Below are 60,948 nucleotides of genomic sequence, written 5' to 3'. Positions count from 1 at the left end.
TATCACAAAGAGTGAAAAATTTAAGGGGGTCTGAATACTTTCCATACCCACTGTATATTTAATATATAAACAACATTTTTCTTAAATATATACATGCATGTGTGTGTATTTATATATATATACACAGCACACACATATTATGTAAACAAAAACTTTTATCTTGGATGTGATTAATCGCGATTAATCGTTTGACAGCATATATAGATACATTCACATACAGCATATAATTTGGAAATATTTACATGCATATACATTTATATTTTATATATTTAATATATAAACAACATTCTTCTTAAATCTATACGTGCATGTGTTTGTATTTATATATACACATAATATGCACAGCACACACATATATTATGTAAACAAAAACTTATTTTGGATGCGATTAATCGTTTGACAGTAATACACTGTAAAAAGTGATAAGTTGACGAGTAGCTATTAATAGTTAATAGTTTTAGACATTAAGATGTTGTTGTGAAGAATCATCTGAATGGTGTACACTCTCATGAGATGAAGACTTCACAGTTTTGTATAAAACTAGGTGCGGGGCACCCCCTCAATGTATAATATTTGGCATGTTGAAATGATGTGCCCTGCAGTGTTTTACAAAACGTCAAAGAGAATCCTCACTGGCTCATTGGCAGCTGCCTGTGTAAGCTAGTAGTGTAGTGTAGTTTGGTGACACAAAGAGTGAAAATTACACTTATTATCGTGCTTTACCAGCAGAGAATCAGCACCTGTGTGGTCAAAGAAGCAGAACAATACTTAAGCCAGAAGACAGATTGACAAAGACCAAAAAAAAAACTGGCATAAACATTCGTACAAGGAGAAAAGATTTGGTGACAGATAAAGTCCTGATACCCAGTTAGATTCTTTTTGTTAGACAGGTAAGGGCGTAAGGCAGTGGTCTCCAACCTTCCTCCTGGTAAGCCTGCAGATTTCAGCTCCAACCACAATCGAGCACACCTCAACCAGCTAATCAAAGTCTTCTGGTCTGATAATTACAGGCGTGTGTTGTAGCAGGGTTGGAACTGAAGTCTGCAGTTTTGGAGACCCTGTGCATAAGGAAACTTGAAACAATCATGCTGATCCACATCGATGGATAGCAGAACTACTAAAGAACTGCTGAATGCTCCTTTAATGGTAGTCTAACTTTATCACCAACCAACAGTTGGCAACAAAATTAAAATATGATGATTAGCAAGAATATTTTATATTTTGTGAGCATTCTAGAGATGTGGCATGTTAAAAATATATCAAATTATGCAGATGTGTTGTCAAAGCATTTTGGGTCAAACAACATTTTTCAGTAGTAACTCATTGACTCGTTTATTTTTTTCTCTTCTGACACTTGCTTTAGCTTCACCTGACAGGCCTCAAAACATACCGAAGAGTTACCGAAAGACATGAAAAATAATCTTTGGGCAGTTCATGCACAGTAGGCATCTTAGTACAAAATTACAAGACAAAATAAATAAACTGCATTGTAAAATATTTACAAAGAAAATCAAGACAATTCAGTCTTGGCATCTCATGCATCTTCCAAAAATATACAAACACTTTTAAGGGGTGGCATTGCAAACAAAAAGCCTAGAGATATCCGAGAGTCAGTCTTTATCCTTTAGTTACCAGAAACATATGGCTATGTAAAGGCATTTCCATGTCTCTCTATAACCGTGGGCTCGCAAACTGTGCAGAGGTGGAGTTCCTCTGAAACTTTCACAACTAGAGATACCTGATGGCAGAAAATTGTCCACAGAAAATAAAGAGACAGTCTCATGAGTAGCTCTCGTTCTCGTTCCATGTGGTCATCCATTGCTTCTTCTCCAAAGGATCTAACATGTCCTTTCCATCTTTCAAGAGACGCGTCTCCTTACGAATCCTCACCGCGTGATATTTCGGAACGCTGTCCTCATATTTGGAGCGTTTGAAAAATCCACACTGACAGAGAAAGAACAGAGGCGCATTAAGCATCATTTCAAAATGCTAAATGTTTCAAAAACGCATTCTGCGTTTATGTGCTTTGGAGAATACAGAGATGAGACATGCTTGACAAAACAGGACATGAAGAAGCACATCTATCAACACAATACAAAACAAAACCGAGCTTCACACAGAAAGATTGAAGCACGCTGTGCAGCATGTGTCTTTCCCTTCCTTTTGACAAAGCACAGGATGAGTTAGTGAGTTAGGCCACACATCATGCAGACACCAATCTGCTGCAGCGATCGTGTTTTACCCTGGTAAGGAGAGCTAGGCCTCAGTGGACTGTTTGTCTGAGGGCTGAGTGTGAATTTCAGCTTTGTGAAAAGCGGCATCATACTCGTCCTTCTGGGCCCTCTTGAAGAAACCACACTACAGAGGGGGCAAATTCAGGGGTCATTGCAAACATTTGTACTAAAGTCAGTGGAATTCCACGAACACATCTTTTCATTTGATTAATCTGCTGGCCACAAAAACAATTTGAGCAGTAAAACCTGAATAAAAATGTGTGAATGTCAATGCATTAAAATATTAAAGGCAGTGTCATCTGCACTCAAATGCTAAAGCATAATTTTGCTCAACTTTGCTGCATTTTCTTTGCTTAATTTCTTTAATTAGGTGGTGATTTTTAGTGGATTTATGAAGTCGGTTCTCCTCAAGTTCTAGCAGAGGAACCACAGTTGTAGAGAATCACATTAACTATCAACGCTATCCACTAACCCCTTGTGAAGTGTGTGTAATTGTATTGAAAGTGCACTTGTAGCGTACTTCAAATCCTAAAAGTATATTTAACAACAACAACAACAAAACTGTACTTGCACATAATATGTAATTAATGAAGTAAAGCACCACTTAAGGATATATCTTAAGTTTCTTATCACACTTAAGTAGACTTTTAACTTTAAAATGTATTTTAAATCATAATCTTTTGTTGTGAGTTGAACTTATTTTGATGTGTTGACTAGCATACTAATGCAAAGCACTTGTTTATAATTTTAACTGTGTTGTTTATTGGATATTACATTTAAAGTTAATATATTTTAAATGGATTAAATTGTAACATCATGATAAATATGTAAATACTAATTTATTTAAATACATGAAAGACTCAACTGAAATTGTAGTTTACAATAAATAATTGTTAGTTGATTTGGCAGTATACTTTAACTGACTCAAAGAAATTAGTATGGTGAAAGTATATAAAGATGTATTTCAGTCCTATGGGTCTGAATACACTGAAGAGTTAAACTAATTGCATTTAATGTAAATTAATATAATATATTTTAATTTAAATGCAATAAGCATGCACTATAGTTTGCACTTTGCTCAAGTATATTCTTTTAAAGAATAATATTTCCGAAAAGTGTACATTTATAGTAAAGCAAGAAGCCGTGGTTTACAGTGAATTTATAACAGTTAAGGGGCGTTGCTGAGTGCCTAAAACCCCAATTGGTCAACCAATCAGAATCAAGAACCGGAACTATCCGTTTTATAAATATTATTTTATTGAGTAAAAAGTATTTTAATGGTATTTTTCTTTTTTAAACTGACACTTTGTTTGGTTTTTGGTTTGTTTAATGAAATGACATTCAGAGTAGTGCAAGTCTCCAAATACATTTTTAGAACTTTTAAAAGTGTAAATCAGGATAAATAAAGATCAGAAGAGAAATTAGAATTGAAAAATCCAAATAGAAGCTTTTAACCAGGAATATTTCTTAAAGAACTCTTAACCATGTGGCTAATTTACACTGTGTATGTGCATGTGGGTGCTTTATTACCTTCCAGAGTAACAGAACTAGAAGAGCCAGCATTAGTATTCCAGCTAAAACAGCCACCAGAATGATCCACCAGGGAACGCCTCCGAACGGAGTCACGGTCATCTCCGGGAACACGGTCAGCCTCACCTGGCCATCACATCTACAGTAAGTCTAGCTGTTTTTTGACTCACAATATTTCATCTACATCTATTAATGTCTTAAAGGTCACCGATTTAACTGTGTTACGCTTGAATAGAAAACTGTTACCTTGGTCTCAGGATTTTTAAGGACAATGTTCTTGGCAGAAACATCCAGACTTATGGAGGCCTTCACTATTATATCGAGGTAATTGTAGGACACATAATCCTGTTTTAGAGAGGAAACAAAACAGAATGCTTTAACAACCAAGACATTCTTTCAAAGGAACAAAATAAGCACTCTTTATTGTCTTTACTTCAAGGAAAGTGGAATTCCACAGCCGGGATTTCAGAATGATGACCGCAGTGCTGTCCAAGCCCTGTAGGGGGCATTTGATCTCCACACATCTGGCATCCCCACTGCAAGACTATGAGGAAAACAATGTTCATTTCAAGAAGTTGTTTTGGTCCTATTGCATTACTAAAAATGAAAGTTCACCACAAATATAAATAATAGCCTCATTACCAGAATCTTGTGCTTGCGTTTGTCATGGAAGAGGGATGTTTTACTGCCTTCAGATGGTTTCCGCTCCTCTAGCTCACGCTTTATCCTGGTTGATGTTGACTCCTAAAAGTATGACAGATGTGTTTACTTTTTGTCCATGGTGTTATTTGGTTAATCATCAATCTCAGTCTGATTCAGGTCAATTCTTACAAATGTTTTCTCGATCTAGCATAATATGTTGAGCAGTTTAAAACATTGAAAAACAGAATGTTTTGACAGCATTCATTCAGATGTGAACTAAGAGGATTTGGTACCTCACTCAGTCTGAGAGGGTTTATCTCTCTCTCAGGTGAGCAGGTGACTAACTGCAGGTCCTTGGTGTTGATCTTCATCAGATACAGCAGCCATTTCCCCACAGAGCTTTCTTTAGGCCACTGGATGTTCAGGGATGCAGTTCCAAAAGACTTCAGAGGCTTTCCCAAATTGATCACCTTCAAAAAATAAAATTAAGTTTAAAACAGAGCTTTTCAAAGATACCTGAAGTGATATATAAAAAGGTAGATTCTTTAAAACTTCTTTTGCATTTACTCTGAATTCATATTCGACCAAGCTGCCGATTTCTTCCTCTGTCTTCATAGCGCTCATGCCTCTGACTTCACCTCCAAAATAGACCTGAGACGGCTTGGCAACCCTGATAAACGACAAGAAAACACCACCATCTGATACAACACGCTTGCTGACAATGTGACTGGACAAACCACAAGTAAGTGTATATAGATCATTGTAAAAAAAGAAGTGCACTTAACAGTATATTTAATGTGCACTTGTAGAGATTATATAAATGATTGTATAATCTTAAAACTATATAGAAGGTAAAAAAATAACAGTACTTTCAGATAATGTACTATTGATGAAATAAAAGGCAGCTTGTGTGTATTTGAAGAGAGTACACTTTTATAAAAGTACACTTTTATAAATGTTTAACACATTAAGAACACTTTTAATATATGCACATTATATCATTAAAATCACTGTTTTAATATACTTTTGTTTTAAAGTAGGCTACTTGATTATAATTTTAACTTTAGTATTATATAAAGTTAATATATTTTAAATATACTAAACTTCAACTTCATTCCAAATGTGTAATAACAAATATATTTAAAAACATGACATACCGCTTTAATTTGAAATCACATTAAAGTATATTTTAGTTTACCATAAATGCTTGTCAGTACATTCAGTCAGTACATTCAAAGACAATACAAACAATTATGAAATTGTATATAAATATATAGTGGGTCAAAAGCACTAAAATTCAGCTAATTGAATATATAATATACATTTAAGCTATAACATATTTTCTTTTAATTGCAATCATCATGTTTCCAAAAACATTCAATTCACACTTAAGGTGTATTGTTTCAGCAATAAGTACTCTAAAGTATGCTTAAGTGTACTTCTTTTTCACAAGGGGAGTCATTCTGGTAAGTATGTGATGGCAGAGATACAGTACGTTAGTAGTTATTAACAGTTGCTTTTAACCTAAGGTTAAGTGCTTTACTCAAGAGTACAGAGGCGACAGCAGTATATTGATTTCAGTATTCCTACAACTTCATGGTAAACCCTGCTTGAGTCTTTGCAGCCTTTGCTTTAGAAGCTTTGACACTTAAGCGTAAGAGTCCCACCAACCCTACTGCTATATAATAGTGCAGCTTGCATAATATTACTGTAATAAGTAATGAAAGTCAGAAAAATTCTGAGTTTTCTCTCCTAGACAGTAATGGTTTTCAATGGAGAGAACATGCATGCTTAAAGTTATAATACGTACCCTTGTACAGAAAGAAGTAGTTCAATCACCACTTTGGCTTTGGCCTTCATCTTGCCCAGGCCTTCCTGTAAACTTGTTCTGTATGAGAACAGAAATATCAGTATGCATTCATCATAAAATTACAGCACCATTTTAGTTCATATAACAGTGATTCTGGTATTTCAGACATACGTTTCCAGCTGAAGGTCGATCTCAACTTCTTTGGTGTCGAGTGATATTTTGCCTGTGCTCAATATGATATAGAATGTTACCTACAAAAAAACAAAAAACATTTATATTAAAATAGCAATTCATGAAATAGAGTAATATTGCATCTTTGAAGTATTACTGACCTCTGCATCCCGTTTAAAAGGGTTTCCCAGCTCGCAGTCTGCCAGGGAGCCATTCTGATTGGCAGCACAGATCACATGTTTATCCTACAGGACGACAGGGGTTTGGTTACACAACACCATAGCACAGATAATAGTTGTATTTAAGGCTTTACAGTTTGCTATTCTCTTATTGTAAAGTATGGATAGTGGATGACTGATTGAATTAACAAAAGAAAACATCATAATGTGAAACCGAGCCATACTGAATCCCTTACTGAACCAACTGTAGAAACAGCAATATTTGGTGGAATAATGAATGCAAACATAAAAAGTGATCAAATGAAATAGTGAAGAATTAGACTTGTGATTCACTTACAATAGATCTGAATCCTGAATATGAGAGGGATTCATCAAAATGCCCAACCAATTTGGCTTCATGAGCATCATCTCCATTCCTGTTCCTGACTGTGACCTCCAGAGCGATGTCCTTCTGATCGCTCAGAGAAATCACCGGCACACCATTTTCCCTGAGAGATCGATTTGAAAATTCAGTACCAACAAAGAAACCTATTTACATGCAAATTTAAACATCCTATCATCTAAAAGAGTATCACGGCATATAAGGATTTTTGTTGAGTGTTTAATAGTAATATATAAAAGATCATCAGCTATACATATGTTAATAATGCATAATTTTTCACTTGAGATCAGGTCAAATATATTAACAGCAGGTGTAAACAGAGCTAAATGAGCATCTGTGACTTGGTGTGTGTTGCATGGTTCTAGTAGTCTGTGATGTATTGCTGATACACACAGTGGTAGAGGAGGAAACACATCTTGTTTGGACTCCCTGTAGCAGAACCTGTACTGCAGGTGTAGGTTACTCTGACAGATGTTGTCCGTGCCACATCCCTCCTTCAAGAAGTTCACCTAGGCCAGGAAAGATGACAAATCAAATCTCAAGTCTGTGTTTTATTTTTTTTATTTTTTATATTGCTTCATTAATCAGCCCATAGATGTAGGATAATACACAGTTTAATTGAGTTCCTTAACTTAAATTGTATAAGGCAATCAATCATTTTTACATTAATTACATTTACAGTCTACATCAGTTACATTCTAAATCTAAAGATTAAAGTAGAGCTTAAGATGTATTGACTGTTCATTAGATTTCCTACATAACGTGCAGTAAGTTGTGAGTATACCTCAGTGATGGTCTTGTTGGGCACAGTGGAGTCCAGTATTGGCATTAGTTGGGGCAGAGAGCTCTGCCGTTTGCCTCTCTTACTGCTCTGAATGGACACAGACAGCTCGATAGGAATCGCTCTGAGCTTATCCCTGATACCTTCCTGAAAACCAGCACATCACAGATCCCACTCAGTCAACATGTATTGAAAACAGAGGTTAAACAGAGGCTGTTGGAATGTCATAATTCCACAGTTCCTAATTCCAAAATGAGAATCATAGGAATAGTGCACAGAGAAATAAAAATCTCGCCATGACATATGATATGATACAACAGTAGATGAATGATTCTTGCAAACAAAAACAGATTAACTGATAAAGTCATAAAGTGACTAAGTTAACAGTTCACTGGAGGGGAAGATCTTCATGTTGGTCCTTTCCTCACCAATGGCCATATATTTTGTAAATGCATGCTATAGTTCTTATTGTGAACTAATCCATGCATATGTTTAATTAAAAAAGATTTTTTTGGACATCATAATGTTTAATCAAAATGTCATTACTCAATCTTCTGGTAAAAAATGATAGACTTTTCTCTGGTAACTGTATGCAGGACTTTTTCAATAATTTAATCCGCTTATACCTCACCCCTGCAAGCTCACATTCATCTGTGTCCATACCTGAGTGCCACACCCACATCTCACAAGCCAATCAAAAACAGATTAATTGAACCACGTTCTCGCCCTGCATGTTTTCTTTTTCCATAATCAATTACAATCAGATGTGCGTCACAATATGGAAGAAAAGATCTGTCGCTTTATTTATATAAAGCTTTATTTACTTGTAATTTGAGTTTGGTCTTGTAACAGGCTTTTTTGTTCTGTCCTCGTAGCTCCAGGGTGCCGGTCGACTGGAAATCCTGATCTATGGCGCTCTTCTCCAGAAACACAACCCTAGATGGAAGACCCAGCTTCCTGCGGTACCACTCTGCCTCAAGAGTACAGGAGATAGCTGGCAAACAGACAAACAAAACATTTAGAATATGTGAGCTTCAGACCTCAGAACAAAGCAATGCACTTATTTACTTTACTGAACATCTAGCATGTAGTATCTTATCTTCTGTCAGCATACACATAATACATTTGGACTACATCTTAAGCACTGTTCACATTAAGAACAACAACTATAAAGATAACAATAGCAATAACGATAACTATATTAGCATCCACACTAATGGATGATAGCATTCTGTTTTTTATAAGCTTATGCTGCCATAATGTCGTCTAACCCTCAATCTCTTTAAAGTTGGGCTTTCAGACTAAAAAACAAGTCATAATAGATAACGATTGTTTGTCAATATAAAAGCATAAACATACTTACTGAGTTTAGAGTTGTAGGTGGAGGGCTTTGCTTTATATGAGAAACATGCTTCCACAGTCAAGCTATGAAGGATGCAAGATTAAACACCCATAAATATTAGAGTTCAAAATATCAAGCATATTTATAAGTGATGTTAGTATCTCACCATACGCTGTTGCCACATGTTTTCTTCACCAAGTCAATCTCCTTTGGTGTCACCTTGATGTCTTTCTTGATGCTAATAACAGTTTTGGACCTGCACACGAGAGGGATGTTATATCATACTACAGCATCTCAAAACACCTCCAGGTAATGACTTTGACATGAGACGTAAGCTATCAGCACCTGTATATGAAAACTGTGTCAGAGAGCGAGCCCACGGCGAGATCAGGGTACGAATTCTGATCCAAGTCCATGTTTCCAGCCAGAGAATAGCCAAACATCATAATATTATGCTGTTTACCCTCCAGAATCTACAAGATCATGTCAGAAATATTAGTAGATAAAGTTATGGCTGTATTAATAGTTTAACGGCAAAGACTACCACAACAAGAAGAAAAAAAAAAATATATATATACAAACACACACATATTACCCTGGAGCACAAAACCAGTCATAAGTAGCACGGGTATATTTATAGCAATTGCCAGCAATACATAGGGTCAAAATGATCGAATTTTCTTTTATGCCACAGCCATATCACCCTGCAGCCAAAAGACCGGTTGCCCACTGAAGCTAAGCAGGGTTGAGCCTGGTCAGTACCTGGATGGGAGACCTCTGGTGAAAACTAGGTTGCTGTTGGAAGAGGTGTTAGTGAGGCCAGCAGGGTCTGTTTATGTGTGGGTCCTAACGCCACGGTATAGTGACGGGGACACTATACTGTCAAAAAAGCACCGTCTTTCGGATGAGACGTTAAACCGAGGTCCTGACTCTTTGTGGTCATTAAAAATCCCATGGCACTTCTCGTAAAGAGTAGGGGTGTAACCCCGGTGTCCTGGCCAAATTCCCTCTACTGGCCCTTGTCTATCATGGCCTCCTAATAATCCCCATCCACTTGATTGGCTCTATGACTCCCTCTCCTCTCCACCTGTAGCTGGTGTGTGGTGAGCGCACTGGCGCCGTTGTCCTGTGGCTGCCGTCGCATCATCCAAGTGGATGCTGCACACTGGAGGTGGTTGAGGAGAGACCCCCCCACATGATTGTAAAGCGCTTTGGGTGTACAGCAATACACAATAAAGCGCTATATAAATGCATCATTCATTCATTCATTCATTCATATGCCAAAAATCACTAGGATATTAAGCAAAGATCATGTTCCATGAAGATATTTTTTGTCCTATCCTAACAAACCTACATCAATAGAAAGCTTATTTATTCAGCTTTCACATGATGAATAAATCTCAAAATTTACCCTATGACTGGTTTTGTGGTCCAGGGTCATATTTTATATATATATATATATATATATATATATATATATATATACAGACTAAATATACAGACTATATTGACTATATACAGACTAAATCCAGAAGAACTGTGGAAATGTCTCCAAGATGCTTCAAGAGACCTACCTGCACCGAGGTCAAAAGCTGCTTTAAACGCAAAGGATGGTCACACCAATTGTTGATTTAATTTAGTTAATAGAAGTTAATTGATAAAGAAAATATATTTATGACATAATTTGACAGCATTCTCATTTTACAGCTTTTTAACTAAAACTTTTTACTGTAGCTTTGCAGGTAGGTTTCTTGGAAGCATCTTGGAGACGTTGCCACAGTTCTTCTGGATTTAGTCTCAGTTTGTTCTGTTTCTTCACTGGATGATGATCAGATCAGATCTCTGTATGTATGTGTGTGTGTGTGTGTGTGTGTGTGTATATATATATATATATATATATATTCACAACAGAAAGAGTACAAAGTTAAATTAGACAAAAGCAAAGTAGAATCAAAACCAAATTAGATTTAGATATACAATTAAATATCTAATGCATAAAACCAAGTAAGTATCTATTTTTTCGCCAGTGTTTCACACTGAAAATGGAAAACCTTTTAAACCGGATAACACTAGAAAAGGAGTCTCATAGTGCCATTTATTCCTTTTAGTTCCACCAATATTTGATTTAAGTAATTTTTCACTGACATGTTCCATTAAAACTGCAGACAGAAGAGCAAACAGAGAGACAGACAGTGGATCGTGTCTAACCTGAGCTGGTGTGGTATTGATGCCGTCAGCAGATCCATGGTAGATGTACACGCTACCAAACCCTGAGTCTGCATATGGGGCACCTATTGCAATATCTGAGATACAAGCAGGAAATTAAACAATCTGAAAGAAATTATTATTTTGCATCCAAAACTAAAAATCAACTTCTGCATTCAACCTTCAAAAGAATCCAGATTGATGTCTCCAATGTTCTCCACAGCCAGTCCAAACATGGAGTCTTTCGTTCCATTCAGGCGAGTAGGAGTGACGTCCTTCCACCTTCCAGCCTTATTGATGTAAACATACACAGCTCCACCCACTTCCTCATCTCTCTGGAAGAACTGAGGTGCACCAACCACAACGTCCTGCCAGCTGGAGGGACAATCAGCACAATTCAGCTGCCCATTCACAATCCACCCACTCATTTTCAAGAGTTCCTTTATTTTCTACAGATCTTGTGTCACCAGTGTTGGGGCGGTTACTTTGGAAATGTAATAGGTTACAGATTACAAGTTACCCTATCTAAAATGTAATAAAAAGTGTAACTATTTCAATTATTTTTATTAAAGTAATGTACCTGATTACTTTTCTAAATTTCTAATGTTTTCAACTGTTAATCATTTTCAAACATGTAAACCAGGCAGGGTTAGCCTTACAGTAGAACTCAGCACTGATTACTATCACTTTCACAATCCTTTATCCCTTAAATTAAGATTATAATAATTTAATTTTAAAGCACAGCCACCACACAATCAGACTTACTTTGAAATCATTCAGAGCTTAAATTCTGATTTAAAGTTAATCTTAAAAAAAAGTATATACATAAACCCAAATAGGAAATAAAACAGTTATCGAATAAGCATGTGGCCTATTCTGTGTCCTTAACTCCTGAAAAATGGATGTCTCATATATTAAAGCAGTCACTGCAATTTATGAAAGAAATCAATTAAATATATATGTATTAAATCAGATGTAACCCCCTTTGTAATCATTAACATTTTCATAAGTAATAATTTAATTACACCTTTTTTCTCAGTAACTGTAACTGATTTCAATTACATTTATTTTGGGTTACACTTTAGTTTAAGGTGTCCTTGTTACAATGTAATTATACATTTAAGTACCGCGTAATATAAATTAACTACTTGTACTTACTATATGGTTATGGTGAGGATTAGGGATCGGTTTAGGGTTACTTGCATGCAATTATGCATAATACATTTTTATTATAATAGTGCATGTAATATGTGTAACAAGGACACCTTAAAATAAAGTGTTACCTTTTTTGTAATTCAATTATGTAATTTAGTTACATGTAACCAGTTACTTCCCAACACTGTGTGTCACCCACCCATCTCCATTCAGGTCCACCACAGCGACATCATATCCAAAGGAGGATGCGAGTCCTGGTCCTTCCAGAACGTGTTCAGGTGTGAGAGTGGTGGACACCTCACCCTCCGTCCGCAGAAACACCACTGCACCGCTGTGATTGGCTCTCGGCGCTCCTGACACTATGATGAGTCTGCCTTTCTCTGTGATGCTGTGGCCGGAATCTAGAGAGAATCCTGTACATGCGCGAGATTCAGAGTCACAAACACATGAACGTCACAATGCAAACGCTAACGTACATGATTCTCCCGCTCACCTAAGTAACTGTTGGCTGGGACTGGCACTAGATTTGGATCCAGGCGGTTTTCATCCCCGACCTCATAAGGGCCGTCATCAAACAAGCCCATTTCCAGAAGAGTGTTGTTCTTCTGCTCCACACGCACTATACCTAGACAACGGAAGTGATGGGATGAGTGCTAAACAACTAGATTATGGTGGTACAGGAAAACAAATGATCGAGTAATTGTTCTTTGTGCAAAAAAGAAGTGTGCTTAATTGTTTTGAATGCGCACTTAACCTTTAAAGTATACAGTATATTTTTAAAATTGAATTTGATATACAGTAATATTAATTAAATAAAAGGCCATTAAAGAGAGCATGCTTTCATGACTGCTTCTTAATACACTTAAGTACACTTTTGAAAAGTGTTAAATTCTCAATTTTACTTTAAAGTTAATTTTAAATCATTCTGTTTAACAGTCTTTTGTCATGCTTTAAAGAAGCACACTTAATTATTTTAATTACATTAATATTAATACAGTAATACATGAATTATGTTAATATATATTATATTATATAATATTATGACATATTTTATTTGTGCTTAACTGCACCTTTATCATGAGAAATGTTTAATTATGAATATATTTAAATACATGACATACAAGTTTCAATAGAAAGTAAATTTTTATTTACCATAAATTCCTGTCAGTACATACAACAGTACACTTTAAACATATTTCAAAGACAATAGAAGTAATTATGAAATTACATATGAAGATAAACATACGTCCTACTTAAGTGTGTCAAAGAACACTCTAAATTTAATATAAATTCAAATTATAATACTTTTTAATTTCATTGCAATTAGCACACAATTAAGTGTCTGAAAACGTTACATCCAATTTGCACTTAAGTATATTATTTTATAGTATATTTATATTAAGTATATAATTTCTGTAATAAATACTTTTTTTAAAAGTATGCTTTAAAAGCTATGTCCTTTTTTCCAAAAGGGAATGCAATTGTGTGAATTAATACTATAATGAATAAGAGATGTTGCAGTGCTCCTCCTCACCAGTGGGGGACACCATACATATAAAACACATGAGTAAAGACACTGGTTATTTTTATGGATTAGTCCATCATAATAAATAAATGATAGCAGTATGAGGTGTCTCTGAGGTAAGACCTAGCCAAAGGTCAAAACAGTGACCTGTGAGTCACTTCTGCTCTGCTCTCAGCCTCAGAGGACAAACCCAGACCACACACAGTCCATCTCACGCATATTCTGCTTCATTTTATGAGTTTGCTGTTAAATAACCTCACATTTACTACAGAATGGTATTCAATAAGTGTGTGTGTGTGTGTGTGTGTGGGGGGGGTATTTTATTTTTCACATCAAAAGTCTTTCTACCTTTCCAGTTGTATGCCCCTGGTGCTCCAAAGATGACATAATGGTAGTCTTTAGTGAAGGTGGCAGCCACGCCTTGCTGACAGGCCCCAAATCTCTCATGACCCCTGGTGCGACCATCGCAGAATTTCCAATTCCCTCCATCCTCGTCTGACTGGCTGTCGATGCTCAGGTCCTGGCTGAGCATGTAGCAGCGTCCAGTGATGTCACGTGCCTCTTGTGGGGTGTTGGGGAACAACAGGCGCTGGTAGCGATGGGCACATGTCTGAGACACAAAGAAAGAAGCTAGTTCTGCCTGATATTGACATTGTGTGATAAATAATAAATCTAAAATGGCAAAGTAATGACACTGTAACTGGATGTCAGTTAATGGTAACACATACCACGATCTTGCCTCCAGGTCCTTGACTCTGAACAGTTACACCCATCCACTGGTTCTCCTTATTCTCCACACGAGCATCAACTGTGAGAGTCACAGTGAACAGAAACCAAGTCATGAGCATTCAAACCACCGAAAAAACAACAAAACAGCAGTCAGTAGACATCTGCTGTACATGCCTGAATTTATATATGTGACCCCGGACCACAAAACCAGTCATAAGGGTAAATTTTTTTAAATTGAGATTTATACTTCATCTGAAAGCTGAATAATGATGTGTGTATTTGTTAAGATAGGACAATATTTAGAAATCTGAAATTTAAGGGTGCAAAAAAATCTAAATATTGATAAAATTGCCTTTAAAGTTGTCCAGATGAAGTTCTTAGCAATGCATATTACCAATTAAAAATTAAGTTTTGATATATTTACGGTAAGAAATTTGCTAAATATCTTCATGGAACATGATCTTTACTTAATATACTAATGATTAATCAATAATTTTGACACATACAATGTATTTTTGGCTATTGCTACAAATATACCCGAGCTACTTATGACTGGTTTTGTGGTCCAGGGTCACATATTGTTAAATCTCTGGTGCAAAAATCTTTAAATCCATAAGACGTCTGTTTTTCTGCATACCATCATTGTCAAAGTCCACTCGAGTGCAGTCATCAGGATGGGTGGTGATGTCACAGCTGTACAGCCCACCTGTGATGTTTGCTCCCTGATTGGATAAAGCCCTGGCTTTGGGAGCACCGATCAACAATCTGTGCAAAGAAATTAATAAAAAATGTATTAATCTTTTGTTTTTTTCAGTAACTTCCAACAATGGCCAATTATTAACCAGCAATGCATGCATCCTGTGTTGAAAAAGTCAATCCCAGAATTCACTGTGACAAGCTCAGTAAAAATTATTGACAACACCCATAAAAATACTCTGTATTACTAAATGAGACTATCGTGTTGATATATCATGTTGATACTACAGATATTCTAATATCACAAATAATCCAGTGCCAGTTACTATCTGGTTGACCCTCCAACATGATGGCGGCATTGCACTTATTATTATTATTATTATTTAAATTTCTATGATATCATTATCATGAATTCTTTTGGTCATAATAATCATGTAGTGGAAATCTGATGTTGTAATAGCCCAAATAATCTATGGGCATTAAGCCACAGTCACACTAAACTTGGAGTAAACAAAATTTATACAGATACAGCAACGACTATAATATAATGTCATTCTCTGAGGCATCTTTTTAAAAACATAATTCAACACATAATAATAATAATAATAAAACGTAAAAATATGCAATCTACTCCATTTTACTGCAAAGTTTGCATTCTTTTAATTTGGCTAAGAAGTCATACGGCGTTTTTTCTTCTTTTGGTCAGATATCTTCACGTGTTAGAAATTCGCAGGACAGAGTTCAGCAAACTTTAACTTTGGAACGCAATGCAATTCACATGAGCTTGTGCTTCCGGTCTAGCATGAATGGAAGTCAAAGGAAAAGTGTATTACCACCTGTTTAGTTGAGTTTCTCGCACATGACAAGCACTATTTGCTACTGCATTATTTGGAACAGAGCCATAAATTTTAGGAGGACAAAACACAGGAAAAACCTTGTAATTATGAGACACTGTAATTATCAGTCCTTCATAAATAAGACTGGTGCTTTCTGATGAAGAGGATCTGACAGATTATTTCATCAGCGGGTGTCTTCCTGTTTCCAACACCCATCAGCCAGCTGCACCAAATCAATTATTTACATACACACTGCTGTCATCACACCAGAACAAAAGACACATAGGTGTAGATTTGGGGGGAAACCCCAATCATGTGTGTTTTTTTAATCAAAGTTGAAAAGAATTTAATAGGAGATGCTGATAAAGGAAGCAATGGGTTTCTGATATCTCACGAGTCGCGCAAGTGATGTTGCATTTTTAATGACTGCATATCAAAGCATAAATTGTGTTTGTGCAGTCTGAAGAGAAGAAAAAAATGAATATACATGAAATCAATAACTGACTTACCCAAAAAATCTGCATTGTCTCACTACATAAATAAACCTCAGACTTATGACCGTTTAGTCATCTGCTGCATAACCAATCCCTTTTTCCACAATTCAGTCCAGACACACCTTTCCTAAGAGAAGGAAAATAATTTCACTGCCTAGTACCACAACTATAGTGGTTTGATTTTTTCAATAAATTTTCATTTTTTTTATTTTTTATTTACTAGACATAACTCAGCACTGAGGCACACAGTGGCAGTTTGCTTAACTTCACTTCACACACAGCGTTTGCAGAACAGCTGGCTCAGCAACTGTTATTCTGATGAAATGTTTCCAGAACATTCATCTTATTTGACAGCCCTTATGAATCAACTGTTCTGGGCACTTCAGTGAATAGGAAAAAAATACATGAAAAACTTGGCTCTGTCAAAGTCACAGTCAACAAAGGGAACATATTGTAAGACTAACCAAGCAAAAAAAAATATGTGGGCATCAATTTTTTTCCAGGCAGGAATCCGTTTAGTGATTCAGTATACAAACTTTCTGCAAAATGATATTGCTGCCTCTTGCTTGTTTGGTGACACATTCAAAGTTAAATGTCCAGTGAACAACATTTTATTACATTGGTTGCTGTTTGTATCTTGGTAGTTCAAAAATTAAATGCCCTTCGAGTGGCACTAAATAGTTTGCATTTGAAAATAACATATCATAAACCTAACTGATAGTATTAACAAAAACAAACATACAATAAACACACATTCTTAACAACCATGCCATTTTAGATTGCTTCCATATGTCTATGAGCTCTTTTATCCTGACTTGATGAAGTGCTCTGCATCACAAGTGGAGTGTTGTACCAGGTGAGCTACCAAACAAGTTTACTACACCAGAAAAGCCATATATATATATATATATATATATATGGAGCTGGTTAATTGATGCTCATGTCAAAATAGGGTGACCAGACGTCCCTGTTTTCTGAGGAGAGTCCTGGTTTTTGGTGTCCTGTCCCCGACTGGAGCTGTCCTGTTTTACAGCACCTTCAAAACAACCTGCAACTACACTTTAAAAAGCACAATCTATAGAGTTTGTGATTATTTTCACCAGCAGAGAGAGCTGCGAGCTACACAGATAATTTGAAGATAATTTCGAAGAACTGAATTGGGACTAGAGCAGAGCACTATTATCATTATCAAAAGAGACACTGTTATCAGTTTCAAGGTAGTCATACTAGCTATTCATGTTAAAGTAATACTGTTGTTTGTGTGTACCTTAACGATCCATTTCCAAAAGCATAAATGTAAATTATCATCTGAAAAGTAATTACTGTACAATCTTCAATTGTTCGTAAAGCCTACTTTGTCGAACTCATCCTAGACGGTTCGTCCAATTCTCACCAAAATTGGCTCAGATCATCAACAGACCATGGTGGCAAAAATTTATGGAATTCAAGTTGATTCGCTTAGCAGTTCTTGAATAATGAGCGAACGAATTCGACGAAAAACACGCAAAAATGGATCTGAGGCTATATCTCCGCAAGGGTTTGACGGATTGACACGAAACTTGGTGTGTGTTATAACAAGTATGACCTGAGGCGACCTGCACTGTTTCGGCGCTGTGCCCCCTAGTGGTCAGGAAATATGAAAAATGCATATTTTTGGTGCATCATGCCGAATTCAACCATATCCAATTTCCAACATGTCAGCCATTTTGGGCATTGGCCATGTTGAATTTTGAGTTAAATGCTATATTTTACGAATGCATTAACGTATCGTTACGAAACTTGGTATGGGTAATCAGCACGATGCCCTGAAGGAGCCTGAGAAGTTTCGAAGCAGCGCCACCTAGTGGTAAAATCCAATTTTCACATGCTTATAACTTTGGGTGGGGTTGACATATTTTCACAGGAGTCACCTTTTTAGACTCCTGAGTCCACCGATTCCAAACTTGCCAGGTTTAGCATTATGGTTTGTGCTACGTTGCATTTTAGCGCTTAAAAAACATTTGCCAATATCTTAGAAACCGTTACTCCAATCGACACGAAACCACCATGGAAAGTTCGAAAACATAGCGTCCCGGCTATACACTAATGCCCAATTGCCAAAATTTTGATAGTAAGGGGCACAAAAAAAAGAGTCAGTCATTTTACATCTACTTACACACAAATATGTCTATAACTCCGAAACAAAATGAGATATTTTCACCAAATTTTACACACATATGTATGGGCACACTCTAAGGACACATAAACAATTGTGCCTCTTGGTGGCGCTATAATTGAACAAAACATGAAATTGCCATTGACTATAATGGGGTATTATGATTAAAAATGCTATATTTTACGAATGCATTGGTGTACCATTATGAAACTTTATATGTACCATGGAGACCATGACCTAAAAGTACTCAAAATGTTTTGAAACAGTGCCACCTTGTGGTCAAAAGTCATAATGAAATTTCAAATAAATGCTTATATATTTCTGTGAATATATTTCTGTGAATCGTAATGATTCAAGATTCAAGATTTTTATTCGTCACTTACACAATTATACAGAGTATAACCAGCAGTGAAATGTAAGTCAGGTCCGCTCCAAGGACAGTGCAATTATATAGTATACAAATATTAAGAAAAATAAAAAATAAAATAATAAAATAAAATAAAAGATAAAAAATATAAATATAAATGTGCAGGTCAGTATGTTGTTGACTTAAATAGAAATATAAGAGGCATGTGCAAAAGAATGTGCAAAAAAAGTTGTACAGGGTATTTAAATAGCAGCAATATGAGGTAGAAAAAAATTATGAATAGCTTATGGATATGGTGAGGCCGCTACTGTCTCTTCCTAAAGTCCATGATCATCTCTTTAGTTTTGCTCACATTCAGAGAGAGACAGTTGTCCTGGCACCATGATGTGAGTCTCTCTACCTCATCCAAGTATGCGGTCTCATCATTGTTGGAGATGAGGCCCAGAACCACAGTATCATCAGAGAATTTGATGATAGATGTGGAGCTGTGAGAGGACACGCAGTCATGCGTGTAGAGAGAGTAGAGCAGGGGACTCAGGATACAGCCCTGTGGGGCTCCTATGTTCAGAGTGATGGAGTTTGAAGTGAACTGGCCAACTTTCACCACTTGAGGTCTGCCGGTGAGGAAGTCTTGAATCCAGTCACAGAGTGAGGAGTTTAGGCCGAGGTCTGTGAGTTTAGAAGCTAGCTTGATGGGGACTATAGTGTTGAAAGCTGAGCTATAGTCAATGAATAGCAGCCTTACATAATTCCCATTGTTGCTGTCCATGTGTGAGGGAAGAGTGGAGGATGTGAGAGATGGCATCATCAGTAGATCTATTTGGGCGATAGGCAAACTGAAGAGGGTCTAAAGTATCAGGGATGGAGGAGCAAATGTGGCTCTTTACAAGTCTCTCAAAAACCTTCATGACTATAGATGTGAGGGCAACTGGGCGATAGTCATTCAGGCAAGAGGGTTTATTGTTCTTTGGCACAGGGATAATGACAGATTTTTTAAATGAGGTGGGAACTACGGAGGTAGAAAGGGACTCATTAAAGATGGAAGTAAATAAACCAGCGAGCTGATCAGCGCAGGACCTCAGAACACGGCCGGTTATCCCATCAGGTCCGGCTGCTTTCCTGATGTTCACTATCTTTAGCGCAATCCGAACCTCATCCTCCGACACGGTGATTAAAGGATTATTGCTCCTCAGCCTGCTGCTTCCTGACGCGCTGGATGGCAGAGTCGCGCCGCCGCCGTTGCAATCGAAGCGGCCGTAGAAGATGTTTAACTCGTCGGCCAGCAACGGATCTGCTCTCACCTCAGCGGAGGATTTGTTTCCGAAGGCACAGATGGTCCTCAGTCCCTGCCACATCCGCCGAGAGTCATTGAGCTGGAAATGAGACTCAATTCTCTCTCTGTATCTGTGTTTGGCGGCTCTTACTGCGTGTCGGAGAGCATAGCACGATGCTTTGTACTCGCTCATATTCCCAGTCAGAAGAGCCTCATTGTAAGCGGCAGTGCGTGTGTTAACCGCAGCACGGATAGTTCTGTCCACCCACGATTTCTGATTGGAGAATGTCCTTATAGTTATTGTTTCTGTAGCTTGCTCGGTTAGCGTGTTTACAAAGCTTAATGCTACATCCCTGAACTCGCTGACGTCAGATGAACTCACCCGGAACATGTCCCAGTCGACGTCATCAAGAGCCGACTGTAGCATAGCCTCTGAGTGGGAGGACCAGCGTGTCACTACTCTCTGCACCGGGGGATCCTGAATGAGCCTTTGTTTATTGAGACTTGTATTAATAGATTCCTTGGGTCATGCTGAGAGTAGTGATATCAGTGTTGCCATAGTCAGCCAAACGTCCTCTCTGCTCTTTTAATTTTCTTTAAAAACCTACTTTTTCGAACTCCTCCTAGACCTCTGGTCCAATTTTCACCAAAATCGAATCATATCATCATATCATGGATTTCGTGTTGATAGACAAAACGGTTTTCACATACCACAACAACGAATTTGAGGCATGATGCCAAAATGACATTTGAGGCCGTATCTCTGCAATGCTTTGTCATATTGACACCAAACTTTGTGTGTGCCATTGTCACCTCACACAGAACACACCACATCGATTTGATAATGGTGCCACCTGTTGGTCAAAAGTTAAAAGTCAATCAATCCTATTACTTCTAGTTTTAAATGATTTTTCACTCATTTGGACTGCAATAATCTTAAAATGGCTTCAATTACTCATTTCTGCAGTTGTTCTACCTACCTACCAGCTATATTTATTATTATTATTATTATTATTATTATTTGTGTCAAAAGGAATAAAACTTTTTATGTGTTTTACTGCCACTAGTGTTCATTTCAACTGGAAACTGCAGTGATTTGTATGTACAGGTACATTTTTGGGAGTTTTGTAAAAACAAATTAGGTAGAGGCACATTTTCCATTGAGGCTATGTTGCATAAATGAACATAAAATATTGAATAAATGGTAACACTTTATTTCGATAGTCCACTTTAGACATTCTACTAACAGTAAGTAACTTTGCAACTACATGTCAACTAGCAGTCATTAGAGTATTAGTAGACTATCTGTTTAATAACTTCAAACACTTTATTTTGATGGGTTCACAACATACAATATACTAACTATCAGAAACTTTGCAAGTATACGTCAACTTCTTCTACTAACCCTAAACCTACCCTAACAGTCTACTCTGAGAGTTAGTAGACATGTAGTTGCAATTTAATGAGAATTAGTTGACATGTAGTTGACATGTAGTTACAAAGTTACTTATAGTTAGTAGCATGTCTAAAGTGGACTATCGAAATAAAGTGTAACCGAATAAATAAATTAGTTCATTAGCTTAGGCTAATAGAGCTTACTTGTAAGCCATACTACGATAAGTAATGTTTGGAATGCTCCAGGACCACAGCACCCCTCAATCATGGTTGGGAAATTCAACACATATCTGATGGACAACACTAGGAATGACATGCCAGCGCTGGAGTTTTAGTTCTCAACACTATGCTCTCTCGATGGGAAACAGGCCAGCCATTATGGTGTTGAGAGGTTTCATCAGCATTTCATCTGTTCACCCAGTGCCCCTTAATCTACTTTCCATGGTGAGTCTATTCAGATCAACATGCAGGCCGGCTGTGGGAACACAGGAGACCACCAGTGGCTTATATACTGGGACACTCGACCATACCGACAAATTAAATGTTTAATTGTAATCACAGGATAATAGGCATTATTGTCACTCATATTTTTCTATTATGAATGTCCAAAACCACCGATGAGAATTAAAATTAAAAACTTGACATGAAAACTTAACATCGTTTAAAATTTACCACAATAGAACTGTGGTTTTATCCACCATCGGTGTTGGGAGTAACGCATTACAAATTACGCGAGTTACATAATCAGATTTCTTTTTCAAGTAACTAGTACAGTAACAAATTACTTTTTAATTTACAAGAAAACATCTTACCTTTTCAAATAAAAGTAACCCTTGTCCCCTCTAAGATAAACATTTGATTTTACATTTCCGTCATCCTGTGGCTTCTTCAATTCAGTTTTGGTGTTAAAAGGCTTTTTACATTTGCCAAAAAGTAACATGAAAGTAACGTAACACATTACTTTCTAACTAAGTAACATGATTAGTTACTTTTTAGGGAGTGCAATATTTTAATGCAGTACTTTTAAAAGTAACTTTCCCCAACACTGCCCACCATCACGTAAAAAAGAAATGACTGAAAAAAAATGGCACAAATGGCACACTTAATGTGGACTTGAGTGTTGTGGCCTTCATTCATGTGCATCCATGAAGTTGATGCAGGTTGTCCTATACACTATTTTAACTTTAACATGCATGTTTGTCAATTATGGTTTTACAGGAGTAAAAAAACAATAAATAACTGTAGTTATTCTGGAAATTTATTTTCGGAAACTGCAGTAACCATGGTAAAAGGTTCTTTCTTTGGATTTTGTAGGCTCGTTCCTTTGTTGTGTTTATGCATGGCTGAGGGAGTTAATGATGTCAGCATGCTATTGTTTTGCAATTGTCATTATCTGTGGTATCTGTCTCTTAGTCTTCAAAATCACAGAGAGGGAAGAGGAGACTGGCCTTGGGTGATTATTGGACTGAACGACTAATGACTGAGACAAATCATTAAAGATGAATGTGGAGAATGTGGCCAGTCAACCTGACACTCCCTGTTTCCAACCAACATAAGGAAGCACAAAAGATCTCATTAGAGAAATGATGGGAGAACAGAGAACATTTAACTTAAAAAGCCACAGAATGTTGCCCTGTCTTATTTTCAGGCATGAAAGGCAATTCATTGTTCTGAGAAAAATTTGAGTTTGATTAGTCTAAGCATGTCATTGCTGACAGTAAGAGGGTTTATTTAATGAGGGTCACCAAGTTTATAGTCTGATTGAGAGACATTCCATAACAAACAATGACTTTTCGATGGCTTTCTTTGAATGTCCAAAATGCATATCTATGATTTTCTTTACTCCATCATATAAACAGGTTTATTTGTATAGAAAACATAAATACTAATTCCAAATCTGCATTTTAAATTCATGCAGTTGTTAAACTAGGCAATAATATAATTTACAATACATAAGCATTCTTCTTTCTTCATATTTTATTTTACTTTATTCTTTTTTAAAGTTCTTTATTGTTTTATTTTATTTTCAGAAGATGTAATTTGACTTAACTTCTGTCTTTGTGTTTGAGTTAACATACAAACTGCTGCAGTTATAATTAACAGGAGTAAACCGACAGTGGCCAGTGTGCGTTTTATTCTTTATACCCACAGCTGGTTGCAGCTGGCTGCAATCTGTCGCTTACACACTGTACAGTGTACAGATGGAGAGTGTACAGATGGATATATATAATATACACCACAGTAATATTATATATTATAAAATGGACATTCTTCCCTATATATATATATATATATATATATATATATATATATATATATATATACAGTCAAAACTACATTCATTCAGACACCTTCAACATCGTAATAAATGGTAATAAGATATGTCAAGAACTCAAGAGTTAAACTGTGTCAGAACAAATTCATCTTGATAATGTCAGATAACTTTGATAGAATGTAATGAATTCGGTTGAATAGCTGTCAGCTGTTAAATTTAAGTACACAATTAGATACCAATTTAGGTCAACCAATTACCAAGCAATGCTTAATTTTGTTCAGTCTGTGGAATAAAAGGTTCACATTAGCAATTAAAGAAAAAACACTTAAGCAAAACATGGTCAGGTCAAAGTGTCTGAATAATTTTGATCAGTTTTACTGGTAGTTCTCTTTATGAAGACTTTTTGGGTATAATATTTCACAGTTTACTTATCACACAGTTTGCTATCCTCACTTACATAAATTAACTATACTGTTCTGCACCTAGTAAAAAAAATATCAAAAATTATATCTGGTGTCTGAATAATTTTTGGTTTATATCACAGATCTCATTTGTTTTTTAACTTCATGGATGCATATACAAAAGATTATGCATAACAAATGAGTCAGTTTTGACATCAGTGTAAAAACAGATTGAAATGACTCAACTGAAAAAATTTAAATCAAATCATTTTTTAGAACCGTGTCATGGATATACTGCTGTAGAATCTCTACCAGCTGTCACATTTCTACAGTCTCACTGTAAATATATTCATCCCGCCCACCCTTATCCAGTGATTCAGCTAATACCTGTTTCAGATCGCTGCATCATCAATGAAGGGGAGAAATGCCCAGACTCAGCTGTTTCTGCTCATCACTTTAGTCATGCAGACCTTTCCATCTTTCCATTAGAAAATATACCACAGCCATAACCTTTCACTAATTCTCAAAGTGTTACACAGTCCAAAAGCATCCGTGCCAAAGCTGCAGCAGCTGCTGTGTGTCCCAAACACTGCTCATAGAGAATTCATAATCACAAGCTGCGCAACTGTTTTACAAATTTGTCTTTTTCAAAATGATCCAGCAGTGCAATCGCTGCAGTTGTCTGAGATGATCTACACTGATAAAGCTTGATTGTGCCAGGCTTCTTGTATTTAGTTTTGTGCTGTAATGTTGGGTTGTGATGGGTGTGGTTAGTTAAATTGGACTGTCTTGTGAGATGTTACGTGTGTGTGTTTTATTATGTTGAGTTTTGTTGGGGTGTTTGCGTTCATATTTGGGGTTTGATGTATTTGTTTCAGGTAGGGATGGGTCATTATTGTAATGTTAAAGGATGCCAAGCTTGACGATCCAAATGTGGGCTGTATTGGTAAACGTGGTCAGACAGGCAGGGTCCAGTATCAGCAAGCAGTAATATCCAGGCAAAGACAAAAGAGTAATCCGTAAACAGGCATGGGTCAGGACAGGCAGCAAAACGATCATAAAAACCAGGTAAACAGTCCAAGATTTAAAAAAAAAACAAACCTTAAAGGCAATGCAGGCAAGGCAAGGGAAGGTCCTCCTGATTGGAAACAGGTGTGGGTAATCAGGTCCGGAATGAGTGGCAAAGGTATGGGATGGGGTGTCCACTAGAGGAGCTCATGGGCACTCCAGTTGGAGATCATGACAACTATAGTCAATTAATTGGCTAGGCAACAACTAACTAGGGCTGTGCAGCAAATCGAAAAAACAAACAAACAATGAAATCAGTGCAATTACAACATCACAAAGGCTGTGATTTCATTAAATAATTATATGCACTGGGTGTTTCAGAGTGAAGTACTGTGTTCTTTCATTGTACAGACCTACAAACAATTACAGCACACCTGGATTTTTTTTTAATCGCATTTAAGTCACAATCACAATTTTAATCGCAATTAGATTTTTTCCTTAATCGTGCAGCCCTTAATTGAATAGTGAAATCATTTGTCTACAATACATTATATACTATATATAACCTAGAACCAAATTTGTTTTCCAAAGAATTAAAACATTTATCCTTTGCTTTAGTCTGCCAGTAGGAAACCTCAGTTTACATCACTGAGTTACATGTGTTAGTACTTGCACATTACTCTTTTGTTGATTTTGATGGCTTCCATTGTCCTCAAGTTGCTTTGGATAAAAGCGTCTGCTAAATTACTAAATATAAATGTAAATGTTTTAATTGTAATAATTTAGTGTGATTTTTATATGCAGTCGACACCATGGTACGGTCCACAGAGATATGATCTCATGATCATCAAGTCCATCTGGGATTACATGAAGACGCAGAAAAATGATGGAGACAGATAAAACATTTCTCAAATGGTAACATCTCTCAAGACACTTGGAGAAATTTACCTTAAAATCGTTTCATATATATATATATATATATATATATATATATATATATATGCTATTTTTGAATGCATGATATTTAATGCAATATCATGACTGTGATATCTTGTCTGATTCACACCTATCTTGCACATGTTTGTCGTTGATGAGACACTTGCAGCTCTGATGTGTGATCTAAGTGGAGAAATCTTCTCGTGTTTTGTAAATCAAAATTCAAACATGTTTAAAGGTTCAGTCTACATTTGGTTTTCCTAATTTTATATGTTCAGTACATTTCCCCATCTTGCATAGATGCACTTGTCTTTCATCGAGAGTCTAATTAGCATCCCGTCATTTTAAGCTACATACTGTATGTGTTTGAATTATGAAAAAATCTGCTATTTTAAGGTCATAGCCTTGTTGAACCCTCTTCAGTTTTAGCTCAAAATTTTCATTTTGTTGCAACCACAAATAAAAAGCTGTTACTGTTGCAAAAATAAAAATCACTAAAATCTCTTGGGCTACAAATCTACACACACCTGAGGAGACCAACACATTCACACAACCAGGAGCCATCATTCTCACAAAAAGAAAAGAAAGAAAAGGGGCCTCTAGTGATCTATCTCTCAAGTTACATGAGCACAGATGGCCTGGTGTACATATTCCCTGATTCTCCTGTTCCAGTGTAAACAAATGCCAACCTGTTCATCCACTGCTCTGGATACTCACAGCATCAGAGATGTTTTTTTTTTCATTAGTTCTGTTTTAGAAATTGGCTTCCTTTAAATAAATTATTAGAATAGATGAGCACTGGTTGTTTTCACACCACAGGAAGCTGTATGAATGACAGGAAGGAAGACCTTTTGTGTGGCACTAAAGAGAATACTAAAAGCATCTTCTCGTACTTAAACAAGTGCTTTAACAAGTTTACTTGTAGTCTGCATTTTTTTCTTCACACATCCAGTCATCGTGTCAAAATCATTTTGCTATTAAATAAGTGTAACTTTTAAGGCAGATCTCAATGTGAAAACTGCTTCAGCACTGACTAAGGGAAATGCAGTCATGCAGCACAAATGGGCTTTCAACACCCAGAGCCCACTGCGCTCGTACCACCAGAGTTGAGCTCTGTTCACACACTTATGAGAATGCTTTACAGAATGAGGCACAGCTCAAATTGTTGTATATTGCAAAAAAAGTTGTCATAATAATAGTGGGATTTTCGTAACTGAAGCAATGAGACTGTCTGAAACATATCTCCTCATTTCCTTTCCTCGTTAGACTCCTCTATGTACCTAACCTTATACCCACAGAACTGATCCTCTTTCGGGGTAAACAGAGAAAATATCAGCAAACTGCTGAAGAGTCCCAAGCATCCGATGTGTTGATCAAAACATTAAACTACAAAAGCCAAAAGAAAACTCTCAGCTCAGGTCAAAAGTAACCCACAATTTATTCATCTACAACCATTTAGGTGAAATATTAGGTCTCCACATTTAAGAAGAGATGCACATGTGTGAATACACAAACAGAAATGCAAAACATTGCTACAGCTGACTACTTCTTACAGTCTAACGACACTCTCAGTCTCACATGGGTATTCATGTGTAGTGATTTGAGAAGAACAGTGTATGAAGTGTATCAGATACTGCTTTCACCCTGTAAACGACCTGTGTGAACCATTGAGCTGGTAGCAGCAGCCTGGCAAACACCCAAAGACTGAGCCCCAGCAGATACTGATTTACATTATTATTCACACAATCAACTAAATCCACATGAGACGGGAAATAAATATGAAAAGGCCTAGACATACACATCAATAGGAAGGCAAACAGACAGAAAGACAAGCCTGGTCACAGGTGCTAGACATTTTCATGGCACCATAGATGCTGTAAACAGGTGTCTTTCACCACACACAGAAGAAAACTCACACTTGTTCATTTCACACAACTGTTTAAACACACTCACAAATGAACAAACAGACACATACAGAAATGCCTGAGTGACCCCCCTCACACTCTGACTCTAAGTAAATCATTCAGCCTTTTCGTTAATTGCAAATCTCAAATCTTTTCAGCCGTGCAGAGAAATGGCCTCTGCAAGTAGCATGTGACTTCTTCCATCTTAAGTTTTATAATGTATTACTGGACTTGGTCACAGTTAAGGAGGTTGTTATTTGATGTTGAATGGATCAAAGTAAACAACTATTTTACAAGGTGGCCATTTTGTATGAATTTGTACAATGTGATTTGTACAGAAATACACAAAAATAAATAAATAAATAAATAAGAATGAAAGTTCACTCAAAAACCATCAGTGGGGCGTAAGCAAAAAAATAAAAAAAATAAAAGAGAGATTGTTATGAAATTCATATGAAATAGCCACTAAGTTGCCATAAAAGATCTTCAAACTGAGTGTTGACTTGTCTTTACATTTCAAACTTATCCAAAAAGGAGCCCTGAGTTATTCTTTTAGTGCCCCAACAAGACAGATGTTTTACAGCCTTATAGCATCGAAACCTTAACTGAACCAGAAGGAGAAGAGATCTGAGAGAAAGGTTTAAAGAACTGAGCTGAAATGACCAACCTGACTATTAAAAACCAAACAAAAGTTAAAAGACAAGCTTGTATATGCATAATAAATCACTATTATAAACGACTTCTGGCAGATACATTATTAAAAATAATGATTCTTTAGTGGCATCAATGATTCCATGAGGAACCTTACATCCGTTGAATCTTTCCATTCCACAAAAGGTTCTTTAGAGTGGAAAAATGTTCTTCAAATTACTAAAATGTCTTCATACTAAGGAAAAAACTGGTTCTTTTACGAACTGATCACGGAAACGTTCTTTGAGGAACCTAAAATGGTTCTTCTATGGCACCACTGGATGTGGTTTACACAAAAAAGCACCAACTACAATTTTCAAAATAGGTGTTTGTAACTTTTTACTACTTTTTAAATCTGCAAATAACCATATAATCAACTCAAAAGCCATATTCAGCCAAAAAAATGTATAATGTAGATTCGTTGCTTAATTTAAAATGCTGGAAACAACCATGAAGAACATTTACTTTTAAGATCAGACTTTGTGATATTACTCTTTGAATTCTTTCAGTGTGAAAAGCCATTGTCCACTGGTGACTTGTCGCATCACGTTGGGTATTGTTAAGTTGTCTGTAAGTAGCAGCATGCCTTCCCCCACATGCCGCAGCAGAGCTGGACGATTGATGCACAAATCACCATTCCGACATACAACCACTAACATTTCACCATTCAGAAAGAGTTTATTTCTTTACGAACTATTAGACTATTAAACGCATCGTGTCTTGGTCCTATAGAGGAGACAGAAGTAACACAACTGTTTTAAAATGAACGGGGCACAGGTGCAGGATGAACGGAAGATGAAGGGGGTCTGGAGCGCCTAAAAGCGCGCATCTGATCAGGCTCCAGATCAGTCAATGATCTCGATTAACAGAAACGATATACAAAATCGGATTCTACTCACATTCTTTTATCATAAGGCTGGAGCTGCCGGTGCAAGGCGAGAGAGAATCCAAAGAGGCTGCCTGGTTGACCATTCTTCCTAAGGACGTTTTGCGCGTCCAGGTTAAATGCACTTGTAAAAGTCCATAAGAGCAACGAGAAAATGCACAGGTTCAGAGAGAGCCCCTCCTCAAAGAGCCCCATTGCCTGTAATTAATGTAGTTGTATGAATATAGCCCTTGTTTTGAGGTAGTTCCCGCTGCACTGAGACCACAGAAGCTGTAATCCGCACTGCACTGCGCTCAATAAGAGAGAGAGAGAGAGAGAGAGAGAGAGACCCGTCGCCCCTCCTCTCTAGCTCCTGTCCCCTCAGCGCTATACGTCACTATTGAGAGATGTATGAGTCTCACCCGGTCTCACCCCATCCACACACGGCTGTGATTTATGAACACTGTGTCCTCAAGGTGCTTGAATTTATTGTCAATATAATATTCTTAAGAGAAATGTGTGCACTTACACATACTGGGTATTCATGATCTCGAAAACTTAACCTAATTACATCTTAAGATAATTGAATTACAAAATTACATTATGAAATTAAAAATATAGTAATGCATGCATAACATTTAGAAAATGTGTATAATATGGTCTCTGGAATACCTGAGGCCAGTTGCATAAGCCTCTATGTTAAGAAGACAGTGTCTTAAAAACTAGTCTGACCAACTAACAGTTATTAAGGCAAGGGGTTCAACTTATACTAATATATGTTTTTATATAATCAAATTAAAATATATGGCCTGTCTTTAAAAAAATAGATGATTAACTTGTAGGACTAGTCTAAACCTTATATGCAGCCGTCTCCTATAGATCTTGAGTGACCCTTTTCCAATTTCCACTTGTGGCCTTGCAGACTTGCATTGGTCACTTGTGTGTGAAGAAGTTCTCTAGGTTGTAGGGTGTCCCATTTGTCATTTTAGTTTTTAGAAGGGTGCTATTGTGCCCTCAATGTGCAGTTCACTCAAACCCAAACTGAAGCAGCATCTCTAATTGATAGTCAAAGCGGCATTACATCACTAAAGCTTAAAGTTGGAGGAAGATCGAAAAGGCTTAGGGTGCCATTTGGGATGGGGCCTATTTGCCATTAAGCCACTTGGAAGAGGATTACAAGGCCTAAAGCTACCATTTGGGAGAGGGCCAGTTTACTATATTGGCATACAGCAAAATCATCAGTATCGTTCTAGTTTTTCATGACTTAAAGGGGTCATCGGATGCAAAATTCACTTTGCAAGTTATTTGAACATAAATGTATGTTGGAAGTGTGGAACATCCATCCTATAATGATAAAAATCCACGCAGTGTTTTTTTTTTTATCGCTATTTTAAAATCCACTTTCTCAAATCAGGCTGTTCTGAGAGCCCTGTCAGAATGACGTAGTTCTGTACAGGCCCCTCCCACAATAGTTGATTGACAAGGTCGTCTTACCTTAGACCCGCCCTGAGTGAGCTGTCATCCGTCCGCCATTGTGTCGACTCCGGTGCAGGGGAAGACAAGATGTCTCCTATTAAGCAATTGAGGCTTTCTGTTGTTGGATGTAATAATGAATATTGCAGTCATCAGTTACTCCCAACATCTGAGCTGCTGAAGATGCAGAGGATTAACATTACTTTCACTTTGAATATAGTGAATGCGCTGATCCCCGAACTGCCTAAATGCATCTATGTTCATCTACAGAAGAAGTGGGTATAAGGGTTTTTTATGAATCTTTGCAAATCGCCTTTCCTAATAATGTGCTAGTTAGCCAGTTTCGCAGCTGAAGTTTAAAGTCTGCTCATCACTCCACAGAAGAGAGGGGCGGGGTCAGCAGTCATGAGCATTTAAAGCAACATGGACTAAAAAACGGCTTGCTGAAAAGCTGATTTTGACAGGGAAAATAAGTTTTTTTCACACTACCATTGAGAAATTTTAACCAAAGTATGTTATAGAATATTAATTATATATAATTACATATCAACTTGTGGAAAATGGGCATCCGATGACCCCTTTAAATCTGTAAAATCTGCACTTCTGAATGCTACAAAGTTTAAGATTTTGATTGGTCTTTAAACAAAATAAAAGAAGATTATAATTTACTTATGAAATAATAAAAAACTTCAACAAAAAGATTTGTAGGTAGGCCTTACTGTGCATAGGCTACGTTACACAACCATCTTTCTTTAATCTGTTAAGTAAAATCTGTTTAAGTCATCTAATGGAAATAAAGTTGCTGGAGAAAAAGGAGTACTCTCTGACAGCGATGCAACAACCTTAAAACGTAATCAATTAAAACCAATGAATCTGTTTACTACGCGACTGCATGGTGTGCATGCATCGATAGGCTAATGAGAGCATTCTCGGTTTGTTGCTTTGAGTTGTTCACTGAAGCAGGCTGTTAGTGTACCACATCTGAATGATGTTTAAATTTAAGGAAACAGTGGTCACTGATATGACTGAAATCTAAGATGCGCTAGAGTCAGGCCAAGAGAAGCATTGATCCCATGCTGTTCATATGGACAGTCAGTGGATGAAGTGTGATCCTGATAAACCAGCACACAGCTGATGGTCAAGAGCTGTGACATTAGTGACATACACTGGACAGTTCAAAAATACATGTTTGTTTTCTTAAAGGAACGCAAAATGCAACTTTAATTATATATTCACTTGCAATAAAATATTGGAGAAATAATTAACATATTATAATTAACCTAATACTTAAAAAATGTGCATATACACAACAGGTACATTTTTTTTAAAAGTAATTGATATTTTTATTGAGCAGGGATACATTAAAATGACAGTAAAGATTTTTAAATAAAATATTATTTTTCAAATAAATGCGTTTTTATTAACTTTGTGTTCTTTAAATGATCCTGAAAAACTAATATACATGATTCTCACAAAAAAAATTAAGCACCACAACTGTTTTCAACATTGATAATAATCAGAAATGTTTCTTGAACAGCAAATCAGCATATTAGAATGATTTCTGATTTGAAGACTGGAGTAATGATGCTGAAAATTCAGCTTTGATCACAGCAATAAATTACATTTTAACATATTCACATAGAAAGTTGTTTTAAATTGTAATAATATTTCACAATATTACTGTTTTTATGGTATTGAGGCAGACCATTACGGATGCAGTATGTAAATGCCATTTAAACCCCCAAGTTTGCTTTATATCTGTAAACATATTGGCAGGGAGTACATACTGACTTAATTATTGTTTCAGTGTATTTGCTTGTCCACCACTAAAATCCCATTAGTCTGTGATGCTGCACTTAGCCCGTGCAGATTAGAATATTTTTCTTTGGAAAAACTCTTCCTGGAAATGAAACAACATGAGATCACGCACTCTCTCTCTCTCTCTCTCTCTCTCTCTCTCACACACACACACACACACACACACACACTGTATGCAGTCATCAGTTCTCATCTGGGCTGGTGCATAAAGTGCATCATCATCATCATTTTACCACAAAGAGTATTAGCGTAAATGGTCTCTTTCCGAAAATTAATAACCGTCATCCATGGCAGAAAAACAATGGTTTCACCTCTGCTGATCAATATGTTAGGATCCTCCTGCGGTTAAGACATGAGGTTTGCTGGATGATGGAAGAGTTGAAGTGTTGCCTGTGTGATCCTCTTTGCATTCACCCTTTTGCTAAAATATAGCAAAAAAAAAAAAAAACTCTCTGAGGCGCAGAAATATCGATTGTAAATATCAGAACCATTTATTAGCCATTTGTAAAATAATTATCAAAGCCGAAACTGACAGTACAGAAAGGGTGTGAATTATGATCTATTCTTTTAAGGGTGGAAGGATTTTGTATCCTTCCTGTTCTCAGATCGTGACATTTTTGTGCCTTGGCACAACCTTAAAGTGGAAAAACAATTTGCTGCCAGCCCGTATCTGTCTGAAACACACTGCTTAAAGGAATGCCAAATGATCTAATGCATCATGAATCTCACAGCAGAAAAAGAGAAGGTCATGCAGATGAAAGTCATAGCAGAGTCATCTAAGTCTTGAGCGGCAGGGCAACTCATCAGCCCACACTCTGGTCTGAGAGCTCAGGAAGCAGGAAGAATGTGAATGACACTGTTGTGTGAGCACTGCTGATTCACTGCATGGCCACTTACAGTCTCTCAACATGACAAAAGACTGGAGACCACCAGTGTGACCTATGCAGAGAATTTGACCCTGCCTGTAGATGTGACACGATCATCAATGCATTGTGCATTATGAACTTGGTACAGCAAGCACGGTGCATTCACAACAGATCACAGAGAAACAGCTCTATACAAGAAATATTCAGTCATGAACTGATTGATAATCAGAAGGTTTGTTTTCTATATATCTTTCTTGATAGCATCAAATAATGCTTGATGCACAAGAACTGTTGGTACATGTGAACACAAAATGTCCATAATCATTAATTAAGTCTTTCAAAAGAGGATTAGACATTATTTATGGTGATCTACATTAACTAAACCTTAAACTTTAACATGGAGATAATTATTAAAGACACACAATAGTTGGTTTGTTAACCAATGCTGTGTGAGACCATTGGGGACAAAGGTATAAATCTTGTGTGATTTTTAAAATTGAAATTTGAAGTTTAATGTCAAACAGTTTAACTATAAACACCCTAGTAAGAAAGTAATATATTTAAAATACAGTTATTTCATACTGATTATAGTACATATTTTATATCACATACTGACATCACTCACACACTTACTGATATAACAATTATAATTAAACTTCATTTGGTGTACTACTTGTGCACAATGCACATTTCTTAATATTAAGCCTAAAATGTGAGCCTAATGTCACTGTTGATGAGGATTGTATGATCTTTAAATAATATCAGTCTTCAAATGTAAGATATTTAAAGTGTACCTGTAGTATACTTGCAGTAGTTCCACTTTAGTAATCAAATACAGTATACTTCAGCATATCTTTAATTGGACTTCAGCACTACTTCTGCAAAATTAAAGTGCATTAAGTACAAAATTGGTTGTTCCAAAACCAATAACAGATTTAACAGACTTAACCCCCGGTTACACAGACAAGGACTTAATGTCTTAAGACTAGTCCCAGACTAAAATGTAATTCTGAGCTGTTTCAACTGAAATTAACTTGCACTGACTGATCTTAAAACCATATCAGTGCCTTTGTTTTGTCTCAAGATGCACACCAGTAAGGTTTTTTTTCTAAGGCATGTTAATAAAAAATACTTAAATGTCCTAATTGAACTATGGCCTAATCCTGGCTTAGTCTGGGCCCTGTCTGTGAAACCGGGCCTTTATGTATATCTGTTTAGTATACTAAAAGTACAATTGTAGGGTAGTTTTATTATACATAAATATGTAAATGTATTTGGTATAGGCAGGTATAGATATCTATCTCAGTACAAACTGATGAACGGTACATCAGTGTGTACATCAGTCACTGCTGTCTTTAAAACCCCCCACAAATACACCTGTCATCTAGCAGGTGTCAGCTGTTGACAGTTAAACACTCACTTTGGGGGTTTCTGAGCCAAAACTCTCAGAATCAGCACAGTGTCTGTGAGATGCGTGTATATAGAAATAACACACTGTCACACTGAGGAACAGCTGAAGTAATCAAATGCCAATAGTGCCAATAGATTTAATAATGTTTCTGTAATGCCAATCCATCAGAAAAAACTAACATATTCCTCTTTTAATGCTTTTAGATGTTATGGGTTACATGGCTAAAGAGCTTTTAGAGCACTCTCTTGCGCTTTCCCTCATTCACTTAGACTAGTCTTTTATGGTAATAAGAAATGAGGATGAGGAAATTAGGGTTTCATCTCCATAAGGATCATGCGGTATGCGGTCACCATACAGATTAATTTCATCATTGTGATGCACACAGTCTTGAGTCATTTCCATATGTATCAGATCAGGGTGAGGAAACAGAGAATCCTCTGACAGAATAACAAAAGCTGTCACCAGACACCTCCACTCCGGTTTAACTTCAGTAAAGACACTCTTTAACACTGTCATGGTGCTTACCTGCTGGTTTTAAAAGTGTATGTAAAACTATAGGTGCTCGTGGGCACACCAGAAAAGCTCCTCCTGGTAATAGATTGATAAATTCACACAAACCAGGCCAGTTTACTGTCTGATATTTAGAAACTCTTGGTATTAGTAACTATCGCTGATTAAAAGAAGTGTTAATTCTTCATTGTGTCATTTAGGTTTACTAAAAACTATTGCACATTTTCTGTTTTCAAATATTTCAATATTAAACAGAATAAATATTTTGTAAAATAAATAAATAAAAAAGAAGTTAAAAATGAAATTCTTCTGTAAATCTAATCTAAAAAATTTAATTTAATTTCAGTATTTTTCTACATCTCATCTATGGTTAAATATATCATAAACCAGTCACACTGCTCTCTATCTTGTTATGCATATCAATTTCATCCAATGAAAACCCTATATCAGTTGCTCGTTAATCTGCTTTATGTCATGTCTGAATTGTGCTGACAGTTTATTTTGGGAAATATTTGAGGACGTGCTACTATCTGACTGTGAGGAGACAAAAGGAAAGTCAGCAACAGCATCATTCAACACCCGCATTCTTCTTCTATGGATCATGCAGGCTATATTTTCACTGTATCTGTGTGCTCACCACTTAACCAGTCCAACCGAACAAATAAAGATTTATTAACATCACTAAAAACACTTGAATTATGACAATTTGTTTTTGTCCATACAATGAAAGTCACTGGGGTCCAAACCATGTCTGTTGTGTTCCACAGAATAAAGAAAGTCATACAGGTTTGGAGCAACATGAAGGTGAGCAAATAATGACAGACTTTTATATTTGATATTATTATAACTTTAAAGTGATCTTTTGACTCTCAACACAAGTGTTTCTCAGTTAATCAAACGAACTACATTAATTTACAAAGCAGAGAGAAATTAAATCAGTGTAAGGTAACACTTTATTTTAACGTGTCATTGTTACACGTTGCATGTGCTTACTATTATAATAACAATGAATTATGCATAATCACATGCAAGTAACCCTAAACCAAATCCTAATTGTAACCGTAACCATATAGTAAGCACATGTAGTTAATTAATATTTCTCAGTACCTAAATGTATATTTACACTGTAACAAGGACACCTTGAAAAAAAAGTGTAACCCCAATAATTCTCAAAATAATTCCTGTAAAAATGGTTATTTCTATTCAGAACTGTATAGCTGCCATATTTTTGTTATGGAGAAATTACACAACTGAATGTGAGACAAAAGTGTGAGAGGCATGAGAGTTTGTTTTTTTTTGTCTATGATTGAAGTCTAAAAGATCAAGCCTATGGTTAGTTGAAAGATAGTTGAAAAGGCTTGTCTGAAGCCTGGCGATTGAATGCATCTTGGTAACAAAACACTTTCCTTACAATCAGTACAGTCACAAACCAGACAGTTAAACACGTGACAAAATACACTCATGCTGATGCAGAAACAACCAAATCTAGGCAGTTCACAGTTCCAACAAAAGCTTGAAATCAGCAAAGACTGAATCTGCATAACATCCAGATGGAATTAGCCACATACAGTAGAAAATGACACCAATATAATGACTAGCACGTGCATGTTTCCTGCTGGTGTAGGCAGACACATCCGTAAAGCATGCAGACTATGATTTAAGCCCAGGGAAAAGACATTTTCCTTGCATCAGTGGCTTGGTAAAGTGCTGAGTTTAATCTCAGTGAGAGCTTCCTGATCGGCCAGTGTTGTGACAGAGTTCGGGCTCTTTTGTGAAGCGTGGATCGCTGTAAATATACAGCTCCTGAAGCACAAAAGCTCAGCTCTGGTTTACAAGTGATGGGGGTGGGGGTGCAGAACAATGAGGATGTCAGAACATTGGGACATCACTACATTCCTTCTCAGACCGCTCCTGCTAGTGACGCAGGGAATTGTGGGGGATCCCTCTTTGTTGTGGTTGCAGGGTGGTAAAATGCAGTCACTCTTGAGGTCGAACGGAAAGGAGCTTAAAGGAAAGCAGCAACGGCTGCTGGATGTGCAGACACTCTCTAGTGTGCCATGCACTGAACACTGTCAGAATAGTTTTCTCATGTGTCCATGGGCTTCATATTTGCCTCTGTTCCCAAGATTCCATGCATACCGATGGAAGAGCATGTGTTAATGGAATGTTCAGAGCTTAATATAGGTTAATCTCTATCAAATGCATATGTGACTTACTCTCGATTACCGCATAAAATAATTTGGACACGTCCCACTTTTTTACAGTCTTGTGGGTTTAAAACGGAAACATGAAGCTTTCAAAAAAGTGCACAAATTCTTAAAAAAGGTTAATAAATATTTTTTATTTAAAAGTTGTTGTTTTTTTTGTGCCCTAGTAAAAATGTAGTATATTTAAAATACGTACATTTATTTCATACTAAGTTAATATAGTTCAAATCTATTAACATATTTACTGACATATTACTCGTGACATTAAAAATTGTAAAAATATGATTAAACTTTATTTGGAGTACTACTTGTGCACAATGCACATTTCTTAATATTAAGCCTAAAATGTGTTTTAATGTCACTGTTGATTAGGATTGTATGATCTTTGAATAATATCGGTCTCTAATTGGAAGATATTTAAAGTGTACCTGAAGTACTTGCAATAGTTCCACCTTAGCACAATCAAATATACTTCAGTATATCTTTAGTTGGACTTCAGAACTTCTTCTGCACAATTAAAGTGCATTAAGCACAAAAGTAGTGGTTCTAATTTAGAAGACTTTAAAAAGTGATTAGTTGACTTAACTTCAATTTCTTTTTTAAGGCAACAGGTCTCCTCAATTGTTTTAAGTTAAGTCAACTTATCACTTTTGCAGGGTATTTTTAGGTACATAAATATGTTCATGTATTTGTAGTATACTTAGCATGAAATAAATGAATTTCAAATACATTTTAGTATATTTATTTTTCACTATGGTACTGAATTTCTAATTATTCTTCACCAATGTAACCCCAAGTGTTTTTCTTGTATTCTTGTGCTAATCACGTGGAAGTTCCCACAATGTTTATTGAGGCAAAATAAGGCATGTGAAAGGCACAAGAAATGTTGTTTTGCATTTGTTGTTGTTTTGAAATATTGGTTACATTATGCCACAGGTGACACATCCTGCAACTGAAAAGAAAGACAAATTTTAAGGTTTACTTTGGATAATGATAACATTTCAGGAATATTTGTAATGCATAACCATGCATTATTTACAAACAAGGTAAAAATGAACAAATACTTATAAGACATACTAACAATTAAGAAGCAATAGAATCTGTAGTACCTTTGTGGTAGGTATATTGGAAGTGTACATATTACTGTACATATATATCTAATTATCTATTATATGTATAAAAATCCAGGTTTTGTCATTTAACATCAACTGACATGAACACAAATCAAATTATAATAGGTTTGTGTCCTGTAAATCCTTTAATATTATTATAAATATAATATAATGTAATATAATATTCACACATATTTCAGACATTTTACTGTCAGAATGCATAACTAGTGCTTTATCATTATCACTGATGAAACATGAAGTTTCTTGTTGCCCTGCTGTTTTACTGACAGTCATGTTTTACTGTATTAACACATCAAAGATAAAAAGTTAGTTAAAATGAAAATAATGCTTTATTATAATAATCTAAAACTAACATTATAAAACAAACTAAAATTCTGTATTCCTCTTCACAGTCAACAATAGCAGTTCTCTTTACACACTTAATCAAAGTTACTCTCCTTTCTCTGCTCAGAGTCAACACTGGCAGTTAGTTGTGTCTATGTGAGCTGTAAACTGAGCAAAACAGCATCCTGTGCAAACACCAGATTTTTGACCCTGCTAGATTTTCTCAACAGCAGTAACTGGGGTGAACAAACATTAACTAGCTGTGTACTTTCTAATTTGTCCCGCTCCACACATGGTCAGCATGTTTGAGTAACCTGGCGGAATTTAACCACGGGGTTTGACGCTTAGGGCAGGTCACCATGGAGATGAATAGCTCAGTGAGGTCTGGTGCTCTCTGCAGGGTGTATGAATATGCAGTCTGAAAATAATGAAATTACATTTAAATATGCATCAGTGAGAGGAGTTTGAGGACCTAATCTAAAGTGTTACCAATTAAACACAGAAGTCTACTGATTCAGACAATACATATTTTGTCAAATAACTTCCATTGACATGACTGCAGTTATCATGTAAAATGTTTTCTTACCTCATATATATATATATATATATATATATATATATATATATATATATATATATATATGTATATATACACACTCTCTTAAAAATAAAGGCTCCAAAAGGGTGTTTTTGCAGTGATGCCATTTTGAGAGATGAGAGCCATTTTTGGTTCCCTGAAGAACCTTTCGGTGAACAGTTCTTGAACCATTTTGAAGAACATTCAAAAAATATCTAAAAAACCTTTTCTGTATTTGAAAGGTTCCATGGATGTTCAAGATTCTTCATGGAACCATCAATGCCAATAAAGAACCTTTATTTCTTTTAGGATTGTATATATATTTCGTTTATATTTTCATACTTAGAGATTTTCAACTTCTACTGTCAGCTCAGGAAGATGGTATTCATGCATAATATTAATTTCAACCCTCTAGTTCATTTCTAATCATTTAAACTGACAACCATCCCTACTTTACCCTGTTTGTAAAGCAATCTTATATCAGCTAGTAACGCATAAATGAAATGTTATTCATAGAAATTGATGCATGGGGAATTATCTTACAAGCAAAGACTATAGTGCAATGTGGCTAGACTAGATTTGTAAGGCCCCATCTTGTGTTGTGATCTTTGTATTGCGTGTTGGTCTGCAGGAGGGATCGGGGGCCTGACAGACGGGTAACAGCTCATTAGTGATGCACACAAGTCATAGAGTCTAGACTTTCACCCCCTACATATCTCACGCAACTGATACTGTTTAGCATCTGCTCATTACTACTATATTTTTTCACATCTACAGGTGTCCAGAAATGGTTACACTCTCAGGGTAGACTGCTAGGGTAGGTTTAGGATAGTAGAATAAGTTGACATATACTTGCAAAGTTTCTCATAGTCAGTATGTTATATGTTGTGGACCCATCAAAATAAAGTGTTGGAAGTTATTAAGCAGACAATCTACTAATACTCTAATGACTGCTAGTTGACATGTAATTACAAAATTACTTGCTGTTAGGAGAATGTCTAAAGTGGACTATCGCAATAAAGTGTTACCCCAGAAATGGCCTATAAGTAATACCAAGAAATGAAAGACAGAAGATAATGAAAGGAACCAAGACACGTGGGGAGCTTTGAAAACAGTAAAAAACATTGCATTTAGTCTAGAACTAGTGATGTGCATCTCCATAACTGAGGCCAATGTGATACGCATCTCAATGCATAGTCAACGATACAATACATTAAATGCAGGCTACAAATGAAGCAGCTACCAATGCAATGCGATACGATTTTACAATGTAGTGTGGTCCGATTCCAATTTGATTCAACACAATGTGATTCAATGCAATACGATGCAACGGGAATAAAATAATGCTATGCAATTCAATATGGTACAGATAGTTTGCTTTTATTTCTTTGGTTCAGACAGACATAAAATAAAGCTTCAACAGGCATTGACATTTCCCAACAGCACAGCAGTAATGACTTTATGAACTACTTTAATTCCAAGATCGATACTATTAGAGATAAAATTGTAACCATGCAGCCGTCAGCTACAGCATCGCATCAGATAGTGCCCTATAGATCCCCTGAGGAACAATTCCATTCATTCTCTACTATAAGAGAGGAAGAATTGTATAAACTTGTTAAATCATGAACAATAACATCATCATAAACAAACAACATGTACTGTATGTTAGATGATCCTATTCCATCGAAGCTCCTAAAAGAGGTGATTCCAGAAGTCATAGATCCTCTTCTGACTATTATTAATTTGTCATTGTCATTAGGATATGTCCCCAAAACCTTCAAACAGGCTGTTCTTAAGCCTCTCATTATAAAACCACAGCTTGACCCCCAAAGATCTAGTTAATTACAGACCGATCACGAATCTCCTCTTTCTGTCAAAGATACTAGAAAAGATAGTATGCTCACAATTATATTCCTTCTTAAAGAAAACTGATATCTGTGAGGATTTCCAGTCAGGATTTAGACCGTTTCATAGTACTGAGACTGCTCTCATTAGAGTTACAAATGAACTGCTCTTATCATCTGATCGTGGTTTTATTTCTCTAATAGTGCTACTGGATCTCAGTGCCGTGTTTGACACTATCGACCACAACATTCTTTTGAATAGATTAGAAAACTTTGTTGGCATTAGTGGAAGTAAATTAGCAAGGTTCAAATCGTACTTATCTGACCGCCCTCAATTCGTAGCAGTGAATGAAAAGGTATCATATTGATTACAAGTGCAGTATGGAGTACCTCAAGGCTCAGTACTAGGGCAACTACTTTTCACGCTTTACATGTAACCCTTTGGAGATATCATCAGGGATCATGATGTTAGCTTTCACTGTTATGCTGATGATACTCATCTCTATATTTCTTTGCGGCCTGACGAAACATACCAATTTGAAAAAGTAACGGAATGCATAGTCAATATAAAAAAATGGATAACAAGTAAGAAAATGACTCATTATCCAGTTTTTTATATCGACTATGCATTCTGTTAGTTTTTCAAATTCATCAAGCTGTCTAAAACTTGATGGCTGCTATGTCAGTTCTTTGTCATCAGTTAGGAACCTAGGCATGCTATTTGATGCATTCAATCTCTCCTTCGAAAGCCAAGTTTCTAGCAGTTGTAATACTGCATTTTTCCATCTAAAAAATATATCTAAATTGCGACCTATGCTCTCAATGTCAAATGCAGAAATGTTAATTCATGCGTTCATGACCTCAAGGCTAGATTATTGCAATGCTTTATTGGGTGGTTGTTCTGCATGCTTAATAAACAAACTCCAGCTCAAAATGCAGCAGCTAGAGTTCTTACTAGAACCAGGAAGTATGACCATATTAGCCCGGTTTTGTCAACACTGCACTGGCTCCCTATTAAACTTTGTATAGATTTTAAAATCTTGTTAATTACCGGTACTTATAAAGCCTTGAATGGTTTAGCACCTCAGTACTTGAGCGAGCTCTTATCACACTATAGTCCTCCACTTCCACTGCTCAAAACTCTGACAATTTGATAATATCTTGAATATCAACTGTGGTCGGCAGATCCTTTTCCTATTTAGCGCCCAAACTCAGGAATAAACAAAGAGGAAGATTAGGTCAAACAGTTTTTAAATGTATAACATCAACAATACCGGACAGAGACAATCTGAACAAACTAGAACTAAGTAGGGGTGCTAATGAGGGACAGACAGATGAGGAGGATAAACTATGAGGAACACAGCTGAACTCAATGACACAATCAGACAATGAAGGAAAACTAGGTCACACAGGGCACATGGTAAATGAAAACACAAAGACAGAACGTCCATGGGTGTGACAATAACACACTAACAGATTTCTATTATTCAGATCCATTAAAGGATTGTTAGGCTGCATTAATTAGGTCACCCGGAATTCGGGAACACTTACCATAACACACAATGTACTTGTTACATCATGAGAAGAATGGCATCTATGCTAGTATTAGTCTGTTTGTTTCTTTCTTATTCCGAGGTCACTGCAGCCACCAGATCCAGTCTTTATCCAAATCAGATGGTCACTGCAGTCACCCGGATCCAGTCCGTATCCAGCCCAGATGGTGGATCAGCACCTTGAGACGACCTCTACAGCCCTGAATGTCAGCGGAGATCAGGACAACTAGATGAGCCCTAGAGACAAATCCTCAGTGAAGACCTTGTCTCCTAGTCAGCCATTGGGACAAGACCTCAGGAACCAGATGAGTCCTCAGCACAAACTGCTGGTTCGTCTGGCCAGAGGAGAACTGGCCCCCCGACTGAGCCTGGTTTCTCCCAAGTTTTTTTCTCCATTCTGTTACCGATGGAGTTTTGGTTCCTTGCCACTGTCGCCTCTGGCTTGCTTAATTGGGGACACTAATTTCCAGCGATATCGTCGACTTGATTGCAAAAATACTATTAGAACTGAACTGAGCTGGATGATGACATCACTGAATTCAACGATGAACTGCTTTTAACTGAAAATGTAGTGTTTACTATAGTCCTTTTGCATTACTGACACACTATTTTCCTATTTGATACTTTAAAGCTGCTTGGACACAATCTGTATTGTTAAAAGCACTATAGAAATAAAGGTGACTCGACTTGACTTGACAGACAACAAATTAACTTAAGCTAAGTACCTTCTGACTTCTAACGCCTCGGTCTCCGTAGTGTTGTCATCATTCATTCACGTAGCAGCAGTGGTGATGAGAGAACGTGCTTACTAAACAGTTTAGAGAGAAGAAATCAATCTACGTATAAAATACAGCTCACAAATTATTGGTCACTTTCTAAATAATAAAAGTACAGCACATCGACCTAGGCCTAATTAACTGAATATTTAACAATATTTACTTACTATAGTTGGGGTTAAAATGAGGGTTTTAGTTCAGATTATGTAATTATTTATAATTTATCGCTGTAGTAGTTACATGTCACATGTGTAACAAGGACACTGTAAAATGAGTGGGTAGCAATTTATTTGAAGGTGTCCTTACTACACGTTACATGTATGCACATGCAAGTAAGTAAAGCCTAATCCTAACCCTAACCATATAGTAAGTACATGTAGTTAATTAATATTACTCAGTATTTAAATGTATAATTACACTGTAACAAGGACACCTTAAAATAAAGTGTTACCAAAAAATAGTATGTTTGTATATTGTACTTACATTGGATGTGCATGCAGGTAATTGCCTCTGTAATTACATGGTACTCTCATGGTGTTGATGGTAACCCTAAGCCTACCGGTAATTCTAACCCTATCTAATCCTACTCGTATTCCAAATGCAACAGAAGCACATGTGGATCTTGCAAGAGTTTTGCAGAGTGGCATACAGTGCTTATGCAAATCAATCATGAACAGCCTTAGTATTTTTGAATCTATTTAAAGATAACAAATGACACACTCATGTTGGGGGTTGTGAATAATTGTAATGCCCCTGAGTGCATTGTGTTCATTGATCTGCAGGATGTCATCCATAGACATTCTAGCTCTGTCCGTCACTGATGCTAAACAAACACAGTTCTCCATATGGCAGATGATAAACTTATTCAGAGATGTCTACATGCTGTCTGTCCTAACAGTGTTTCTAACTTTCTGTGTCACTTTAATCAATTAGTCCTCTGCCCATACAGAACGATGGATGTCAAGGTTGAAAACTGGTGAGCATTGTGATGATAACATTGCATCAAACATCCAGCAAACACTCTAAATAAATATTTTGGCCTAAATTTATAGGGACAGTTAAAAAAATCTCTTCTTCACCTTTATGCTGTTCCAAATCTTGTCTTGTCTTGCCCTGCCTTGTTTGGATTTGATTAAAGTTATTTGTTATTTGAGTTTACCTCCTCGTCTGCGTGTTCCTGTATCCTCCTTGTGTGTGCACCGTGACAGTAACATCTAAGTTAACTGTTTTTTTGTTTTTTTTCCCCACGTCAAAATTATATTTTATTATGAATCAAGGAAACAATTAAGGTAAGGTAACGATTGCAGGTTACCAATTTACATGTACTTTTTTTTTTTTTATTAAATCTAAAAAATTAGTTTCACAACGACCAAATTTATGCTGATTCTACGCAATGTGCATTTTGAAAATATGATTGTTTAAATAAAATGTAAACATACATAAATACACATAATAATAATATGCATTAAAATAAATCTTACCTGTTTCATTTATGTATGACTGACAAATATTAGGATTATTAGTATATTTATTGTAAAACTGTGTAATCCAAATGGATGGACATTTTGGACACACTTTATTTTAAGGTCCAATTCTCACTATTAACTATTAACTATGACTTTTACCTCAATATACTCTTAATTTGCTGCTTATAAATAGTTAAGGTAGAAGTTATGTTTAGGTATGGGGTGGATTAAGGGATCTAGAATATGGTCATGCAGAATAAGGCATTAATATGTACTTTATAAGTACTAATAAACAGCCAATATGTTAGTAATTTACATGCTAATAAGCAACTAGATAATAGTGAGAACTGGTCCTCAAAATAAAGTGTTACTGAAATGTTATACAATTCAATGCATACATCTTAAATTTAGGCCTAAATATTTAGTTAGTACAGATACTGAATTTCTGTTGATGCATTTGACCATCATCAAGATCATTAAAGGTGAAATATATGATTGGTTCCTTAATGGTGGTGCCGAATTTTGTGTTGCAAAAGATGTGTACTCATTTAACTGTGTGTGAAGGCAGCTACTGGAAGAGGAACAGGGCTATGCTGGACTTGATTTATAAGTCACATGCTCTGCTCTCTGGAGCCATTAATGTGAACCGGGGCCGAATTTCACTTGGCAGACTCTTGCACCTCCCCCACTTGTTATCGATCCTAGGATATTTAGGCTTGGTGCACCAATAATGGAAAAAAAGGAGAAATCCTCAACAGTTCTAGAAAAGAAAGCATGCTGGGAAACTGTGAGGTTATTCCACTGATAGAAGACAATTCACAATCGCTTGTAGAGTCTCTTTGTGTTTTTGTATATCCTGCATGCTTTATTTGATGCTTGTGATTGATGATGACTGTAAGAGTAGTATTCACCTTTGACCCTCACTACAGTACAGCCTCAACACTGATTCGCCCCTGGTGACTGATGAATACCTAATGAAGAACTTTAAATGCTTTAAAGTTTATTAAGCATTTATTAATGCATTCCACGCAGAACCACAAAAGTCTTCTTTAATAATTTGTATAGTTAGAAATGTCAGTCTATTTACAGTCCAGTGTAGCTCAATTTTGACTTATTTTGAACACACAAAACATACATGGGATGATATTCATAGCTGTCATTTCATCAGAGGCAGAGGAAAATTGCTGAACCAAGTAGGCAGGCAAGCATATAAATGTTGGTACCTTTTAAAAGTGTGAGCTTTGTTTGCTAAACCTTTGCTTTAAAGGTTTATAAGGTACTTAAATAGGTATATTATCTGTCATGCTTTGCTCTATTCTATTAAGAATTCTTCTTGAGCAAAGATTTTATTATAAATATTATTGCTATTTAGAATTTCCACCATTCCAAGTACATTTAGTGGGTTGAAGCATCAGGAACAGCACTTCTGTGACAGTTTTTTTTCCCTTTCTCATGTTGTTTGGGAAGCCTAAGCATAGTGCTAAGCATAGCATGTTTCAACAACAACAACAACTTTAACAACAACAAAAGTAATTAATAATCAGCATTAATTATATGTTTTCCGGTTAATTTCATGTCAGTAGTGTTATCAATGCTAAAATCTAGAATTTTATAAAGAACTAGTGTAGAATTTTAAGTTAAAGTAGCCTACTTCCAACTTCAAAGGAAGAGGAGGTTGTTAAAATATTAGTGCTTTCCCCACCATACTGTAATGGAAATCAATTTACTTTTAAATTTTCACTTGGTTAACATGTATAATTGCATTTTATTGTTTAATGCCCATGTGAATCGTTTGTATTAGTATGTTTATTTAATGGCATATTTAATCCATCCAAAACAAAAGAAAAGCTGGAGCACAGAGCTTCTAGGAACAGAATTCAACCCAAACCATTTGTAAGCAACAAACTGAAAACACAGGGCATTAAATACACAGAAGATGAAGAACTAAACAAGGGACAGGTGAGCATAATCAATGAGAACGAATTATTAACTATGACAACAAATGGAAAACAGAAATAAATGACAGAAAGAGCTGAACTGAGACTGTCTAATCACTGCATGATGTTACAGTAAAAGCTTTTCTTGATGCATAAAATAAAGTTGAAAGCGAAATCTGAATTCTGTAAATCAGAGAGTCAACAAAACTAGAGAATGACCCAGTTGCTATGAGACAATGTTCTAAGGTAGTGTAATAGAATATCTTTTTGTTCCACAATCCAAATCCCCCCGAAACAAACAAACAACAAAACACCCCCCCCCCCACACACACACAATGAAGAACAAATAAAATAGGGTAAAAAAAAACAGTTTTAGCAAGGTGCCAGCACACCTTTTATACTGAAAGAGTGTGATGCACTGACTGTCTGTGTATTTGAGCTGAAGTAGGGTGTGAATAGAGAACGAGGTCAATGTTCTTTATTGTTGTGACTACAATCCATGAAATCACAAATAACGGAATCCAATCTCATCCTTATCTGTCTCTTTTGTCTTTTCAAATGAACAACTCTCTAAAAGACACATCAGAGTCTGAGAAATATAGAAAGCCAAATGAGAGCCATTCTAGTATAGTGTGCTAAATAATTCATGAGCTTTTTATGATTGATAAAACATTTATGAAGTCAGTCCATTTGACAGATTTCCAAGTGGCCACTACCATTATTTGTCATCATTAGTCACACTTTTTTCCCTCTGAATCCTTTCACATTAAACTAGATTGAATATTAAAAATATAAAAAACAAAGCATTTTTTAAATTCTGCTGATTTTTAAAACCAGCAGTGTCCCAAAATCCTCACACAGCTGTGAATGATCTGCTGTGAATGGATGCCAAACTTGTGTGGAATCAGCATGAATAGTCCTGAAACCGTAATGCAACAGAGAGTGCCGATTTTATTATGACAGCATGATTTAAAGGATCATATTCTGCTAACTCAACCATAAATACGCACAGCTTTGACATCAGCCGGTATGCCACCTGCTCCCTGCCTCATCTTGTTATTTGCATCTGATTGAACAATGTGTCAGCTGGCCTGCACTGCCTGGTGCAACAGATCTCACAAAACTGTTATGTGCATGACAAACTCACAGTTGCATGGATTGAAAACAGTACATAAGTAAACCCTGTAAAGAGGAGTCAATAGAAATTGTCACCTATATGCTTTTACTCATACATTAATCTTAAGTAAGCATGGTGGGTAATGAAATTAATCCTGAGGAAACACATACTATATAAAAAAAAATTTTTGACTGTGGACAAATGCATATACATTCAGTTAAAGTAACTTGGCATACTCAATTAGAGTAACTTACAGCACATTCAGGATGCATGTCTTGAGTATGCATGATTTTTATGAATTAAACCCATGACTAGCCTTAATCATTGGAACCCATAACAAGTGTCTGCCAAATAAAAAATGACCAATCTGTGATGTAAAATTACAACCCCAATTCCAGAGAAGTTGGACATTTTGTAAAATTCTCTTTTATTTAATTGACAAATGCACAAAGAAAAGATTTCCAAAGTTTTCACTGACCAACGTAAATGTATTTTGTAAATATTAACAAATTTATTTTTTTATGGCTGCAACACATTCCAAAAAACTTGGGACAGAGGCAAAATAAAAGTGAAAAGGTTATAGAATATCCATGTTAAACTGTTTTGAAACAGTTCAAAGTAAGCAGGTGAATTGGTAATAGGTAAAGGTATCATGGGTATAAAATGAGCATTTCAGTCTTTGCAAGCAAAGCTGGATCATGGCTCATCACTTTGTGGCAAATTTCACGAGAGAAGTGTCAAACAAATCAAAAATCACATTTCGCAATGCAAAATTGCAAAGAATTTAGGTCTTTCACCAACTACCATATATATTATTGTGAAAAGATTTAGGGAATCCAGAGAAATCACAGTACATTTAGGGCAAAGCAGGAAACCTCAGTTGAAAGTTCTTGACCTTTGAGCCCTCAGACGGCATTGCACAAGTCTGCCACAGTCTGCTGCTGCATCAAGAAATGCAACTTGAATATCTGTTACTCTAAGAGAAAGCTATACATCAATTATAAGCAGCGATGCTGCCGGGTACAGATGTGTTATTTACAAGTCTGCAGTTCACAAATGAATAATTTTCTCTGTATAACAGTTTTCTTTGTATAAATGTGTCAGTTATGATGGACAATGTATTGTTATGAATGTTTTAGAATTGTTTAGGCTGAATATAGCCTGCTTTAACAAACTGTTCTTGTGCCTGGCTGTTCTGGTGGTTGGTATCACTGACCAAAAGGCAACAGTTCAAAGAGAGAGAGTTGGCAGGGTGTGTGGGGTCCAAAGTGATTTTCTTAGCCCTTTTCCTCACTCTGAAGGGCACAAATATTCCTCTCAGCAGTTCTGACTGTCTGCTGTAGCCTCTTGATGTCTGATTTGGTAGCTGAACCAAACCAGACAGTCCTGGTCCAACTACTCCTCTCGCTAGTACACCTTGTCCTCTCCCTGGTCCAATCAGTCCTTTTCCTCGTCCTAACTGTTCCTCACCCTCGTCCAACGCTCCCTCCTCCAAATATTTTCTTTCTTTTTATGCTTTTCTGTGTTGGTCTGTATTGTTTTGAATAAAATCCAGAGAGTGCCTTTTTATTGTGCATGGCCATGTATGGAAAGACTTGGAGTTATTCATTAAGATTGGCATCAGCTATTTCTCAATTATTAGTAATTAAAATAATATTAGCAGCTCTTTTAAGCTGCTTTTGTTGCAGAAATAGACTCTTTACACAATATTTAAAATTTGGAACATTGGGTTTTCATTTCTGTCATGATGCGTTTAAGCATTTGTAAAAAAGATAAGAAAGATCCATGATTTTTGGTATGGGGTAAGCTTGTGTGAAAAGAACATTTAAGCATTTTAGAAATGTGTTAATTGACTGAATATTGTGTGAAAAATTTCCCAAGTTCTCTGGAACTGGGGTTGTAAAGTAAAGTCACACCGATTGAGACTGTTCTTTATTGTATCTCTTCAACTGCATGTGAACACCCTCCTCTCTGTGTATGAAAAGCTCACCTCACAAGTCTCTGTTTGAATATTTACTCATCACACAACACATCACATATGCTGTCTGTCCTGACAAACAGCCTCTGAACAGAGTACTACATGCCTCTTGGTTAATGGTTTGTTCTCATTCTGCTACTTGTTAAACTTCTTAAACATATCATAAGCCCAGGAACCACAAAGACTGAGATTCTCAACTGGAAAATATCCATTAACCACAGTTAGGGACCACCAGTCTGTGAAAACACTATCAAAATAAGGTCCTGTTACACATTTACTGTATGAATATGAATATGAAAATTCAGCTGTGAGTATTTGATGACTACATCTCAACACTGCTAACAACACTATCAACCAGTCTAAAATGCGAACAAGAGTGTGCTTCAATTGCACATCTCTGTTAAAACTGTAGTAAACAAAGAAAAACGTTGTTTGTAATGTTTACAGAAGTGACTGTAAACATGCTACAGTTAAAATATGTTAATTACCTTGAATTACCATATATTTTTCTGTGAAAAAAAAAACAGTAAAGGATATATATATATATATATATATATATATATATATATATATATAAAATTAGCATTATATCATGCTGTAAAACAGGCTACAAACAACAATATGCCATCCCATAATGTTGGCAACCACAGCTGCCATATTTTTTACCATAAATTTAACAGGATATTTTTTTACAGTGTTCTCAGCCCGCTGAGTTGAGAAGTCAACTAATGCATCTACTTCCTCCTTGTCTATTGAAAATAGATTCCCTTACTAAAACTTGATCACATTTCTGGATTTTCTTCATTGCAAACAAGCAAGCAAACAACTAAGATGTTCATTCATCTTGAGAAAGTTAACAGATACCACAATGGCACTGCTGTTAATGCTGGTATCACCTTGTGAGAAGACATATCAAACCACTGGCTCATTTCCAGCTTTTGTACTTGCTGATACAGATGCTGACCTCAGCATTTCAGAAAAGAATGCACTTAGATATGAGTCAACAGTGACACCACAGACAATTTTAGGCTGACAGATAACTATAGCAGCTAACTGAAAGATCCTTGCAAACACAGCAAGGGACAGACTGGATTAGACTGGAAAAAGTGCTTGCTCTTTAGCAGAACGTGACCTCAATCCATCCGTATAAGCAAATGTATAACACTTAAAGGAATATTCTGGGTTCCATGACAAATTCAGCCACTGTTGATTACATCAAATAATACTAATAATAATTTTGAGTCATCACTATTTTTATTTTACAGTGATTTTAAGGGCAGAAATGTGAAACTTATAATTATAATATATTTAATTAATCTCTTAAAACTCAGCATCAAAGCTATAGGCTACATTTGGACATAACTTTACACACACAAGGTTAGAAAGTGATTTAAACCATGTGATCATATTCTTTATCTGTTGTGGTTATGCTTTTGAAACAGCAAGGATTTTATGGCCCTATTTACTGCCATTAAGTCCTTCACTGTAAAACCGGATTTTTATTCCTTTATGACCACTAGTTATATTCATGTTCTTATGAAGCAAATTATTATTGTTGTTGTAACCATTCTACTTTCTGTTCATATTTGTATAGGCTTTGAAGACGTAGAAACGTCACATAAACGACTTGTTGCAACACAGTCATATAAAATACTCAAGAAATAAACAAAACATTCAGTTTGACAAAGATATTCAAATATCATGCAATATAACATTTAGCTTATACTTATGCATATTAGGCTATGCAGACAAACGTTTTGTAAATCGAACTGTAAGTCGGTGGAGTAGGCCTACAAACGACAAAAAAACTAGCTGCTGTTCTTTTCATTGCGCGGAGAGCAGAGCCACCTGCCAGCTCGCTGCTGTAACTGCTGCCAGGGTCCAAATACATTTCTGGATCTTAGAATGTTATGAATTTCAATTAGGTCATTCTGGCGTTGCTTGATTTGCAGAAACTAATAGTATTAATTTGCTTAGCCTTTGCAATAGCAGAATGCGACAATTTCGTAGCTGCATGAGAGCGGGGCACAACCTAACACTTTTTGACTTTCTCAATTGGGCAAGGGGTTCAGAGTATAATGTTTTATGTATATGCATATGTTTTTCTTTATTTACCCTCAAAAAATGGAAATGTGACAACATGCCCCGTGGGTACATTGTAACATCTGAGGGGCACGTTATGACATCTTAAAATGCTATCTGATCTAATGAAAAAATATACAAGACAAACTAAAATATGTTGTCAATAAAATAAAATGATTCACTTTTTCAAATAAAATAATGGCGTTGTTTAAGAATGAAAGATAATCTGATTTTTGGAGTTTGACTCTGAACACAAGTTTACCGGGAGAAAGTCATATAATCTAATTAACATTCACGAGCCTCAGGATTAGAGGAATAATTTCGCTTCCTCAAGTGGTCACTACACTGGATGTGATCCCGCGCACTGTCAGTAGAGGTGCTGCTGCTATTTAAATGACCTTTTGACAAACTGTTGCTGTGATGAGTGGGTAAGCAAGGCAGATGATTCAGATCTCAAATATGCTGGAAAAGTCGTTATTAGTTGCCTCTCATATCGGCTTTTTAAAAAGTGAATTCAGACTCTGATCTATTGCTTTCGAGATATTAAAATGCTAAAAAGGGATAATGTGCCCGATCGGATAGCTATAAATTATGAAATCTGTTCATGTCTCAAAGGGACAGTTGTCTTGATTATTTGGACATATTATTTGATATCCATTTGTCATTTTATTTAGACATATGCTTTTTTAATTTATTTTTTTATATTCTTAAATGTTTTCTTAAATACGAAAAGCCCTTTCAATAAATATTCGATGTGTAGCCTATTAAATGTGCCATATGAAACACCATATGTAAAATTAATGATACATGCAACATGGAGATTCAAGGTAACATAGCCTGTATTAGGCTATAACTTTTAGTTGGCTTATAGTTGGAATGTTGTAAACCCGCACAATTAAATATAAATTTTCATTGTTTTATGCAGAACATTATTTGATGTATTATATTTACACGAACACATACGTACACAAAGCTTCGCTCGCTGTTCAATATTTTATCTTCAGAAATCCACATGCGGGTCGGAGCGCGCTTCCAGGGTCAGAGACATTTACCCAGCAGTCTGAGGCCTTGAGTGATCCTGCAAATAAGCAGATCTATCTATCTATCTGTCTGTCTGTCTGTCTGTCTATCTGTCTGTCTATCTATCTATCTGTCTGTCTGTCTGTCTGTCTGTCTGTCTGTCTGTCTGTCTGTCTGTCTATCTATCTATCTATCTATCTATCTATCTATCTATCTATCTATCTATCTATCTATCTATCTATCTATCTATCTATCTATCTGTCTGTCTGTCTGTCTGTCTGTCTGTCTGTCTGTCTGTCTATCTATCTATCTATCTATCTATCTATCTATCTATCTATCTATAGAAACATACAAACATACAAACATATTCCATCTCAGTAGGCTACATTTCTACTGTTTCAGCAACAATAACGCCACTGTTTTATTTGTTTGTTAGGTTGGTTGGTTTTTATTTGGCTTGCAAATGCCTGTATAGCCTATACGTAAAAGAATGAGTGCAATAATGAAACCAGCGAATTCTGTAAATTGGATGCTGCCAGCAGGTTAGCACTGTTGTAAACTGGAGGATAAGGGATGGACTAGCCTTTATCTACTGTCTATCTAGACACTTTATTTAGTCAGATACTCTTAAACAATGTCAAACGCATTTGTCTAAAATTATAAAATACTTTATTTTTAGAGTGATGTTTAGGACAACAGCAGTAAATTCAGAACAAATGTGGTATTTTCACCGACAAGTGTCGCAGCAGGTTAGGATGTCATGCATACCATGCAGAAAAGAGCTGCTCCTTAGCGTTATTTAAGACCTAAACAAATCTGAAGTCTAAAGTCTAATTGCTGGGTTGAAATCATATTTCTATTTTAAGAAGAAACATTGCAAAGTGTGCACTTCCATTATATTTGCTTTCCAGGCATGCGGCAATTTGGTTTTGCGCGTTAAAGGTAACCCATCATCTGTAAAAGCTCCTGAAGCGTAATTCAAACGCAGTCAACTGTGAGCGTTGGTTTAAACGTTTAATAATAAAACAACAAACGTTTTAGGGATTCACAGAAGAAGTCCATGCATTCAGAATATAGACCTTACGTGAAATATGAATCAAAGTTTCATGACGGTTTTCATTTGAACACGCTATGTAAATGATAGCCTACGTTAAACATTATGTATAAAATATATATTTGTCAATGTTTTTAAAGAAATAAAATATGAAGTGTGTTTCATGCAGCACAGAATATTGCAGTTAACCATCAACATGAGCATGCATATGTGAGCCGTGTGTATCCTGCATTCATTGGCTGCTTCAGGCGCACAAGTTCATCCTCCCCTGTGACGCGCGATAAATGTCCGTCCTCCTACATCTCTGCTGACAGACAATCACAGTTCTGCTTTGCGTCGCGTCTGCGTTTGTATCCTTCCAAAGCGGAATGCAACTCAACTCAGAAACTGTATTTAGTTTTGCGCGTTAGGAGAGCTTTTATGGGTTTGCTCATTCGTTGGACTTACATTTAGGTATTTTTGCGTTATGAAAAACATGACTGGAGTTTTTGACAGCCTCAGTACAGATATGCATTCAAACCAGATTACCTCCAACAGTTACCACAGTCTGCACAAATCCCAGGAATCACCGACTCTTCCGGTCTCCACCGCTACCGACAGCAGCTACTATAATAATAACCAGCAGGCCGGGCAATGCGCAGGCTCTCCGTACGACCAGATCAGCTCTTACCAGTACCAGAACCACAGCATGAACAGCGTCCAGTACAACACCAAATCATATGAACTGGGCTTCGTCAACGCGTTTGGCCCCTACGGCACGTACGGCTCCTGCTCCTCACCAACTCCTGCAGATGCTGGTAATTATATCTATCTTGCTTACTTTACGTTGTGGCCACAATTGACCTTAACATTGTAATGTTAGCCTACTGTGTTTGCATGATTACTGAGCAATAGTAAAGAACAACGTTTAAAGCAATGGATAAATGAATCATTATTTTTTATATGAGATTCCTTTAATTGCGCATGTTGTTGTGATTAATAATAATATCTGCAACCTAAAATATTGGTTTTATTTTATAAAGGTTTTATTTAAAAATATTAGTTTGGGACAACTCAGTTCTTTCAGGCGTATTTACAACTATGTGTGTTTGTTTTCTCCCCCAGAAAAAGAGGAAAGTGAACCTGAAATTCGAATGGTTAATGGAAAACCAAAGAAAGTCAGAAAACCTCGTACTATTTACTCGAGTTTCCAGATGGCGGCCCTGCAGAGGAGGTTTCAGAAGACTCAGTATCTGGCCTTGCCGGAGAGAGCTGAACTAGCCGCTTCTCTGGGCCTCACGCAAACACAGGTACGGATAGACGCTTTCTAAAACTTGATAAAATACCAGCCAACAAATATCACTTCAAAAATTATTATTATTATTATTATTTTGATATAAGAAAATGCTAATTAATTTCTGACCTAAGAAAATAGGGATTTAATAATAATAATAATAATAATGATAATAATGATGATAATAATAATAGACACCTTATTCCCGTCCTTTAATTTTATAACAATCAGTGATCAGAACGGTTACAAAATTTGAAATTATTACAATACAATACAGAGGTACTATTAAAAAAAAATCTTATTTGTAAAATATTCAGATTATGTAACAGCAGTTCCACTAGGTGTACAATGCTGCTCAAGATACTGAGTTGTCGTTGTTTTTCAGGTAAAAATCTGGTTCCAGAATCGTCGTTCGAAGTTCAAGAAGTTGTGGAAAAGTGGAGAAATCCCACCCGAGCAGCATGTGGCCTCCAGTGAGTCTCCACCTCAGCCTTCTCCGCCTCTCAGCGCGGCCTGGGACTTCGCGCACAGCCAGAGAATGAGCATTGTTAACACGGGTTTGTCCCAGAGCAGCAGCCCCCCGAGCACAACTACCCCTTCCTTTCTGATGAACTACCCCTGGTACTCATCCACGAACTCTGCGAACCATCTACAGCCGCCACATCACCACAACACAACTGTCAGCGCCGGGACCATATTTTGACTCGACAGACTCTAAACAAAAACTGCGGAATTCATTTTGTGAACTTGCATCAAATGACTTTTAAGCCTGTTTTTCCACGTTGATCATTGCCAGTGCGTTTTGGGCGTAACACTGTTTCTTTTCATGCAATGTCTTCAACAAGCAGCCACTAAAGAATCAAACATATACAATTATTTTTGTATTTATTTATTTAGTTCTATGGGTGGTACATCAGTGGATTAAAGCAGTTGTTCGGTGAACTACTATTATCCAAAGCCTAGAGAACTCATGCGGACATTAATGGAGTGAATATTGCAGCAGGGTGTAAGAGCATATGTAGCACAACCTGAAGCTGTTCGGTGCCTTTTGCAAATAACTTAACTGTCTCTTAATGTGTTTCATGCACCTGTCTTTGATTTGTTTTTAGAATTTTTGTTCGTTTTATATTTAGTGCGTAAGGTAAGTTGGAAATCTGGTGTCCGTCTCTGTGTGTTCCACCGCGTCTATTTAATAATGTTGTCATTTGTATATCATATAGGGTTCTCACTGTTTTAAATAATGTGGACGAAACACTAATGGAAAACACTCGTAAGCTACTGATTGTCCTAAAGTCATTTTCACATGTAAAAAGGATATTTTCTCTTGAGTACTTTGTTTTAGACTATTTATTTTGAAAACATTTCTGACACTATAATGATTCAGACTTATTTAAATAAAACCTTTCATGTGAATGAATTTCTTATGTATCTGTTCACTGGAGATTTCGAATGTAGTTTAATTCCTTCTCTCTGTTTAGTTCACTGTTGGTATGGTTTATTTCGCAGATCTGTCCACGCCTTCTTCTTTTTGCTTCGGCGCCAGTTGAGTCTCTAGTCTTTAATAAGTCTGGCTGGAGACGCGATGCAACGTCTTGTAAATGTTTCCCACAAAACCCACAAATTTAGGCTATCTTTTGTTGACTAACGTGACAGGTGTGTCTAGCTTTCTCTGTAATAAGTAGGTCAAGAGAGTTTATGCAACCTTTTTTTGGGTGGGAGTCGGAAAATAGCTTGAACACGGTTCTTCTTTAAATTCACTATAGGCACTATAGTATGACTTTTCTTACATTTTCGGATACATAAAACTTCAGGACAAAGGCTCGGAGAGCCCAACAGTAGCGCCTCGGGCTGGGAATGAGCGCGCAAACACGCCCCGGCATGAAGGCGTTCTGCTGGGTTCAGACTCTCTGGAGTCAGAGCTCTGCGCTCCAGACGTTTTATGAAGTCAGAGCAGCCAAAAAGGCAGGCTCACAAATGCCCCGAGCTAAACAACGTGGAAAAATTTCTCACAACTTCCACCAGCCCACGCACAATACAAGGCCTTTGTAACAGGGACTTGACTGCCTTGTAGCCTAAATTAATTTTCCACTCCATATAACAAAGGAAAACTTGTTTATTTGTTTAGAGGCTTTGTAGAAAATAAAATGCCAAATTCTGTGCAGGGGAATTTGAGTAATGCGTCAATGCTGAACCCGATGCATGCACATTTAATGCATCACTTCAAACAAACAAACAAATAACCGACAAAACTAAAAGTGTTAATTACTCAAATAAAATTTGAAGTAAAACCAACGCGTTGTCAAAGCAAAAGCATGCAAAATTTTAAACTCCTAAAATCAAGAAGAAAAACGAAGATGTTTTTAAACTTTATTATAACATAATGCATAAACTAATTTATTACAGTGCAGGCCTAGGCTATTATTAACTATGTACGACACGTGTCAAGGCTAGTTCACTTCTCAAATTAAAAGATAAATGCTTGCCCTACACATGGCTTAATATCCGTTGTTCTTTTTGAAATAATACAAGTAACACGGGTTGCATTTGGTGTTACATTAATCTGTTTATTTGAGGGCTGAAAAGCTATAAAGCAGACTGATGTAATGAGGATATATCCTGTCAGTGATTGTCACATTACAAGATGTTATGGTGTCGCCCCGGGCTGAGACTACGCCCGTATTGAAATGTGCCCCGCAGAGATCCACAAGATCCAGACTTTATCCGTTCAACAGCATAAACACGATGGGAAACGTGAATGCCGTGTTTAACCAATAGCGGTCGGCTTCATTTAGAGCGCCTTTCCGTAAAGGCCTCAGCAACTCACAGAACAGTTTACCGTTTACCCACGCCGCGCGTCCCTTGAGACGAGCTCTCGGGAAGGTCTAACGCGATCAAAAACAATGAAATATCACATCAAGTGCAGCGCAGCAGCCCTCCAAGCAAACCGGATCAAGTTAACCCATATTCCAAACGCAGAGCAAGCCAGACGCTTAACCACATGCACCAGCGGGTTTTGCGCCGGTTCTGTCAGCCTGTATTTTTGCTGTCTCAGTGTATCTGGCAAACATGACCATAGTCCGTGTTAACATTGATTAGGTCTTTCAACTCAGGTGGTTCAACGTGGACAAGTGTCACACCTTGCAAATGCAAACGAATGTAAAATTGTATTGGAGCTGTCTGCAAGCGCATGCTCTGCGTGCCTTTCTCTCTGAAAGATTAGCAATGATGTGGTTTTAGACACTTCCGGAATCCTGCAGACAACTTGAAAAATGCCATACCCCATCCCTAATTTATACTCTGATCTGTAATTTTATCCACAATTGCTCCAGTTGAGCATCCTGGCTCCCCGATCTGAAAGCCTGCAATTACTATATAATTCTTCGCAATTTTAGATGTCCTAATATGGACTGTAATTTTTGCGCAAGACAATTTCCAGCTATTTCAAGCATCAACATTGTCAAAGTTGTATGTACATAATAAATGGTAATATCAATGCATAGTTTTTAGCATAACATCTTGACTCCGCGATAATTATATCCGTTTGGAGCCTACGCAAAATTAGCCTGAATTGCATGGTAACTGCTGCTTTAAATTTTTAAAAATTACTCATAATTTTCCCAAAGATTACCAAGATCTCGAGTGCACAATGTCATCAGCGTAATGAGGAGTAAACATTTATGCTAATAATCAGCAATTTTTTCCATCAGCTATAAAGAGGGAAAATAAAGCAGGATTTTTCATTCCTGCTCGGAGAGCGTCTGTCAGCTCTAAGCCCGGCTAGAGGAGGCAGATTTTGGGACCCAAAGAGCCGAACCTATGCCATGACTGCTGGATGCTCTTTTCATTTTCTGCTGCTTCTCTCAAGACTGATAGGCACCTTACAGCTACTATAGACGATCTGCCAATCTTTGCGTCCTCGTTTATTGCAGATTAAGGTAAGGAGGATGCGCATTCATTTTACAAACATTTTATTAACTACATTTTTTGCACACGTTATTATTAGGTATTATGATAAGTCAAACGATGTGGTTTGAAATGCGCGCTTTGCATCTAAAGCCTCTGGGCAATTTTGAAATTTTGTCATAGCATTACTGGAGCTTCTAACATCGCCGGAGCATCCTTCAAAAAGTAACAATAATAAAAACGCTGTCACTAAGCGAATAATAGCCTATTGGCTAATTTGGCGGCTAAAAACGTGCAGTTCGCTGTAATATCTTATTCGGTTATGTGGAGGAAATAAAATATAGTAGCCTACACCATTTGCTGCTTTGAATCAGACTAGAGAGGTCTACCTCATTAATAAAGCTGTCCGAAATTGCGAGATAGTTTGTCTATAGAATCCAGTCGAAAATAAAGCAGCCCTTGTTGTATAATTTCACCTCTGCCTTCATCACTCCGGCATTGTGCTTTTGCTCATTTTGATCCCTCTTCCCATTGACAAATCTCTCGGTATACACCTGCAAGCAATTTGCCAGCCTTACTTATAACTACTGCTGCGCACCTATTTCACTCTCTTTTTTTCCTTTTCTTTTTTCCCCCATCGCAC

General features: G+C 36.6%; 2 protein-coding genes across 4 annotated transcripts; one reads left to right on the top strand and one right to left on the bottom strand.

Moving 5' to 3' along the window:
* Positions 1-1,310: 1,310 nt before the first annotated feature.
* LOC306875903 (integrin alpha-6-like) lies at positions 1,311-30,290 on the bottom strand. 3 transcript variants are annotated; one of them, XM_079426700.1, is made up of 26 exons: positions 30,015-30,290; positions 15,323-15,450; positions 14,685-14,764; positions 14,305-14,566; positions 12,925-13,056; positions 12,631-12,844; positions 11,458-11,651; positions 11,280-11,374; positions 9,417-9,544; positions 9,238-9,327; positions 9,093-9,154; positions 8,554-8,723; positions 7,733-7,876; positions 7,342-7,457; positions 6,904-7,054; positions 6,549-6,632; positions 6,388-6,467; positions 6,217-6,294; positions 4,974-5,076; positions 4,700-4,876; positions 4,407-4,508; positions 4,198-4,308; positions 4,011-4,109; positions 3,765-3,890; positions 2,243-2,358; positions 1,311-1,944 (listed from the first exon to the last, which is right to left on the bottom strand). In XM_079426700.1, the coding sequence occupies exons 1-25, from the start codon at positions 30,194-30,196 to the stop codon at positions 2,257-2,259; spliced, it is 3,210 nt and encodes a 1,069-aa protein (XP_079282826.1). In that variant the 5' UTR covers positions 30,197-30,290; the 3' UTR covers positions 1,311-1,944; positions 2,243-2,256. The 3 variants fall into 3 exon arrangements, with proteins under 3 accessions (XP_079282826.1, XP_079282825.1, XP_079282827.1); XM_079426699.1 differs by lacking the exon at positions 2,243-2,358 and having other exon boundaries at positions 30,015-30,275; XM_079426701.1 differs by lacking the exons at positions 2,243-2,358; positions 30,015-30,290 and adding an exon at positions 18,066-18,216.
* A 25,148-nt stretch (positions 30,291-55,438) lies between these two features.
* LOC306876050 (homeobox protein Dlx2a) lies at positions 55,439-57,817 on the top strand. Its single transcript, XM_079426948.1, has 3 exons — positions 55,439-55,926; positions 56,234-56,418; positions 56,788-57,817. Exons 1-3 carry the CDS (start codon positions 55,596-55,598, stop codon positions 57,103-57,105), a joined length of 834 nt encoding a protein of 277 aa, XP_079283074.1. The 5' UTR covers positions 55,439-55,595; the 3' UTR covers positions 57,106-57,817.
* The last annotated feature ends 3,131 nt before the right edge of the window (positions 57,818-60,948 follow it).

The sequence above is a fragment of the Barbus barbus genome (genome assembly GCF_936440315.1).
Source record: "Barbus barbus genome assembly, chromosome: 10".
Classification (NCBI taxonomy): Eukaryota; Metazoa; Chordata; class Actinopteri; order Cypriniformes; family Cyprinidae; genus Barbus; species Barbus barbus.
Note: the sequence above shows the minus strand (reverse complement) of the source record. Positions and strands in the feature narration are given on the sequence as shown.

Coding starts and splice junctions, on each gene's coding strand:
- LOC306875903 (XM_079426699.1), bottom strand. CDS start 30,196: ATGGGGCTCTTTGAGGAGGGGCTCTCTCTGAACCTGTGCATTTTCTCG. Junction 7,458..7,732: donor CCAACAAGACCATCACTGAG/GTATACTCACAA, acceptor TTCCTGGCCTAG/GTGAACTTCTTGAAGGAGGG. Junction 6,468..6,548: donor CTTTTAAACGGGATGCAGAG/GTCAGTAATACT, acceptor GTTTTTTTGTAG/GTAACATTCTATATCATATT.
- LOC306876050 (XM_079426948.1), top strand. CDS start 55,596: ATGAAAAACATGACTGGAGTTTTTGACAGCCTCAGTACAGATATGCAT. Junction 55,927..56,233: donor ACCAACTCCTGCAGATGCTG/GTAATTATATCT, acceptor TTTCTCCCCCAG/AAAAAGAGGAAAGTGAACCT. Junction 56,419..56,787: donor TGGGCCTCACGCAAACACAG/GTACGGATAGAC, acceptor GTTGTTTTTCAG/GTAAAAATCTGGTTCCAGAA.